Source organism: Rhamphochromis sp. 'chilingali', assembly GCF_963969265.1.
Source record: "Rhamphochromis sp. 'chilingali' genome assembly, chromosome: 17".
In the NCBI taxonomy this organism is placed as follows: domain Eukaryota; kingdom Metazoa; phylum Chordata; class Actinopteri; order Cichliformes; family Cichlidae; genus Rhamphochromis; species Rhamphochromis sp. 'chilingali'.
The window spans coordinates 10,283,669-10,355,403 of record NC_137944.1 but is presented as its reverse complement, the minus strand read 5'-3'; the positions used below and the strand labels follow the sequence as shown (position 1 = coordinate 10,355,403).

General features: G+C 41.2%; 3 protein-coding genes and 1 long non-coding RNA gene across 6 annotated transcripts; 3 read left to right on the top strand and 1 right to left on the bottom strand.

Annotated features, from left to right (window-relative positions):
* Window positions 1-33,132: 33,132 nt before the first annotated feature.
* On the top strand, window positions 33,133-42,727 carry ctps1a (CTP synthase 1a). 2 transcript variants are annotated; one of them, XM_080862221.1, is made up of 18 exons: window positions 33,133-33,316; window positions 35,894-36,076; window positions 36,155-36,325; window positions 36,417-36,517; window positions 37,801-37,917; window positions 38,200-38,283; window positions 39,199-39,279; window positions 39,363-39,514; window positions 39,614-39,746; window positions 40,078-40,166; window positions 40,270-40,364; window positions 40,477-40,539; window positions 41,415-41,458; window positions 41,548-41,644; window positions 41,724-41,779; window positions 41,967-42,063; window positions 42,162-42,306; window positions 42,385-42,727. In XM_080862221.1, exons 2-18 carry the CDS (start codon window positions 35,908-35,910, stop codon window positions 42,467-42,469), a joined length of 1,779 nt encoding a protein of 592 aa, XP_080718347.1. In that variant the 5' UTR covers window positions 33,133-33,316; window positions 35,894-35,907; the 3' UTR covers window positions 42,470-42,727. The 2 variants fall into 2 exon arrangements, with proteins under 2 accessions (XP_080718347.1, XP_080718348.1); XM_080862222.1 differs by lacking the exon at window positions 33,133-33,316 and adding an exon at window positions 33,652-35,809.
* Window positions 42,728-43,193: 466 nt separating this feature from the next.
* Window positions 43,194-45,332, bottom strand: LOC308383952. The gene is made up of 6 exons (XR_013969251.1): window positions 45,248-45,332; window positions 44,560-44,610; window positions 44,254-44,312; window positions 44,035-44,078; window positions 43,711-43,779; window positions 43,194-43,544 (listed from the first exon to the last, which is right to left on the bottom strand). It is a non-coding gene; the product is annotated as an uncharacterized lncRNA (long non-coding RNA).
* A 147-nt stretch (window positions 45,333-45,479) lies between these two features.
* Window positions 45,480-53,400, top strand: rab42a (RAB42, member RAS oncogene family a). Its single transcript, XM_080862224.1, has 2 exons — window positions 45,480-46,229; window positions 48,081-53,400. The coding sequence occupies exons 1-2, from the start codon at window positions 45,871-45,873 to the stop codon at window positions 48,517-48,519; spliced, it is 798 nt and encodes a 265-aa protein (XP_080718350.1). The 5' UTR covers window positions 45,480-45,870; the 3' UTR covers window positions 48,520-53,400.
* Window positions 53,401-54,675: 1,275 nt separating this feature from the next.
* Window positions 54,676-71,190, top strand: gmeb1 (glucocorticoid modulatory element binding protein 1). Of its 2 annotated transcripts, none has more exons than XM_080864056.1 (10): window positions 54,676-54,812; window positions 58,387-58,586; window positions 58,726-58,778; window positions 59,820-59,935; window positions 60,677-60,780; window positions 63,546-63,694; window positions 64,912-65,037; window positions 65,173-65,310; window positions 65,590-65,727; window positions 68,650-71,190. In XM_080864056.1, the coding sequence occupies exons 2-10, from the start codon at window positions 58,447-58,449 to the stop codon at window positions 69,504-69,506; spliced, it is 1,821 nt and encodes a 606-aa protein (XP_080720182.1). In that variant the 5' UTR covers window positions 54,676-54,812; window positions 58,387-58,446; the 3' UTR covers window positions 69,507-71,190. The 2 variants fall into 2 exon arrangements, with proteins under 2 accessions (XP_080720182.1, XP_080720181.1); XM_080864055.1 differs by having other exon boundaries at window positions 64,906-65,037.
* Window positions 71,191-71,735: the final 545 nt, after the last annotated feature.

The window sequence follows — 71,735 nt, the reverse complement described above, 5'->3', positions numbered from 1 at the left end:
ATTTTAACATTTATTTTAGTGTTACTGTTTTGTTAAGTGTTGAGTTTTCCCATGTACCGTAAATACACCATAGCACTGCTCAAGGTGTGCAAAGCTGTTGTGGAACTTTCAGTCCTGTAACATGCTGAGCCACGGAGTTAATATATTCTGTGAAGAATATCCTGGCTGTTGGGTTTTTTTATGCGGTAGAAATCTGCTGTTAAGGACCGAGTAGTGCCATCTAAGGACTGGATGCCATTGGAGATGCCTAGAAGGATGCTCTCAGTCTTAAGTCTCCAAGTATGCCGTAAGGTGGACAGCTACTGCCTTCTCAAGGAGTTTTGACATAAATGGGAGTTTGGAGATAGGTCTTAAATTTTGAAGTAGTGTTGGGTCCAGGTTGGGTTTTTTGAGCCTTGGTTCCACAATGGCATGTTTTTAAAAGCTGTTATTCGTCTCCTTTTTCTTATGTTGCGGCTTTTGAGCCGGGTCGTAACATAAGTGGGGGCTCGTCCGGGATCTTTGGACATTTTAGTGGAGACTGAATGTCAGTTTGTTTTGCTTTTAAGTGGGTGAGTGATGGTGGTCACTGTAATTGTGCAAACTCCCTTTAGTAAGTGTGTTTCAGCTGGGTGGCTGTGCTGCCCTTCCATCGAAGCACTTGTTTGTTGTTTTGCTTTATTGTTTTAGTTTATTGTGTTTGGTGGCTATCCTGGGTGGGGGGTACGCTTCAGAGTTTGGTAGGAGACTGTATCTCTGGTCTGCTGCCTGCTCTCGAGTTCGCGTTTAAAGTTGCCTCGAGCCTGGTACACCACTGAAGACTAGGGTAGGAAAAGTAAGGGTTTTGTTGTTTTTAGTGTTTTAGGCTGGGAGTTGCACATAGTAAATCAGTGGCACCAAACTTGGTAGGAGGTTTGAGACTATTCATGATTATGGTCTGTAGCTGAGGCAGGTAGGCTGTTTTTAAGTTGGCATTGTGTGCACACCCTGTGTGTGCATATGTCAGTGTGGATGGATGCTAATGAGATCCTTGTGAGGTGAGTGTTTTGTGCTGTGACCTTTAGTGTTGTGGGGAATATGGCTATTTTGTTGGATCACTTGTGAGTGTTGTTGGCCAGGTGATGGCAATAACACTGTGGGGTGCTGAGCCACCCTTGATGTGATCATTGTGTGGCCATAGCTCTCCATTTTGTGGTTGGTCACTAGTATGCTTGATTTACTGAACTTTTTGGATTAAAGTAACTTGTTGTGGTATAGGGCCACTTGTATGTGACTGTTTGTGTGGTGGAGACAACAGATCACTTGTGATTATTTGTTGCTACATTTGGTTTTGTGTTGTAGCAGATCAGGTAATCATTTTGGGTTTGTGACTGTTGTGCTCCTTTGTGTTGGTCACATGTTACTTTTTGTCTGTTCAGTGTGGCAACTTCAAATCCTCATGCCCATCCATGCTTAGAGATGCCAACTATAACGTGAATACTGTGCTTCTGTTAGCTTTAACTTTTATTCCAGGTTTGTGGGTCAAGGAACTGAAGGCTTCAGAGGGGCTTTTAATAAATTTAAGGGTCCTAGAGGAACCCTTTTAAGGGAGGAGGTGTTACGTCCCTCTGCAGCTTCTAATCGTCTCAGTGTTTTCAGCTGGTGCTAATTGGCCACACCTAGTCAGGTGTGGATAAAAGCATACCTGAGGCAAGCTTTCCGGAGTGCACTAGTCTTTGCCTTGGTGGCACCAGCCATTTTTAGCCAACCTGGTTTTCCATTTTAGGATGAAACCTCTTCTCACCCACACTCTGTTATTCGTCTCCTTTTTCTTATGTTGCGGCTTTTGAGCCGGGTCGTAACACACCCCAGTCTGAAGAGAAACATTAAAAAGGTTCACAACCCAAGGACCAATGGTGTCAAAGGCATTAATAAAAAGCTTAGTGGGGATAATGTCTGAGGGGCTTGAGGACGGCTTCATTTTGTCAACCAGGGCTGCTATTTCATCATATGTTACAGTTGCAAAAGTCGACCAGGAGTACAAAGGGAGTGCCTGACTCGGAGAACAAGAAAGCTTTGGGGAGATTTTAGCATTGATGTCATTAATCTTATCAACAAAAAATCGGAGGAGTTTATTACTATCTACTTTAGAGTGTACATCTAAAGGTACCACATCTGGGGAGACAATAGCACTAACTTTGTCAAAAAGAAACTTGGGATTTCTCTTGTTTTTTGTTATGAGTCTAGAAAAATTTTCAGATCTAACAGTTTTCACCGTGCCATTTAAGGAGAGCATGAGATCTCGAAGATGGAGCCTGTGTACTTCAAGTTTGGTTTTCTTCCATAGTCGTTCTATTTTGCAGCATATTCTCCTTAAGTTTAAGATAGACTCATTTATTCAAGGGCATGTCTTCTTTTGTAAAGCCGAGCTTGTTTTAATAGGTGCCACTTGATCCAAAATGGATGTGCATTCCCTATTAAAAGACTGAATAAGAACATTTACATCGTTTCCAGTAAAAAGTGGAGACCTGTCAAACATAATGGAGAACCTCTCAGCAGTAGTCTCAGTTATTATGCGTCTATGAGTTTTTAACTTCACAGGCATCTGTTTAGAGCTAAAATTAAGTTCAACAAAGATACAGTTATGATCACTCAAATGTACATCCTCAGCAAACACATTGCCAATGTTGAGGCCCAAGGAAAAAACAAGGTCCAAGGTATGGCCAAGAATTAAAACTTTCTCCAACTTGATAATAGAAGATAAGAAGTCCATAAAATCCTTTAAGAACTCAGTAGCAGGGCCGGGAGGGCGATAGACTAAAACATAATAAAAGATGTTCGTAGAACCCACCTTAATTGTTTGCAACTCAAAGGAAGAATAGTTTTCAGTTTGCATACCTCTGCAGGTGAAACTGTCCTTAAAGACAACAGCAAGACCTCCACCACGGCGACCTAAACGGGGGGCGCCCAAGTAAGAGCAGTCTGCAGGACGCAATTCGTTTAGGTGAATAAATTCGCCATCCCTCTGCCATGTTTCGGTGAGAAACAGAAAGTCCAGGCTTTTCCTTGCGAAGAGCTCATTCAGAGAGAAGGATTTGTTTGCGATGGAGCGGGCATTCAAGAGTGCAATCCAATTAAAAGCTGGCAGCGCAGGTTTCCCATCAGCTTGTCGGAGTGGAATTGACAGCAAACACCGTGTCCGCACGCGAGATCTCCAGCAGCGCCACGGAACCAGCGGGGCCAACCACCGGTTGTGCGATGCGGGCTGTGAGGGCGCAGCGGTGGGGAGATAATCTGCAAAATCCAGAGCATCAGATGGGCAGGATCCACGCTGTAGTGGCTGCAAGTAAATCTTTCCAATCAAATCCGGAAGGGTAACTGGCAACAGAAACCGGGAACACCTCCAGACGAGTCGGGAGATCTCCGATCTGTAGGCTCGTCTGATGTGTACCTGGATGTCGGCCCTACAGCCTCTTTTCCTCGATTTCTTCTTGGAATTGCTTAGGGCACGTTTCGCCGGTAGCAAGAAGTAATCCGGTGAGGTGGAAGAGTGCACAAATGGTGGGGGGAAAGTTTTTCTATAACTGTCCCAGTCATCATAAAGATGTTCCATAGACTCTTTGATGTGGAGCAAGGCAGAACGATCTAATCTGATCATCGAACCCCTATTTCAGTAGCGGCCAGGCCGGAGAGGAGGACAGAGTGGCTGCAGCAGAGAACGGGAGCAGTAAGCACTGCAAAGTGTCAATGAGAAAAGTGAAACGAAAAACTGACAACACAGTCATTGTGAATAAAATAAAGAGCCAAAAGTGAGCATTCTGGGCTGTGTCAGGTCCTTCGAGGTTACAAGCAGAAATTGTGTGTTTGAAGTGCAATCTTCCAGCAGCCTGAAAGAGTTCCTTTACTCATTAGATGTACTCCTCTATTAAGGTAAGTTGTATGACAAAACCCATGCTTAGTCCTGATTAGACCATGAAGAGCACTTACTGATCTTCCTCTAGTACTTTGCAATCAGTATACAATCAGGATGAAGCATCCCAACTCTTCACTGACAGGTCTCACATTAGTAAGTGGCAACTAAAATTCTCACATTACTTTACAACTTAATTTATGTATACTTTATTGATCCCCGTGGGGAAAATCCCTCTCTGCATTTAACCCATTCACTCAGTGAAGCAGTGGGCAGCCTTTGGGCGCCCGGGGAGCAGTGTGTAGGGACAGTACCTTGCTCAGGGTACCTCAGGGTAGCTGTTCAGGGGAATCGAACCCCCGACCTTCTGATCATGGGGGGCCATCACGCTACCTACTGAGCTATCCCTGCCCTTCTGTATCTTGGGGTCTTGTTCATGAGAGAAGAGAGAGCGGACCGGGAGATCGACAGATGGAGTGGTGCTTCAGCTGCGGTAATGCAGACACTGTACCGATATGGCGTTTTTGTGCCACTATTCTGAGCACACGTCAAAATATTTTGAGCGCACGTAAAAAAAAAAATTGCAGGTGCAAGTGCGCATTCAACTCTTTCTGTACACTGTTATATTTGTGCCACAAAACCAGCCAATCACAGACTTGGATGCAAAAAAATCTGATTGGCTGTTTTGGTCTCCAATTAGCACGAAATGACACATTGCGAGCGAGCGCAAATGCAAAAACTGAGCGAGAGGGGCTCCTATTGTGTGTGTGTATCGATAATAGCAAACACTGAAATATATTTTTTGCACGCAGCAATGAATTTTGTTCACTCAAATTTAGCTTTTCTTCGCTGAAAATAAATTTCTCCTCAAAATGCAACACTTGCACCTGCAAAATTTTTTTTTACGTGCGCTCAAAATTAGACCAAAAAGCAAAGCGTATAAGCAAAGCTCTTAATTTACTGGTCAATCTACATCCCTACCCTCAACTATAGTGACAGTCTTTGGTTTGTGACCGAAAGAACGAGATTGTGGATACAACTGTTGGAAGTGAGCTTTCTCCAAATGGTAGCTGCTGGTTGAGTAGTTGGGTCATCCGGGAGCGGCTCAGAGTAGAGTCGCTACTCCACATCAAAAGGAGCCAGCTGAGGTGGTTTGGGCATCTGACAAGGATACGTCTTGGCTGTGTTCCATGCATGTCCTACCAGGACAAGGCCCCGAGGCAGGACATGCTGGAGGAGGTGGCCAGGAAGAGAGAGGTCTGGGCTTCTCTGCTTAGGCTGCTTCTCCGACGACCTAGCCCCAGATAAGCGGAGGAAAATGGATGGATGTTAGAAAAACAGATTTAATTATATTTCCCTCTAACAGAAACTAGAAAAATGATGCACATGTAAGTATCCACATAACTGTTTAGGTTATTAAGTGAGTAAAATTTGCAAAAAAGAAATTCTGGGGGGGAGTTCACATGAATGAATTTCTGAATTTTGAGAGGCATATTGAAACTAAAGCAGCAATTATCTAAATATATTGGTTTATTTTTTTTAAATACAGACATATTCTTCAGTGAGAAGCACTACCAACCTTATACTGGTCGCTCTTTGAACTTTATTTAAATTATTGTAATGTTAAATTGTGCAATACTTTTCCTGCTTACTGTTAGAGATTACAGACTTTACAAATGGAAGATTTATGAGCCATATCATCCCACACTCCATATTATCCATTATTGATCTACACACGTCTGCTGCTGCCACAGACGTCACACCCTTGTATATCATTGTCATGAGACACTCTCACAAACAAAATAACGCAGCGTTCTTATGGGAAAGTAACAGTAATCTAATTACTTTTTTTGCAATAGTAATACCTTACTTTACTTGTTACTTGAAAAAAATAATCGGATTAAGAAGTTTGCTTAGCAAGCAGTTGAAGAGGTTTGATGATGATGATCAATCTCTGTCTCTCTTCCACAGCATGTCTTTTGTCCTGTCTTCCTTCTCTCACTCTAACCAGTCACAGCAGATGGCCGCCCCTCCCTGAGCCTGGTTCTGCTGGTTTCTTCCTGTTACTACGGAGTTTTTCCTTCCCACTGTTGCCAAAGGGCTTGCTCATATGGGGTTTGTAAGATTGTTGGGTTTTTCTCTGTATGTATTATTTTAGGCTCTGCCTTACAGTATAAAGCGCCTTGAGGTGACTGTTGTTCTGATTTGGCACTTTATAAATAAAATTGAATTGATTTGAACGAGGAATAGCAAATTTGAGGAACAGCACATTTAACATACAGTCTTTTTGAGCCCCTGTGCCTCATGAACATACACTAAATTACAGCATGAGTAATAAAAACTCCAGTATGCAGTACACAATCCTACAGCTACTTTGACTGACAAGTGATCTTTAAGGATTAAAAAAAATCTAGGATTACCACTTTAAACAGTTTAACAGTAAAAGGTTCAGATACGCAGTCGGTTTGAGGGAGAGGGGCCTCTTCAGATTCAGGCCACACGTCCATCAGCTAAGTTGTGATGACTCATGCTGTTACACCATGCCTACGCATCTATGCCTCTGCTGCACTCCGCTTTATCTGTTTCTGCCTTTCCCTCCCCATCCTTCTCTGCTATTGTCTCTCTCACACACACGCACATTGACAGTGTATGTGTGTATGTGTTCAAACACAAACACACACATTTATGGACTAACCTTCCACCCCCTTTATACTGTGAGGCAAAAAGCTAGAACACAGTATTCTTCACTGCCACCAATCCATGCCCTCATTTTAAACATATCTCCTGCCTAATTCACCCAGTTACATAACAGACAATTACACAACCAATTCAGCACTTCTCAAAGACTAGCCTCACAAGGGCACTCCAAGCATAGCAGTAAGCAAAGCGCTGGCGATATGGGGAAGAGGAGAAAATGTGTAAGTAATTTTAATAAAGAGACGGAATACAGTTAAGACCCATCAAGCACTAATGATAGTAAATGAAAAATGGGGGAGGGAATGAACCAGTGTGAAATTGTCAATTAGGATTTTCTTCCTGTTGTGACTAGAGGGAATTTGATAAGCCAGAGGCAATAGCAAACTTCTTGTATATATGACGATCACGGAGGGCCTTTTCTCATTCTGTATATGAGCTGAAACTCTACAAGCTGAAGATTAGACAATCTTTTTCAGTGAATACAAAGTTATCACTGTAGAGGAAATGTCAATGTATAGGTAATTATCGCCCAAGTGATATCATCCACCTGTGCAGATTAAATGATAATATACTTATTTTTTTTATTAACCCTTTAAGACCTACTATAGAACCAAGTCCGCCAGAGCTTATATTATATTTTTACATGTTGCGGTGCCATTTTTGGGAGCATTTCAAGTTGCTATACATCAATACAACCATTACAGCCTAAATTTCAATAATATATATGCATTAAGTGCATAGTAATTACATAAATTGCAAAAAAGTGCAATAAACTACAAAAAAATTGAAAATCGTTTTTGTTTTTTTAACATATATTTCTAGTTAGAGAAATTTAAGAGGCTTACCCTCAAAACTGTGAATACAAAAAAGTTGCACAAAATAGTTTCCCACCACAGGAAATTTATTTTAAGTGTCTTCATAGTTTTATTTTTGAAATACACCAATTTTTATCTATAGGCTCATGAGGCCCTGTTGGTAAAAAACTACATTTCCGCGAAAATGACGTCACTTACGGTTCCAGGCAGGTAATGGCGGACATGCGATAGTTCGCGCTGACTTCTATTCCAACGTAGGAAGTGTTATGAACAGCTGATTGGATTGGCAAAGCGTGTTTCTGGAATATTATGTTTTTGTTCCTGCAAGTGCTTTTTATGCAGTTTTTGCAAAGCTATATGTGGAAGGAAACCGTGACCTAGGACAAGCTGATGGCATAAGGTGTAAGTACAACTTCTCCGGTTTCATATGCAAAAAAAATTATTGCGCTAGCTTACGTGGTTGCAGCAGCGCTACCGGGATTTAAAAGTAGTTGCGCAAAACGGAGCGTGCCCACTCTGACCGGTTTTAAAGGGTTAACCTTTTGCGTCTTTATACATATAAATTGACTCTAAAAAGAGTTTACATGTGATTATATTTTATAAAATGTAGCAGTCTTAGGTTACTCCATGTACATAGGAACCTAACCCTGAGGGTGAAAAGCTCTTTTGTGCTTTTTGAAATAAAGTATAGGTCAAAACATAAAAGCTTATTGCAGGGGAATTTGCCTTGCCACCCTTGACCACTGTTTCTGCGCTTGTGTTTGCTGCTCTTTTGTGATGAAGAGAAAACCAACTGAAGGTGAAGCTGACTACTTTACATTCCTAGCCTTACATATGATCAAGAGATGTGGGTAGTGACCAGAATAATAAGATTACAAATTGCTTCTTGTATCTTGTAAAGGGGTCCTGGCTCACCTTAGTGATAGAGTGAGGAACTCAGTCATTCAGGAGGGACGATAACAGCTACAAAAAAAACCAGTTAAGGTGGTTCAGGCATCTGATCAAGATGCCTCTTGAATGCCTTGAATGTCTTAAGGTAAGGAGTTGGTACGGACCCTTGACAAAGGAGCGTTTATGTGTCTTAGCTGACTTGGGAATGCCTCAGTATTCCCCGAGAGGAGAGTTGGCTCTCAATGCTTAGAGGTGTAGGAAGCAGGCAATGATGAAGGAGGCTGGCCAGTAACAAAGGACATTGACCCCCTTCTGGGGGCCAGAAAGGTGGCAGTTAATAGAAGATTGGATCCTTCCAGAGGCTTACCTTAAAGCCAGTAGTGGATGCTTACAAGGTGAGCAGAGGCAAAGGAGGCAGAGTTTCTCCGAAGACTTGGTTGGCAGCCAGCATTGACAGAGGGGATGGGATCCCCTCAAGAGGCTTGGCTAGAGGCCAGCAACAACAAAACTTTTCAAAGGGGCAGAAGTGTGGCACTGGAGAGGAATCTTAGGATTAGCATCTTGCCCAAAGGATATTTTGGCATGCAGGCTGAAATAGCCAGGGATCGAACCACCAAACCTTCCAATTAGTGGATGACCCGCTCTACCCATGAGGTACAGCCGGAAATGGTCTCTGTGATGTTCAAGCAGGACAGACTAGCGAAGTTGGAAGTGGAGGCCATCTGACTCAGAAGACAAGGGACTGTCAGAGGGTCTGTATATATTTTTTAACCTGTGGAATGATCAATTTGCTTGATAAGAAAAGATTATTTCTCCCACTCGTTAGAACCTTCAAGTTCGTTCAACCGATTGCCCTTGACAGTGGTACAACTTACATTTTCAAATAATATTAAATCATAATTTTGATATTTTGATTTACCATTTAGGCAGTGGTTATCCAACTTGTTAATGTTTGCTGGAATTCTTCAGAGACATGCTCCACCCTGTGTGCTGCATATTTTGTACAGAATGATTCATACGGAGTAACAATAATAAGTCTATTAGACCTCAGAACCAAGCAAGAACTACTATTATTGTATCTTTATTTCAGACATATACAGATGTCATAGACTTTCTACCACAGTTGCCTGACCTTACTGATTAAAGACTGAGAAAGTCAAGTATAGTAGACATCAACCCATATTGTTTTAAGCAGTGTGTGGGATGCTGTCATTACTGCAAAAGATGGTTAAAAGAAATTCCATATTAGATATTGTGAATGCCAGCTCTCTCCATTGTTTAGAACATTTTTGTGAGTGTGGCAACACAAATGGGGGAAATGATGAGGAAAACAGAAAGGGGAACCAAGGATGATGTCACACATGCAAAGATTGTAGTGTGTTGATTGGGAGCTTTTCAATTACAAGGAAAACCCAACAATGTCACCCTGGGAATTTCACCCAGATAATATCTAGTTTAAAACTATGCTAATTACCAAGAAGGCACTCAAGTCTGGTATACTTGAGACAGAGACGTGATATATAAAACATACATCAAATAGAAGACTCTGTAATTTAATTGCACATATACTGTTAAAATATATGCCAAAAAGGAAGACAAGTCCAGAGAATCACCAATTCTCATCTGCAGCTCACCTTTAAATACACTCATATTAAGGTGCCGCTCAAACCGGGGGTGTAAACCATTGACACACGGAAGATCCCACCACCAAGGCACCCAGCCACCTCCACTTTTGGCATTTAGCTGCTGAATAAAGTAAACGTATGTAATTAATAGATCCAAACCATGTAAACAATCAAATGCAGCCTCTGTAGTTACACCATAAAAAACACACTGGTGATCTGAAGCTACTGCTGTAGCCTATCCAAGCTGCCATAAGTTGAAAGGTCACCAGTCTGGTCGGCAATCTGACACAGGATTAACAAGAGAAACACAGACAAGCATTCACACTTATGGTCCATTTAGAGTCACTAATTTACCTGACTCCACTAACTGCACTACTTTGGATTGTGGGAGGAAGCCGAAGTACCTGGAGAGAACACACTCAAACACAGGAAGAACATGTAAAACTGTTCCTTTTGAAAACTGTTCCTGTTCCTCCATCCCAGATGGTGGAGTTGCACTCAGGACCTTCTTGCTGTGATGTAACAGTGCTAACCACTATATCACTGTGCTGCCCTATATTGGACTTGTATGTCTAATCATGAAAAATCATGTTCAGAGTACCCAGCCTTCTTGAAGTCATTCAGTGTGGTGCTCAAGGGTGCTCCATTTAGTGACTTCTTCTGGAACACTTCAGTGCTCATGTGGGCAATAACAGGAATAGAATAGCCTTTTATTGTCATTGTACAGAGTACAACGAAATTGGAGTGCCACTCCCTTGGTGCAAGTTTCAATAATAAATATAAATGTAAAATATAAAAAGTACAAAAAAAACAATCGTAAGTACTCAAACAATAGTATGTACAATATATACAGGATAGCAGCATTAATATGATGACAGTATGAATAGCAGCATAATATAATGACAGTGACGGTATGGAATAGGTTCAGTTGTTTTTGTGCTTATTTACTACGGTGATAGCTCTGGGAAAGAAGCTATCCCTGAATCTGTTTGTCCTGGTTTTATGTGACCTGTACCGTCGGCCTGACGGTAATAGTTCAAACAGTTGGTTGCTGGGGTGAGAGTGGTCCTTGATGATATTGCCAGCTCTGCTGAGGTACCAAGAGTTTGCAGTGACCTCCAGGCTGGGCAGAGAGCAGCCAGTGATCTTCTGGGCTGTGTTGATGACCCTCTGAAGACCTGGAGAGACTGGATTGGGAATAACGGCCTGCCTGATCTGAAGTGGTGTTCTACTATTGGACTTCTGTGCAAAACAACTTATCAATAACAAATGCCATGTTCGAATATAAGGATATTCATAAGCAGAGATGGGCAGTAACGCGTTACTGTAATCTGATTACTTTTTTCGAGTAACGAGTAAAGTAAGGGATTACTATTGCAAAAACGGTAATTAGATTACCGTTACTTTCCCGTAGGAACGCTGCGTTACTGCGTTACTACGTTACTAAAACCGTGATTTTTTGCGAGAATGGCTCACGACAGTGACGTAAGCGAGTGCGCCGTTAGTGACAACAGCTGTGTGCAGATCAACAATGGATCACATATCGATTGTGGGAGAGAGTATGAGCGTGCAGCGTGGAAGTACTGACCTTACTTTGAGTTTGATTCCATAAAAAGTGACAAAAACATTAGCGTCCATCGTGCGTGGGAAGAAAACTTCTTTTTACAGCGAAAAAAACCCCTAAACTTCCAAGCAAGCACCGAGTGCGCAACGACGTAATGGGAAACTCACAGAGACACTGCCGTATCCTTCCACTGACCGCTGCACACCTGCACCAGGGTAAACCTCCGCCTACCGCAGTCCTGCTTTACAGGTGAAAATAGAGCAACAGGACCGCTGAGTCTTTGACTTTATTTATGTTCTGCTGTGTTTTACTTGCATCTATTTGAAAGAGTGAGTGTAAACAAAAAAATATTTTATTTTATGTGCTGGAATGTGCAGAAAATAGGTTTAAATGTTAAACTCATTTATTCAACTCAGAGAATGTTGCATATAATTAAATTTTTGCTTGATGCATAAAGTTAAAAGATTAAAACTGATAAAACAAGTTAAAAAAAAGAGACTTTTCCATTTGATTACATTTTGTATGATGGATTATGTAGAATTGGGCTGAAAGATCTATCGCTTTATCACCTCTTCAGGTTGTAAATCGTGTTTTTAAAAAGTAACTAAGTAACTAAGTAATTAATTACTTTTGAAAATAAGTAATCAGTAAACTAACGGGATTACTTTTTTGGGGAAGTAATCAGTAATTAGTTACTGATTACTTTTTTCAAGTAACTTGACCAAGTGCATGTTGCACCAGGAGACCCTATATCACAGGTCAGAGATCGATTTTGTAGTCATATCAGGTGATCTATGCAACCCATTTCTATTTTATTTATCCAGCGCCAAATCACAACAACAGTCGCCTCAAGGTGCTTTATATTGTAAGGTAGACCCTACAATAATAATAATGATCAATAAAAATGATCTGCAGCCATATGTTATGTTCTGGACCCTCAAGTGCATACAGGAGCTGAGCTATCAACTGATCACCGCCTGGTTAAGTGTTGAATCATTTGATAGGAGAAGATACTGGATAGACCTGGCACATCTAAATGTATTCTGACTATGCGCTGTGAATGCCTGGCAGAGGCCCTGGTCAGTTAGATCTTTATCTCCCACCATGACAGGGCTTCAACAGCATTCCAAGAGAGGCTTGGGACATTGAGTCCAAATGGACCATGTTTCACATCTCCATTGCTAAAGCTGCTGCAAGAAGCTGCAGCTGCAAGGTGGTTGGTGCCTGTTATAGTGTTAATCCCTGAACCAGGGAGTTGAAGGGAGATATCAAGCTGAAGAAGGTGTCCTTTCCAGCTTCTTTGGCCTGTTGTACTTTGAAAGCAGCTGATGTGTACCACGAGGCCAAGCACTATGCAGCCCTGGTGGTAGTTAAAGCAAAAACTGTGGTGTGGGAGCAGATAGGTGACATAGTTATTCAGTGTAAGGAATACTTCAAGGACCTCTGTTGGATGCCAGGGCGATCTGGGTACAACATCTGTCACTCAATTGATCACGAGGGCTGATTTGGCTAACTATGCGGATGTTCCCTTCTGAATCCCACTGACACATCTTCTGTAGAGGAAACAGGATCTAGGGACGAGGGGGGCAGCTTGCCCATCAGTGGGGTGAGGTCACCTGTTTGCTCTTTAAGAAGAGGTGCTGGAGGTTTATTCCAACTACCGAGCGATCGCACTTCACAGGCCAGGTAGCCAGGTGGAAGAAGGCTTCCACTTCAGGGAAAATGTGGAGGGCCTACTCCAGGTCAGGGGTCTGTACATGAGTGAGAAGAGAAAAATGGAGCTGCATCAGTCTGTTGTGGTAAAAGGAGAGCTGAGCATTAAAGCAAAGCTTTCAATTTACTGGTTGATGTATGTTCCTGCCCTGACCTATGGTCACAAGCTCTGGAATAACCTTGTGTTTTTAACTGATGTGTAGTTACAGCCTGTTGTTTTATGGTAAGATTTGATATGTTATAATCAGTATCATTATTCATCTTGCTGTGGATAAACAAGTACAATATTTCAATTAATATTAGCATTTTGCTATTTTTTATATCAGTAAAAACATTACTGTCCAGTTGATCTTTGCATGAATTTCCACATTGTATCGATATTAACCAAGGGTTAAAAAATAATCAAGGATCAATATCAAGAAATCAAGATACATAGCAGGATACATACAGGTCACCAATATCTTAAAGGCTAACACATGGAGTCGGATAATGTCTAATTCAGCTATCCATTCACATTGACAGCTACATTTTGTTTCAGTTTTGAGCATAAAAGCTGTTTATTTGTTTATCAAACAGCTAACTGATCATCTGCAGAGGAATGGTTTATTTGAAGAGTTTCAGTCAGGTTTCAGAGCTCATCACAGCACAGAAACAGCTTTAGTGAAGGTTACAAATGATCTTCTTATGGCCTCTGACAGTGGACTCATCTCTGTGCTTGTCCTGCTAGACCTCAGTGCAGCGTTCGATACTGTCGACCATAATATCCTATTAGAGCGATTAGAACATGCTGTAGGTATTACAGGTACTGTGCTGCAGTGGTTTGTATCATATCTATCTAATAGACTCCAATTTGTACATGTAAATGGAGATTCATCTTCACCCACTAAAGTTAATTATGGAGTTCCACAGGGTTCAGTGCTAGGGCCAATTCTGTTTACACTATACATGCTTCCCCTAGGCAGCATCATTAGAAGACATAGCATACATTTTCACTGCTATGCAGATGACACGCAGCTCTATCTGTCCATGAAGCCAGATAACACACACCAATTAGTTAAACTGCAGGAATGTCTTAAAGACATAAAGACCTGAATGGCCGCTAACTTACTGCTTCTTAATTCAGATAAAACTGAGGTTATTGTATTCGGCCCTGAAAATCTTAGAAATATGGTATCTAACCAGATTCTTACTCTGGATGGCATTACCTTGGCCTCCAGTAACGCTGTGAGGAACCTTGGAGTCATTTTTGACCAGGATATGTCCTTCAACGCACATATTAAACAAATTTGTAAGACTGCTTTCTTCCATTTGCGCAACATCTCTAAAATTAGAAATATTAGCAGTCTCAGAGTGATGCTGAAAAACTAGTTCATGCATTTATTACTTCCAGGCTGGACTACTGCAATTCATTATTATCAGGATGTCCAAAAAACTCACTGAAAAGCCTTCAGCTAATCCAAAATGCTGCAGCAAGAGTCCTGACAGGGACTAGAAAGAGAGAGCATATTTCTCCTGTTTTGGCTTCCCTTCATTGGCTTCCTGTTAAATTCAGAATTGAATTCAAAATCCTGCTCCTCACATACAAGGTCTTAAATAATCAGGCCCCATCTTATCTTAATGACCTTGTAGTACCATATCGCCCTATTAGAGCACTTCGCTCTCGCTCTGCAGAACTACTTATTGTTCCTAGAGTATTTAAAAATAGAATGGGAGGGAGCGCATTGAATCATATCTGTTATTAACCTCTGTCTCTCTTCCACAGCATGTCTTTTATCCTGTCTTCCTTCTATCACCCCAAGCGATCCTAGCAGATTGCCGCCCCTCCCTGAGCCTGGTTCTGCCGGAGGTTTCTTCCTGTTAAAAGGGAGTTTTTCCTTCCCACTGTCGCCAAAGTGCTTGCTTAAAAGGGGTCATATGATTGTTGGGTTTTCCTCTGTATCTATGAAGCGCCTTGAGGCGACTTTTGTTGTGATTTGACGCTATATAAATAAAATTGAATTGAATTGAATTATTTTGCAATATGTATGAATCTCACAAACAACAACACTAATAACATATGATTTTAGAGAATATAATTGTAGATTAAACATAATATATAGTTTTGGGGGGTTTTTTGTTTGGTTTTTTTGCCTGTCCCATTTGGTTCTTTAGCCGTCAGAATTGTTGTCTGAAGGCCAACAAGGATACCCAATGGATTAGTGATGGGATTTCCGGCTCTTTTTAGAAAACCGGCTCTTTCGGCTCGGCTCACTAAAAAGAGCCGGCTCTTCAGGTTGTTTTGTTGCTTTAATTAATTTATTATTAACAATAATATAAAATTATGCACAAAAGGAATCAGTAATGTAAAAAAAAGACGTGGTTTTATTTATATATGCTTATATATAAACATATGCGGTGGCCCCTAGAGACAAAGCACGTACAAACTCCAAAACACATTCCTAGAGTTAACTGAACTTCTAAAACAGAGCTACCTAGATCACTTAAATTACACAACTGAAAGCATATGTGTATTGTTTATGTATTTATACACAAGCACTCATATATATTCAAATAATTTAAAAAAAATGTTCATTTACCTGTTACTACCACACACCAAATCTGGTCGTTGGTACTTGCTGGCTTGTGTAGCCACTAGGTAACAAAAGCTCAACACTGCGCCCTAGCATCCTGGAGCACTTCTGTTGTGTTTTGGAGTTTGTACGTGCTTTGTCTCTAGGGGCCACCGTAAATATACTTTTATTTATTCACTCCACATAAAATGTAATAAATAAATCATATAATACAAAAACCAACTATTCACATTTCAACTTTTAACTATTTAAATTTTCAGCTTTTTCCTTTTAAACAAATTTAAAGTGAAACAACACAAAACACTGCAAACCACAACACAATTAAATATAAATTCCATCCATCCATCCATCTTCATCCGCTTTATCCGAGGCCGGGTCGCGGGGGCAGCAGCCTAAGCAAAGAGGCCCAGACCTCCCTCTCCCCAGCCACCTCCTCCAGCTTATCCGGGGGAACACCAAGGCGTTCCCAGGCCAGCCGAGAGATATAATCTCTCCAGCGTGTCCTGGGTCTGCCCCGGGGCCTCCTCCCGGTGGGACATGCCTGGAACACCTCACCCAGGAGGCGCCCAGGAGGCATCCTTGTCAGATGCCCGAACCACCTCAGCTGGCTCCTTTCGATGTGGAGCAGCAGCTGCTCTACTCTGAGCCCCTCCCGGATGGCCGATCTTCTCACCCTATCTCTAAGGGAGAGGCCAGCCACCCTTCGGAGGAAGCTCATTTCTGCCGCTTGTATCCGCAATCTCGTTCTTTCGGTCACTACCCACAGCTCGTGGCCATAGGTGAGGGTAGGGACGTAGATCGACCGGTAAATTGAGAGCTTCACTTTTACACTCAGCTCCCTCTTCACCACGACGGACCGGTGCAGCGTCCGCATTACTGCAGCTGCAGCCCCAATCCGTCTGTCGATCTCCGGCTCCCTTCTCCCATCACTCGCGAACAAGACCCCGAGATATTTGAACTCCTCCACTTGGGGCAGGAACTCATCCCCGACCCGGAGTGGGCACTCCACCCTTTTCCGACTGAGAACCATGGCCTCAGATTTGGAGGTGCTGATCCTCAGTCCCGCTGCTTCACACTCGGCTGCGAACCGTTCCAGTGCAAGCTGGAGGCCCTCACCCGATGAAGCCAACAGAACCACATCATCCGCAAAAATCAGAGATGAGATTCTGAGGCCACCAAAGCGAAAGCCCTCTGCCACTTGGCTGCACCTAGAAATCCTGTCCATAAAAATTATGAACAGAACCAGAGACAAAGGGCAGCCCTGGCGGAGCCCATCACCCACCGGGAACGAGTCCGACTTATTGCCGGCAATGCGAACCAAGCTCTTACAATGGTTGTATAGGGATCGAATGGCCCGTAGTAATGGGCCAGATACCCCATACTCCCGCAACACTTCCCACAGGACACCCCGAGGGACACGGTCGAATGCCTTCTCCAAGTCCACAAAACACATGTAGACTGGTTGGGCAAACTCCCATGCACCCTCAAGTATCCTGGAGAGGATAAAGAGCTGGTCCAGTGTTCCGCAACCAGGACGAAAACCGCATTGTTCCTCCTGTATCCGAGGTTCGACTAGCGGACGAACTCTCCTTTCCAGCACCCTGGCATAGACTTTCCCAGGGAGGCTGAGGAGTGTGATCCCCCTGTAGTTGGAACACACCCTCCGGTCCCCCTTCTTAAAGATGGGGACCACCACCCCGGTCTGCCAGTCCACAGGTACTGCCCCTGATCTCCACGCAACATTGCAGAGACGTGTCAACCAGGACAGCCCTACAACGTCCAGAGCCTTCAGGAACTCGGGGCGGACCTCATCAACACCAGGGGCTCTGCCACCAAGGAGTTGTTTAACTGCCTCAGTGACCTCGCCCCCGGAAATTGGCGGGTAATTCCCCTCATCCCCAGACTCTGCTTCCTCCTCGGAAGACGTGTCAGTGGGATTAAGGAGGTCCTCGAAGTATTCCTTCCACCACCTGACAATTTTCTCAGTCGACGTCAGCAGCGCTCCGCCAGCACTATACACAGTGCAGGTAGAGCACCGCTTTCCCCTCCTGAGACGCCTGACGGTTTGCCAGAATCTTTTCGAGGCAGTCCGAAAGTCTTTTTCCATGGCCTCTCCGAACTCCTCCCACACCCGAGTTTTTGCTTCAGCCACTGCCCGAGCCGCATTTCGCTTGGCCTGTCGATACCTGTCGGCTGCCTCCGGAGTCCCACAGGCTAACCAAGCCCGATAGGACTCCTTCTTCAGCTTGGTGGCTCCCTTCACCTCTGGTGTCCACCATTTGGTTCGGGGATTACCACCACGGCAGGCACCAACCACCTTGCGGCCGCATAAATATAAATATAAATTAAAATATGAAAACAAAAAGAAGATGCATATTCTCTGTCATATGGGCATAATGATTTCCCCGTCCCCCAGGGCATGAAGCAGGCATGGAGGAGATCCAGGCCCCAGACATCCAGAGGCCCCAGAGTGCGAGAGCCCAAGGAGGACCCCCGGAGGGGCATCCGTGCCACCCTCCTGGGAAGCCTGACTGAGCAACAGGCGCCAGGCCCTGCCAAGTAGCCACCGGGAGTGAGCTGGTACATACATGAGCGCCCAGCCCTGGACACCAAGAACCACAAACGCACCGACCCCTGAGGGCATCAGCCACCGGCAGGGAGTGTGGTGAGGGGAGATAGGCCTCCATACTTTGGAGGGCCTGGGAGTTCCCAGAGAGGTGGAGTCTAAGACCCGACCTGACATATAGACACATACAAACAGGCACACACAGACACAAACATGCATTCCCACCCTCATGCACACATATACAAATACTCAGCACTCACCCAACGTAAAGATAGACACAAATGGACATTGTACACACAATCACGCTCCCCAAACATACTCTATACCCCGGGTCCAGTTACCCTCTCCTCCAGAGGGGGAAACGGCACCTAGACCCAGGAGATGTTACCCTTTCCCCCGGGGTGGAGGCAAGCAGACCGCCCTGGCTCCACAGCAGAAGGGAGGCCCCGCATCCCAGATCCCAATCGGACGGCCAACACCTCCTCCCAGCCCCCCCGCCCTGATGGCCAGCAGAGAACGGGGGTGTGTGAAGACCCCATACCTCTTATTGGTATGGGAGCTTAGTTAAAATATATAGTATTTTAAATAAGCTCAACCTTAAACACCTACAGCAGTAATATTAATCGACTTAACACTGGCGGAGAACATTTTTTTCATAATAATTACTTTTTGTTTTATTGATTTATGTAAAATTAGTGGGGTCTTTTCAAAATGATTTACTGGCACTTTTGCTAAAGCATTATTTTATTATTCCTCTACTACTCGTCATAGTCAGGAAGGAGTTTAAAAAGGTGTAGAAGATAAAGGACTAACACACAAGCAGCACAAAATGGTACGTTTTAATCTGCTCCGATCTGTCTTGAACACATTTAAGATTATTTTTAGGATGGCTTCAGATCGGAACAGGCAGTTTTGCATTTGTCAGCCCTGATTCCTGTTATTACACTGGAACCACCACTTGTGTTTCCAGGTAATCATCACATTACTTGAAGTTTGCTGTAATAGGTTATTTGCATCGAGCATGACTTTGATGTAGTTTTCACTTAGCTAGCCCTTGTATATTTCAAAATAATATGGTCTCAAATTATATATATATTTAAATCAATTTCTTAAGAGTAATAGTATGAGTGTAAAATTTGCATGACTTCATTAACTATGCTAAAGTCTGTTCATTCTTACCAGACTGTAAACCTATCATCAGTGAGTCAAAGACAATACAGTATATTATCAAAACACAAATGTTGCTGCATTGGCGGCTTATTTTTAAGCATAGTGAAAAGTTCAGCAACATTATCCCTTTTTTTCAGCCTCAGCTTAACTGAGCTCCTCTCCTTTATTCTAATGGCTATGTGCTTCCTGCTGCTCATCCACAACAGAGCCGAACATTCCAGGGACCATGTGATTTTCCCCTCTGCTTCCCTCCCCCAATCTCTCAAAACCACCAAGCTATGTGACCACAGGGCTATGTCTCCCAGGGAAAATATAACAAACAGGCACTTAGGTGGTCTGCAGCAGCAGGAAGAACAACTCAGTGTGTTAAACAAGGGCCCGATTATACCTGCCGCATCACTTGTGATATCAGCAGGCACCTGCTGCACTTTTCTCCTGAATGATAGGTGTTGACACCCAGACAAAACCTCCACATCAGCAAGGGTACAGGAGGAAAAGAAGAAGTCCAGAAGCAAAGAATTCGTTTTTTCAACAAAGTCTCATCTTTACAAACTGTTTTTTTTTCTCCAAGTAGATGTGTTAGAAGCAGGAAAAATGGGTGCGTGTGACTCACTTACCTGGGGAACACCTGACACCTGGTCACTTTATACACTCTGGGCTTACTGATGTGCAAGTTTATGCTCTGAAGTGTAAATATTTTCTCAACATCCAGAGTCCTAACTGAAGTGTGAATTTGCCAAGAAGAAAGTATCTAATATCCTTTAAAACAATACAGTTTATTCTGAACCAGTAAAAATCTCTACACCTTTGCCAACTTGTCTTTTTATTACATGGAAGACCTGTGTGTGCTGCTACATACAAGAAAGTCCTGTTTTTCCGTAAATGACTTGGATTGAGCTAATAAACAGTGGTTTATGGAATATGGCTTGATGATTTCTGGCTTTTGCTTTTTAATGGTCAATAATGCTGGCACTGAACACTACACTGAGTATCTTCCCATTGCTTTCTCAGCACGCTATGATGCTAACAAGTGGGAACATAGCTCAACAGCTCAAATGGTACTGATCTTATTCTGATTGGCATACCATGGTCATCATCATTCCTGTCCTCACAACTATAATACTTGATGACAAAATTCTTGAATTTTACTTTTTTCGGTTATGCCTAAGCCAGGTGTACATATGTGTATGTGCTCAATTCATGCACTGGCTACTAAGAAAGTCATAAGGGCAGTTCATAGAATAAAGACTGCTGGTTTTCTGACCAAGCATTGTGTAAAAAGATATAAAAGGCACAATTTATGCCACAAGACTTTATTGTAATTGATGAACAAGACTGATCCAATTTTGTGAGACAAATTAAAAAGTTCGCATTCATAAGTAAATAACAGTTCTTGTCAGGTGTTGTCAGGGCTGGACTAGGACAAACAATCCACCAAACAGACAAGCAAACAGGTTTTAATCAGGTTGGTAGTCGCTGATGGGTTAATCTTTAGTGTAGCATTTGACGAATATTAAAAGCTAAACTTTTGCTATCATCACTGGATCATGGTCAAAGCAGCTATTCATTTTACCTGAATCCTTGAATTTGTGACTTCCTAATTACTTCTTGTACTTGTATTTTCTTACCAAGTGAATTTCCCCTTCTTAGTTTCTTCCTCTCTTCTCCGCAGCTGGTGCCAGCAGCAACAGCCTCCTGTGACTGGGAGGCCCGGTTACTAATTGCTGCTGGTACTACTGTTCACAGTGCAGGAGCACTGACAGCTAACCTGTCGGTTAATTTTGTACATTTTGCTACATCTATTATTAGTTTCTTTTTATTGCTTTCTCTCAGCTTTCCAGCTCCACCTTTTCACCACTTCTTCCACACTAAACTTTTTCCCCAATCTACATGACGCACAACAAAGATAGGGTAGGGGCCAATCTCATTAAGAGATCTGATTGGGAAATCCAGCATCAGTCATGAAAATGAATGAAGGGGCTGCTGTCAGTGCTTGCACACCCCGTTTGCAGTGGCCCGTCAGTCCAAAAGTGTGTCAACCCACCAGAAAATTGCCCGGTATGCCAGATTATCAGTCCAGCCCTGAGTGCTGTGCTGGATCTGGTACCTTTGTTGTCTAAACAATGATATGACCAAATGTAGTATAAAATGGTCACAGTCAGGAGAGTCAAAATGAGATGTGATTAATAGACATTAACCCTTCTCTAAGCCAAGTTAAAAAAAAAAAAAAAAAGTAATAAGACAATCAAGGACAGCATGTATGACTTGTTAACTATTCTCTCAATTTCTTTGAGGTCCTAAAATATAAGAAAAGATAACAAGAGGAGTGCTCACTTTTCCCTTCCCTGGGTCTTAGTTGATGGCAGCAGGAGAGGTTTTGATTTATGATTCCTAGGATTGGTGCTCTAGGAACAACCCCAGCTGTTTCATTGACACAGCTGAGGCCAGGAGAGAGATGAGTAATGTAATTAACAAGTGAATGAACGGAGGAAGATGGAGAAAGATCAGTCTGCATGAGAGGGGGGTATCGTTGCCCACTGATGTTCCCACACGACAGAGCTATATCTCAGTGTGTACTAATGTCCCACTCTGATGTCATCCTCTCAGCATAATTAAATGAGATAAATGTGAAAGAGAAGCAATAAGCCTTAAAGGGCAACAACCGCATCAGTGTGGTGCTGCTCTGTGGCTGGGCTTGTGTTTTCGTGGTACAAATATATTCTGTTACATCTCTGCTAGAGCAGCTCCACAGATTATGCGCATATTAAAGACAGGGATGGAGGAAGAAGAACATCTATATCTCCTTTTACCATGACTCTGGTCACCGTTTCATTTACAGTACTTAAATAAATTAAAGCTGACACAAACATGAAGGTGCAAGCTATGAGACGGACACTGCAAGCCCACGTGTAGCTACACCACAAAATAGCATAAATAAATCTAGTGGAATGACTGAATTTTATTCTCATAGACAGTATAGAATTATTGTGACTTTTAAGCTCAACGTTTCTAGGTTTAACTTTCACACTAGTTTAGATATAACAGTGGATTGTCTTCCAATTTGAAATAACCAGAATGACTAAACTCTGAGAACTTTAACAGCTGATAAATGTAATCACAACTGTTTCTTTACATAGCAATGAAACCGTGATTTTATATAGATAGATAGATAGTAGGGGTGCAACGATACACAAAATTCACGGTTCGGTTCGGTTCGATACTCTGGTGTCACGGTTCGATATTTTTTCGATACAAAAAAAATGTTCATGCCTTTTTAATTTGTCATTTATGAAATTTTCACGGCACATTCCGCACCACATCTCTGTGCGTTCATCATTTGTTTGAAGCCAGCTCACCTCCTGCAACTACTTTTCCGAGAATACGCGCTTCTTTTGTGGTTCGGACTCCTTCTAACATTTCTTTGGAGGTGGAGGAACACCAAAGTAATTGCTTAAAGGAGCTTCTTCGACATCTTTAAGAGTTCTAAACAAATGTCTGTCCTCCTCCTGAAAATCTTATGTACGCAAACACGCGTTGCAACTTCTTATCTTGTGCGCATTTTTTATTTTGACAGCGAATGCGCACCTGCGGACCACTTATGTGCAGCCCCGGTTATATAGCTCGTCATATTGCAGCCACAGAAATTCTTTTGTCCATGAAACCATAAAGATGCACTTTCTTTTTGCCTTATAGTCTGATTTGTCATAACTTTTCTGTTTTGTGGTAAGCTTTTCTTTGGCTGTCACTTCTTCACCCTGACCTGTCTTATTTGGCTCAGCAGAACTAAAATATATATCCTGCTGCTTTTACACACTCACTCACATAATGCTCAGCGATTCTCTGCGTGATCAACCTCTCACATGTTTAAGCTGCCGGAGATTTCACTTGTCATGTTTGCATAGTAAGCTAACGATTGATAAGACGATGTCAGAGGAATTGGTGCACAAATGATCGTCACTCACCAATCAGTGCTGTCGCTCTCTATACACAGTTCGCGCGATTGCAAAGTGAAAGCAAAAAAACAAGCGCAAATTCAAACGCGATTTCAATATGTCACATATTGACAGTGGCTCACCGATGCCAATGACATAATTACCCAGCTACATTTCTGAAAGAATGCAAAAGCATTGACATATATTTTTCCTTCCTACGATAGGCCGACGGGCAGGGAAGAGATAGATTTTGGTAGCCCGACTGGAAAAAATTTGCGAGCCCTGTATCTGATTGAGGAATCACTCATCTTTGGAAAAGAGAGTTTATTACAGAGAAATGTCCCTTTCCAAAATAAAAGCTATACTATACGCTTCTTCTGAGCTATATTCTCAGCAGCATATTAAACATATCAGGTCCCCATAAGGAGGATCATGTGCTAACGGCTGTCTAAATGACTCGGGTAAAGTTTGTAGCATGCGTGCTTGTTGTTTTTGTCGGCTTCCACTTGTCTTTGCACTAGGATGATGTCGGAGTAAATGTGCAGTCATATTCATTGTGTTCCCACTAGTGCTGTCAGCGTAAATCTCGTTGAAATGACGTTAACGCCAAGAAAACAGTCCATAGCCAAGAAAACAGTCCTCATGAACTGGAAAAATAAAAATAATCTTAATTCTAACCAATATAGAAATGATCTATTAGATTACATTAGTCTTGATACAGCCTCTGCCACCACATCAGATCAATTGCTCTGGGCTCCTTTGATCAGCTCCATCACCTAGTGGGGGTGGGGGGTCATAGTTTGGTCCCGCCTTCACTGTTGTGATTGGTGTGGGGGTAGGGACAGGCTTAGGGCGTCAGGGGGTTCCCCGGAGGCATCTTCCTTGGGGGGCTCAACCCGGGGTAGCGGTCATGTCCGGTTAGGGGCTCTGTTGGCTCTCCGGTGACTGTTTCCTCGCGGCTGCGTGCAGCGGGGCTAGGGGAGGGTCTGTGCTGACGGACGTGGGTTACTGACCTGGTAGCCTGGCTGCCCCTGGGTGGGTCCGGGATGGGCGTGAGGTTCTGGGGGCGCTCCGTCTCTGGGCTGGGACCCGGACCGGGCCTCGGGGGCTTGGGTCCTGGTTGGTGTGTTGCCGGGGTTGTGGGCGGGTGGGTGCATGGGGGCCCAGCCCTGGAGCAGGGTGCCGCCGATGCGTCGAGCCACCTGGGGGGCTCTTCAACTGGTGGGGGAGATTGTCACATCTTGCAGGAGCTTTCCTCTCCTCAGGAGCTGCCTCTGCAGGAGGGGGAGATACAGGAGAGGTGGAGGAAGATCTCAGCCTGGGTGTTTATTGTCTTATGTAGTCTGGAAGATGAGTGGATGGTGGGGTGGGTGCAGTTTTCTCTGTGGTGGGGTTGGGTGGACTGTCCCGGGCTCTGTGGGGCCGGGCGGCGCTGCTGCACTGGGCCCGGTCTGGATGGGCCTGGGCCCCCTTTCCCTGGCGGGTCGCGGAGTATGGGGGTGCCTACTGGGGTCAGCGGGGGAGCTGGCCCCAGGGAGGGGTCACTTGCCCCTCCCTTCCTTCCCTCCCCATCTCCAGCTGCCTCCCTCTTCCCGCTCCACCACAACCACCCACACATGCAGGGCCTTGGAGTAGGGGTATGTCACCAGGGTGCAGAGGAGGCTACCCCCCCCCCCCCCCCCCCCCCCCCCCTGTCCCCTTCTGGCTGCCTCTGCCTCAATTTTATCCCACAACTTAGACATTCACATTACTCACACTCTCATTACACATACATATAGGATCTTGGGGGTGGGCACGATACACGGAGTCCAAAGTACCATCAGGGTGTACACCCCACCCCTGGCATCGTTGCCCACCTCTCAATTTTAAATACACGTAGACATTGAGGGCTAGCAGGAGGGACCATGCGCTTACCTGCTGCTCTCTGGCAGGTAGCTCCAAGCCCTCCTGGGTTTTAAATGCACCTTAGAACACACATGCATCAACATTACAATGAGCGGGTGGAGGGAGGTTCGGAGTCTTCTCTCACCCCCGTTCTCTGCGACCTGCTGGAGCAGGGGGGCCAGGACTAGGAGGAGGAGTTGGCCGTCCGACTGCGGTCTGGAGTGTGGAGCCTTCCTGCTGCTGCGGAGTCGGGGCGGTCTGCCTCCCCCCACCGCAGGGAAAAGGGAAACACCACCTGGGTCTGGGTGCAGTTCCCCCCTCCAGGGGCGGGGGCACCTAGACCCGGTTTGTAGAGTACGCTTGGGGAGTGTGATCGTGTGTACAACGTCTCTTTATGTCTGTCTCCACTTTGGTTGAGTGTGGAGTAAGTGCATATGAGAGCATGAGGGTGGGAATGGATGTTTGTATCTGTGTGTGCCTGTATGTCTGTGTCTATATGTCAGGTTGGGTGTCAGGCGCCACCTCTCTGGGGACATCTCAGGCCCTCCAAGGTTTGGAGGCCTATCTCCCCCTACCACCACTTCCCCTGCCAGTGGCGGACCCCCTCAGACATCGGTGCGTTGGTGGTTCTTTGTGTCCGGGGATGGGCGTCCCAGGTACACACCGGCTCACTCCTTGGCGGCCGCTTATCGGGGCCTGGAGCCTGGGGCTCGCTCGGGCCACTTCGGAGGTGGGGTGCCCCCGGCCTCTCGGCCTGGGGCTCGGTCACTCAGGCGCAGCTGGCTGCCGGCGGAGCTCACGGGCGCGTCACTGCAACTCCCCCTGGCTTCTGCTCCGCGGCTGCTGAGTGAGCCCTCATCTGGGACTCTCCTCAGCTCTTTCTGGGACAGTGGCGCGGCTGCCCCTCTGTTGGTCTTCCTTGGTCTCTTGTGTTCTGGGGGCCTCTGGATGTCTGGAGTTTTGATCTCCTCCATACCTGCTTCACGCCCTGGAGGACGGGGCTGTGGCCCCCCCACACCCTCTAGCAGATTATTACATGAAGGAACCTTTTAAAAAAACAAAAAACAAGCGCGTCCATGCTCACAGGTGTACACATGGGTGATCACACCCACAAACTACACACTTTTTGGCTCCTACCTCAAAGCACACTGTGTTCTGTTGATCTTATGTGCTGCACAATAATGTTTAACATTTAGTATTTACTGTCATATTCCCATATATCATTGTGATGTTGTTTATTCTATTACTCTTGTTCTCTTCTGCTTGTTTTCTTTTTTCTTTCTCAGCAGGTGATCCAGGTGATTGATATATGCATTTTTTTTTCTCTGCCCGTTCTGTTGGTTTTTGTCTTTTGCCCTTCTCCCCCGTCCCTCTTCTCAGCTGTTTCTCTTTCCCTCTTTCTTTCTCCCCTTCTTTCCCCCAGTCAAGTCTGTCCCGTATTCAGTAAGTGAAAATAAAATAAACAATAAAAGGTGAATCAAATGGACCATTACGGCAAGGCTGGGATGGTCAGTTTGGTAAAGTAAATCCGTTGGGCATCTTTCTTTGCCTTTAGACAACAATTCTGATGGCAAAAGAGCCAAACGGGACAGGCCAAAAAAAAAAAAAAGAAAAAAGAAAAAAAAGAAATGACGTTAACGCCACAACACGGCAAATCTCCGTTAACGAGCTACCGCGGATCGCCCTGAGCGTGGGGCTGGACGGCCAACACGTTAACGAGCTAAATGCGCTAACACACTAGCTCCCACCCATGTAATTGAGCATTGCATGGCACATCCAACATACTGTTTTACTTTAGTCCATGCCGCGCTTACCTTCAGGGTCATACGTCACATGAAAACCAAAATAATTCCAAACGCCAGATCTGAATGAGGATGGGGGAGGTTCAATTTGCCATGTTGCAAGGAGAGCTTAACTTCTGTCTCGCTATATATATATATATATATATATATATATATATATATATATATATATATATATATATATCTTTGTTATCATCCGACTACATTTCTCCAGTCGGAATGACATCCCGACGTGCCTCAGGTATGGACAGCTTGCTGTATTTGTTATGCACCTTCTTTGTCGCACCTTTCTGCAACTCTGATAGATGGCTAACCTCCCTCCATGCTACTTTGATCTTGCCCTTATAACGAAATGTGCACAAAAATGTGAGGGCTGTACTAATTTTTGTGATATACTGTATCAGATTGATTGTACATATTTAAATTAGAAATCAGTTATGTGCAAACCCTAATAATAAGAGAGAAAAGTGTAGGGCCAACAAGGAAAGTATCGATAGTATGTTAAAATATACACAATAAGTATTAAAAAATTTGCAGACAAAATGTTTTACATTAAACTCTTTGTTAAATTGACTCAAAGTAACTGGGTAATTGCTAAATATCAATTAACTGGTATGAAATTATAAGCTGTAAATGCAACCAAGACAGAACAACCACAGAAAACTGCTTAACCACTGCAAATAGCAGAATAGAAAAGGTTGGTCTTCATAGATAATTCAGAGACACTCCACAATATAACACAGTACAACACACAAAACATGTGATCAGTATTTTAAATTGGCGGTAAATATCTGATTAAATGTTATTGATTTTGTTATGAAAAAATGTTATGTTCTTTGTGCCTCAGTGGACAATGCCTGGGAAACAAGTCAGCAATCAATATACAGTTTAAAATTCAGTGTATTCTAATTGGCAACATGTCTTTGCAAACAATTCAAAACAGTACAATGGAACACTGATCTCTGCAGTGTACACAAACTGGCTTGGAAACAGCCTCCACAGCAAGTCTCCACTGCACCTAAAGCAGTAAATTATTTTGATAATTAATGTTTACTCAATGTGATGGTGACAAATTGCATTAAATAAATAAATACTGCAAATTTACTATTAGTCTTGTTAACCTTAATAAATCACTTTTTAAGTATACACTCACTTCATGGGCATAAGTTGCTAGTGCTGTGTTGGCCCCTATTTTGCCTTGAGAACTCCCTTAATTCCTCATGGCATAGATTCGGCAAGGTGCTGGAAAGCTTCCTCAGAGACACAGGTCCATATTGATATCATAGCATCGCGCAGTTGCTGTAGTTATGTTGGCTGCATATGAGGTGACTCTACTGTTCCACCACAAACTCAAAGTTGTTCTGATGGATTGAGAACTGATGATTGCAGAGGCCATTTGAATGCAATGAAGTTACTTTTGTTATGTTCCAGAAGCCAGTTTAAGATGACTGGAACTTGTGACAAGATACATTATCACCCTGGAAGCACCCATCAGAAGATGTGTACACTGTAATAACAACGGGATGGACACGGTCAGCAACAATACTCAGGTAGGTTGTGGTATTTAAAAGATGCGCAAAGCCTCGATTATACTAAAGCCTTGATTATGCTCCACTGCAGACATAGAAAGCTGGACTTACCTGATGACCAAATAATCATTCCTGTTAGACTGCCATCTGGAGTGCATGCTCAGTTGGTACACTGCAATGTAAATTCTTGGTGGACAAGTCTGGTCTGTGCAGTCAAAAAAAAAAAAATGGCCAGATACATGGATGTCCGCACAGATCGTCACACTCACTGCCTGATGGCAAAATTTAAGCCACTCAGACATGGGCACATCCAAGCAGAGTTATCGATGCTGAAAGTATAGTTGAGGCTTAAACAGTTCAAAATGTCCCAAGAAAATATTTCCCACGCCATTACACCATCACTACCAGCTTGAACCATTGATACAAGGCAGGATCAGTCCATGTTTTCATGTTACCAAATTCTACCCCAACCATCCGAATGTTGCAGCAGAAATTTAAAGGACTGGCAACATTTTATAATTTTCTGTTATCTAATTTGATGAGGATGTGTGAATTATGGCCAATGTTTCCTGTTTTAGCTGACTGTTGTGTAGCCCATATGGTTTAATGTTCAATGTGTTTTGCATTATGAAATACATTTCTACATACTTTGTAACAAGTAGTTATTGGAGTTATTGTTGTCATTCTATCAGCTTGAAGTAGTTTGACCATACTCCTCTGACTCCTGACATCAACAATGCATTTTTTCCCCCAATTAACTGCTGTTTACTGAATATTTTCACTTTTTTGAACCACTCTCTGTAAGCCCTAAAGATGGTTGCGCAGGAAAAACCCAATACATCAGCAGTTTCTCAAATATTCAGTCCAGTCCAGCTGACATCAAAAAACAAGTCACTTAAATAAGAATTTTCCATTATTCTAAGGCTCGGATTGAATTTCAGCAGCTCATCTTGACCATGTCTATATTTCTAAAGGCTTGGAGTTGCTGCAATGTGACTGGCTGATCAGATATTTCCATTAACACGCAAATGATCTGGTGTACCCAATAAAGTGACCTGTAATTGGATATATTTGAGGTAATAATCTATTACACGCAAGTGTTTTTTATTTGTTACATCAGATTTTTTCCCCCCATTGTTGAACTAGTCATAGAATGGTTTTTAATTAGCATTTTAACTAATGATTCTTCTTTTCTGAAGTAAAACTGGTTGGAAGGCTCTTAAGATGCTCATGAGTTTCTTAAGCAAAGCAGGAAGCGGAGCAGCAGGAAGATATGAAGTAGGAGAAATATTCTTGTGTGCCGAAAAGCAGTAAGTTAATAAAACATGACAGATTTTGAAAGGATAATGATTACGGCTGACCTTATTTGAGATACCCGGTAATATTGCTATATGGAAGAAATGAAAGTGGACATGGAAAAATTCAGCAGTGGAGCAAAAATAAAGGTGTGTCAACCTTCTATGAAACAAAGTAGTATAGATTTTTATATTTTTTTTCACCACAGACCCTAGTTTTACAGCAGATTCAGTATGACTTAATACTTTTAGTGAAGAAATTTTGTCTAATATTCCCACACTCAAATTTGTCAGCAGAAGAAATATCCCTCTCAGGTATAAGTACACAGTTGTAGGAATCACAACTTTAAAATTAAAGGTCATACATAGCCACGTAGTTTTGACTAGACATCTGTTTAGGTCACACATGAAGGTTAAGCAAAGAAAACACACAGTAATTAGTGATCTTCAATGTGATATACATTTTCACTTTGCACAAAGCAAGGTTGCTTGCCCCTTCTTCTACTCTTTATGTTATGTAATTACTGCTTGTATAACATAAAAATATATATTTCCTTCTTGGTGCAAAATTGCTCCAAGAACAGATGGAAGTCACAAAAAATAGCAAGCTAAACCTTAATATCCACCATCATAGAATAAGTGTGACTATATACATGGAGCACTAAAGAGAGTACAGAGTTGGAGTTTGTGTTGAGGCTAGCCTAGAGAAATGTGAACAGCTAGTCTGACTATGTTGGACTACAAAATACAACTGAAAGCACATTTTAAATGCAATGCTTTGGGCTTTGGGCAAATCAGAGTAGCTGTTAGACATTAAGAATGTGAAACAAGAAGACACAGGTCAGCTCTCTTTCAGTAGAAACATGACCTCCTGGTCTTGGAGAAAAAAATCTAAATGGTTTTAAAATCTATGTATCTGTTCTGCCCTAATTATGTTACTGGTTGTATTTATTTAATTTCAACCACATTTAATTGTACCTGAGAGCAATAGCATGACGCTATTGAAGCTAATTCTGGTTAAGCTAACCTGGGCTAACCTGGGCAATATTTTGACAGAGGTTCAGTGATACATGTGGGGCGAACTAAATATTACAGCACTGTGCAAAAATCTTTAGCTATCTCTCATTTTGAGGTCTGGAGTCTCGAGGAGGCCAGTCCATGACTGATAGTCTCCCATTGTATGTTATGCTAGCTAGGTGTGGTTTTACTATATTTCCAGTGAGTTTTGGATCATTTTCATGCTGACAACTTAAGTTGTTGCCCATCACATTCTTTCCAGATGGTATTGCGTGGTGAATCAAACTCTGATGGTACTTCTCTATGCTCATAATTCCATCAGTTTTGGAAACATGTTTGGAAAGACAGAACTGACTGAAATACAACTCCAAACCATGCTAAGACATGCCAAGTTATAGGCTAACAGCTCTTTGACAGTAACTTTGTTGGTACAAAAATATTATTTTCTGCCTGTAAAAGAGTATAATCTTCAGTATTTTTGTGATTTGAAATGCAAATTATAAGGCATATTGAGAAAATATTAAAAGCTCAAAAAAGAGGGACAAAATTAAAATATTTAATCTTTTAAAAAATTACAAGATTAAAGATTAAAAGACCTTTAGAAAGCCCAGAGAACTATTGCTATTGTCAAACATGAAGATATGAGAGGTGGTTTTAGAATTTTGGACAGTATTGTATATTTAATATAATATTTGTGATGAAAACATTGGTCATTTCTTTTCCCGCATAATGAAAAGGTTCCTTAAAAATGTACAACAGAACACCATGCAGCTGCATCAACACATTAGCAGACCACAAGGTGAAGCTAGCAGCAGACACGTAAGCCCTGTTATATGTTTCCATAAAACACTACCCCCCAAAAAATACAGTCATATCAGACTGACCTGCCTCCCTGCCTGCTGCTTCTGTTACATCTCTAATAGGAGGAAATGGCTTGTGGTGAGGAGAGGATCCAGCCCTTCTGTGGGAGTTTAATTCAATCACAGCGCTGGTCAAAAATGAATTAAAACTCTCATTAAGCCCCCCTCCTGTGTTCCAGAGACTAAGCTGGCTGCTAAGGCTCACAAGTATGATTTGGGTGTTACACAGAAGCATCAGTCAGCTCTGGAGCTATCTGTCTGTGAGTCAGCCATCAGTCACTAAGTCCCTCATTTTTGTTATTTTAATTTGCAGCACTCACCCACACAGTGCACCCAATGAACCTAGTTGTGGATGATCCACGATTTACACCACAAGATCGTTGACCTTTCTGCAGCACACTGTAACTAACCACTTTGCACTCTGGCCATTTATTGTATAAAGTCTCATTCTGTGTCAGTGGGAGAAGGGGGAGCTGGTGTGCTGTAACCTCAACTCTGCCTCGAGCCATTTATGTGTTTCTGCTCCAGGACCAATTGAGCTTTGCTTTGTTGCTTCTGTGAAACATCCATTATCACTGGATTCACACTGATACACTGTTACGTCTATTGTCAGGACACCATAGCTTATTCTATTATTGAACAATGATTGTGCTGTACTTATTCTGGTGTAGTGTGCACTTAAAAGAATGAATGCGGTGTGAACAAATTTGTTTTCACATAAATTGTGCAAGACATTGAGATTCTCAGCTACTTAAAATATGCACAATGCAAGGGGACTCCAAGCAAGATGATATAAGGCAGATAGATGCCTGGTGTGTGTGAGGGGGGTGGGGGTGCCATCTTTTCCCTCTCCGCCCATTAACCATGAAACATGAGCTCCCCCTGCTGATCTAAAAATACAAACGGTGTTGCCTTCAAGGGCCAATGATATAAAACAACAACAAAGAACAAAAAGGTCATTGTAAATCTGAGGAATTGGACTTAATAAACATAAATACATTTTTTTAATCGCACAAAAAAAACGACAAAAAAGTGGTTCTATAGACAATGTGATTAACAATTATTCTGTCTGGCCTCTCAGAAATAAAGTCCCCATTTTATTAATTAATTTGCATCAGGTAGGTTTTCTGTTTATTTTTCTTTTTTATTTAAGTATCAGCATTTTTCTATGATAATAGGTGTTTGTCTTTTGTCAGCTAGTCAGATTCCTCTGTGCTGAACTGCATACAGGGATGCATACAGGCTTTTATTTGGTCAACCTCGTGGAAACCAAAAACTCCCCCGAAGGCCGCAGTAGTTTCCGAGGCGTACCTGAAGGTAACATATCGTTGTCGTAAGTGTGTTGAATGACGTAGAACAGCCCTCAGTCGTGCTTCATACACGTGTGGGGCTAGTTTGTGGATAGATAGGATTTTAGGGAATCACAGTACCAAAATTCGAAATTTCGAAAGGTCCTGCTAACTGTTTGCGTCGCTGACGATCCTTTTACAGAGGAGTCTTTGGTTGCGGAATATTTCGGTGAGTTGAAATCTGATAGAGATACAGAGGTTGTGGTTGGCTAGGTAGAAAATTATGTCAAGGTAAACGAATACGTCTCGCTTCCGGTAAGAATAAAACAAAATAAAATTCTACTCGGAATTTCTTCTTAATATTATTGTAGAAATGATTGGTTATATTACGACTCACATTCTCGTAACAAGAAACATAGGGCTTAGTTTAGACTTGGATGGCAACGTTTAGAAATTTGAGAATATAAATTGTTATGTGCGCGTTTTTAAATACCCAACTTCGCTTTTATTTTGAAAGCCTTGTTGGGTATCGTAACAATTTGGCAGGCTTGATAGAAATGGAACATTAGCCACCCTTTGTAGTTAAAGAAACTAACGAAATTGGTACCTTGTTTAGCAAATCTTAAGCATCTCCTTTGTCTATTTTAGATACTAACGACCGCCTTGGTCTGCTGTAGCTGAAAATAACTCCCGTAACGATGTTGACCATTAGCTAAAAGCTAGTTGTACCGGCTGGTTTTCTTCAATTTGCAACTGTGCCGCGCGGTCTGCTCGTGCTCCCTAAGAGCCATGCTTCATGTATAAAAAAAACCCAAGTTTTTCAGGGTTGTAATACGACACAGTATGTTTTTAGACATACTTTGAAACACATTTAGTTGTCGACCTTCGAGCCTATGTAACGTTACTTTTATTTTTACTTAAGTTCTATTTACCTGAAAACAACAAAAGTGTGTTAGTGTGGGGTCCATTTTTTTGTACAAGGAGGAGGACATACGTGGTCTGGTCTGTTAACTTTACTGAGTTTTTCTTTGCTGAATACTGATTTGTTCATATTTAGCTTTCCTGTTAAACATTTGCACATCATACGTATATTGCAATGTAACGCAGCTCAATAGGCAGTATGACAATGTATGATAATGGCCGCAAAACTTTCTAACTCGAGGTTCACCAAATTCCAAAGCTTTTAACTACTTCATTCTTTAGCAAGTTGGCCTTTCCTTCATTCCAGTATTATTTTAATACACAATCAAGTTGAGTTTGGTATGAAAATGAAGAAAATGTTTTAAAATAGTTCTTATTTTTAGCAATGTATCTTGTTTTGACCAGCCACATGTCCCACATGGTTAAAGTTTACCTAAAAAGACAAAACCTTTTTTTTCCACTAAATTATTAGAACACAGACACACAACTGGTCTTATATATCAAAAACATTAAAATGGTACCATTAGATTATTCACTGTCATATATCCCACTGTATTAAGACTCAAGTTGAGGAAGAAAACAAAAAGGATTTTGCCATTAACTTGCAATATGGAAGTGACATCAGTTATTTTCATCCATTTTGCTCTGCATGTGGTATGTAATGTAACAAGTGCTTCAGCGACTCCCAGTGGAGTCATTTGTTTACAATGGGGTTACAATTATAATACACCAGCTACTAGCATCCCAGACTTTGCTGCCTGGTTGCACTTTATGTGTGATTGATGATTTTGCTATACCAATAATTTTTCAATACAACATTGTTATATAGCATAAAAATTTGTACAATATGATACAACACAGCCCTAGGAGGAAGGTAGCAATTTGCTTCACTTTATTTGATATGCTAAAGTTATTCTACAAAGAAGCCACACAGACGCACGCACACAAGTGAAGACACTCAGTGATTTTTTTGTTTTTGGTCATAGACTGAACAAAGGAGAATTTGGCTTGGTCACATGATAACTGTTTAAGGGAAACAAGATTGTAGTCACTCATGCTCAAAAGTAATGGCTAACCGCAACTAGAGGTTGAAGCCAATATATGCTAATACGCTACATCAGAATCAGAATCAGAATACTTTATTGATCCCTGGGGGAAATTATTTTTTGTTACAGTGCTCCATTTTAAACCAACATTAAGACAAGACAGACAATACGCTAACTAAGAATAGTACAATATATACATATATATACATACATACATACATAAGTCACTTATAAATAAATAGTTGGAAAAGAAACATGTGTAGTTGTAGCAGCAAACAGTGTGTTAAGTGGATGCGTTGTACAGGGAGATGGCCACAGGCAGGAATGATTTCCTGTGTCGTTCAGTGGTGCTTTTCGGTAATCTCAGTCTCTCACTGAACGAGCTCCTGTGACTGACCAACATGTCATGGAGTGGGTGGGAGGTGTTATCCAACATTGTCTTTATCTTGGACAGCATCCGCCTCTCCGACACCACCTTGAGGGAGTCCAGCTCCATCCCATACATTGTTATAATCGTATCTTATCTTTGTTTTTGTCTGGCAATTCTGGTATTTCATCTTATCGCATGATATGATAATAGCCTATCTAGGAACCTTTACTTTGATAAGGTCTTAAGAGGAACAATGGTCAGTGAATGCATCAATAAGACCAAAGTGCCTGGAGAAAAGTGAACAGCAACTACAACTGAACAAATATGTTATCACAAACAAAGAATTATTAATTCACATTTAATGTGGGCCAATAAGTTACTGCAGGTAAGCTTCTGAAAATGACTATTTTAAATGTCTGACTAGTTATTAGTGGTTTCTGTTGCTTTCTAATCACTCATTTACCTCCAGGTATCAGAGCAACAATGATGAAGTACATCCTAGTAACTGGAGGAGTCATCTCAGGTATCGGCAAAGGCATCATTGCAAGCAGTGTGGGCACGATCCTCAAGTCATGTGGCCTGCATGTGACTGCAATTAAGATTGACCCTTACATCAACATAGATGCAGGCACTTTTTCGCCCTATGAGCACGGTATGTCAGCAGAGATATTCAGTATAAATGAACACGTGCAGGCTTGTCATCTAATTGTTTACCCCTCACTCTGTCCAGGTGAAGTATTTGTGCTGGATGATGGGGGCGAGGTTGATTTGGATCTGGGGAATTATGAACGCTTCCTCGACATCCGGCTGACAAGAGACAACAACCTAACCACGGGCAAGATCTACCAGTCAGTCATCAACAAGGAGAGGAGGGGAGACTACTTGGGCAAGACTGTGCAGGGTATGCAACGGTCAGGTCATTTAGAGAAGGATGGTAATGTCAAAGATGAGTCATTAACCGAACACGCATTTTATGCTTTGCTCTTTTCCAGTGGTGCCACACATCACAGATGCAATCCAGGAATGGGTTATGAAACAGGCACAAGTGCCAGTTGATGATGACGATATAGAACCTCAAGTGTGTGTAATTGAGGTAGGCTGGCTGCTCGAATGAAGTATGATTATATGAAAAAAGCATTTTTTTTCTATGCTGATTTGATTTCTTAATCCTAAAAACAGGTTTCTTTTCAATAACATGTATTATTACATTTGCATAATTACACGTTAGAATGGCGTGGTGGGTAATGCTAGCTAGCCAGGTAGGATAACCCGTGAAATACAGTGGCTTGCAAAAGTATTCGGCCCCCTTGAACTTTCCCACATTTTGTCACATTACAGCCATAAACATGAATCAATTTTATTGGAATTCCACGTGAAAGACCAACACAAAGTGGTGTTGGTCTTTCACGTTTGCACGTGAAAGCTAAACCAGTTCCACACCACTGAAGCTGCAGCATTTTTACAAACCAATTCTGGTTCATCCGTTTCATTCAACGATCCGCTTTCACTCTTCTCATTCTGCGTGCGTATGTAAACAAAGGCACTGCGCATGCGCATTTTACCCATATTCTATCGCGATATTTCATTTTCCTATCATTGCCCAAAATTACACCGGTATTACCGTGAACGGTATGATATAGCTCAGCCCTACTTCTGAGTATAAAACCACCACAACAACATCCAGTGTATTTTAGGGTTAACAGCTGGGAAGACCTCGTCTGCTACAGAACGTCCAAGAAGAGAAAATAGTAGCCGTGACGCATCAATCAGACTTTATGTTGCTTGGTGTTTGTTTACATAACTGTTTGGCTATACAGAGGGATGGATTGTGGGAATACAACTTGCTCAGGTGGTTGGGGGGGTTTCAAATAGTTACGCAATCTCCCTCTGTATATCTCTGAGCTTCTGTGCTGGAATGTAATTAAAATGGCAGTAAAAACTGGCATGATAATACATTCGTGTCTTCAGCCCAGCTACGACAGCTCCAGCCAAATGTGCCAGGTTTCAAAAATCGAGAGGTGCACGACATATGCGTCAGGGATCACACTGTGAGCATTAAAAAAACCACCCTTACTATTCAGTATTGAAAGCCAATTATAGTCCACACCATCGGTCTGCAGGAGGGAAAACTCATGAGTGTGGTAGGATAACCTGCTCTGTTATAGTGTCTCACTTGGTACATTTTCAGGAGTGTGGTATGCCATAAAGCGTAATATCAATAGGCTGTTAAGGGCTGAATAACTGTCATTGATCACCAGAGATTCCCTGTATTTTGATTAAATGTCATTAGGGTCTAGCTCTATTATTTTGTGTAACACCCCCCCCCCCCCCCCCCCCCCGCCTTGATGGTCACTGCCAGTGTTTGTGTGTTTGTAGCTGGGAGGGACTGTCGGAGACATAGAGAGCATGCCATTCATCGAGGCCTTCAGGCAGTTCCAGTTTAAAGTGAAGAGGGAGAATTTCTGTAACATTCATGTCAGTTTGATACCACAGGTAAGACAGCCATACTTTTATATCTCACCTTACATTTAACGAACATGTGAAACTGCTGCATACCTGAATGTGGCTTTAATGCAAATATGCACTCTTATTCAGCCCTGTTCAAAAAAGGTGAGTATTTAGTAAGAAAAATACTGAAAGTTGTGCCCAGATTTTTGTTCTGCTTTAATGAGGTGTTGCTTAGATACTTCTAAGAAATGAAACTAGCTTTTAGAGGGTGATTGTTGTAGACTGTCTCATTATGTACCGGTTTGTTGTTTGCATGGTTGTGTCCAGCCCAGCGCAACAGGAGAGCAAAAGACCAAACCGACACAGAACAGTGTGAGAGAGCTGAGAGGCCTAGGCTTGTCTCCTGATCTGGTGAGTGAGTTGCTATTACATAAACATGTTTGATGCCTCATTTGCATTTAAATTACATTTCTGAATTAAAATGGATTTTTGAGTGGCATATTTTACATGTTGAAACCCAAATGTTTTATGTGCAAAAGATTCTTTGACTCCTAATTCATAATTTCACTATAGGCAACCAGGGATTGGAGTGCCATGAAAGTATTTGCCCTCTTTCCTGATTATCTGGGGTTTTTTGTTTTGTTTTTTGCATATTTGACACACTTCAGGTGCCTGAACTTTAAATGCTGCTCCAATCTGCTTCTTCAAATGAAAAATGGATTAACCATTTATTACCGCTGTATGGAAAAATTGTGCAAACTCTTTGTACAGTCACCATCAACCAACCACGGACCCTTAACTGTGATTAGTAATTGGAGTGCTAGCATTCTGATAATATTGCAAGCAGTTTTGTGTTTGTACATGATGTATTTGCACTAAAACATGACCCCGTTAAAGGATAAAGCAAGACTATTAGATCACTGGTATAGTGGGGTGATGCGTTCATGCTGGTACTCTGCATTGATGATATGATGGTTTTAACTTCCTGGGAAGCTTTTCTGAAACAGAATGGACATGATCCTGCTGAAACATTAAATCAAGGAAAAATTAAAGCCTCTTTGCCTACAAGTCACAGTACAAAAAAGAGAAATTTAGTCAGAATGGAGATGGAGGCCATTGCCAGCTTGCACATAATCAGGACTGTAAGATTAAGAAAGGTGCTCACACAGATTTCTATAAATTTAAAAAGAGAAGTCATGCAAGAGGACACATATTTTCTTACTTGAACCCAGCCTCATGTGTGCTACATGTGGCGAAGTTCAAATTTGGACAAACTCGGAATTGGATCTTTAAAGGTTTTTCTGATTGTTTGTTTTTCACTGGCAGATCATGTGCCGCTGTACAACTGCGCTGGAGAACTCTGTCAAGGAAAAGATCTCAATGTTCTGCCACGTGGAGCCTCAGCAGGTAGGTGAAGCACCTGTCAGGCTCGATTAAGCCATAAAGCTCTCTCCATAAACATCTAAAATGGATTACCTGTCTTCTTCCAGGTCATCTGTGTGCACGATGTGTCATCTATCTACAGAGTGCCATTACTGCTGGAAGATCAGGGTGTGGTGAGCTACTTGAGCAGGAGACTGAATATGCCAATAGAGACCAGACCAAGGAAGATGCTGACTAAATGGAAGGAGATGTCTGACAGGTGAGTGAGCACCTTTGTGGGTTGAACCTTTCCCATGAGAAGTCATTGTCCTCCAGAGAAGACCGAGAAATAAATGGATGCCCATATTTTTCCTCACAGGTCAGACAGACTGCTAGAGCACTGCTCTATCGCACTGGTGGGGAAGTACACAAAGTTCTCAGACTCCTATGCTTCTGTTATAAAGGCTCTCGAACACTCTGCACTCGCCATCAGCCACAAGTTGGAGGTTAAGGTATGTACACAGAATCATAGTCTTTAGTCTCAAATGATCTAGACATGGTTCAAAGTGAAGCCAGCTCCTCCTAGATTTAGTCCTTCCTCATTGTATTCCATGGCTATGACAGTCTTTGCAGTACCCTGAAGTTTAAAGGTATTACGGCTCTAGAGTAGGGGAAAGTGTTGATAGTTATGATTAGTGATTAAATAGTTGATTTTAGTTTGGGGTTTTTGTTTGGTTGTTTGTTTGTTTTTGGGAGGGGGGGGGGGGGGGGGGGGTTGTTTTAAACAACTTGACTTGTGCCTTTAGACCAATCATGTAAGCTGTGAACATCTCTTCTTCTCAGTATATAGACTCTGCTAATTTGGAGCCAAGCACTCTGCAGGAGGACCCAGTGAAATACCACGAGGCGTGGCAAAAACTCTGCAGCTCTGAGTGAGTGCCCTGTAGGAGCACAATGTCCTGTCTCACTAGATAATCTAGCCTGAATATTAAAATGGAACTTTTATCAACATGACAATGTTTCCACTGTCCTCAGTGGCATCCTGGTTCCTGGAGGTTTTGGTGTGAGGGGAACTGAAGGAAAGATTCATGCCATCAACTGGGCCAGGAAACAGAAAAAACCCTTCCTCGGTACAAGAGTTTCTGTGGATCACATTACATGTTTTATTATCTTACTCCATATTTAATGTCAGTAAGTAGCAGCATCAGAAACACTACTTGACTGGTGTTCATATTTCTGCAGGTGTGTGTCTTGGAATGCAGCTGGCTGTATGCGAGTTTGCCAGGAACGTGCTCGGCTGGACAGGTAATGTTTTTGATATTATCTTCACAGTAAAGAAGAAGAAACAAAGCAGCATTACCTTTTAATGTGAATGCTGAGTGATGTAGGTAATTAATAAATGATTGAAATTTCATAGATGAAAAGTGTATATTGTTCCATGTATACAATAATTTTGGATGGATAGGTAATGAACATAGGATCTATATCTATGCTAAGTTTCATCATTGAGATTGTTTGTGGGTACGTATAGGTAGATCCAAAGAGGACCATTATAATCTGATTGTGTGTCCTTGTGTGTGGAGGAATAAAAAAGAACCACATTGCCTACTTCGTTTTTCAGTCAAAAGTCCCGATTTTCCTGCAATACCCTCGATCTCAATTGTTAAGGTTCGCCTGGAATTGGGCAAATTTTTTGTGCCAGTTGTGCCTGGAAATGTATTTGGGGGGGGGAAACAAGTACTTGTTTCTTTAGCAGCTTAACCAGCAAAGGTTCAGATGTCTGTTCCCGCTGTGCATCAGTCCAGTTCTTGTACATTTAGTTTTGTAAAGGCGGTTCCTATAATACTTAAACCTAGCCTTCTGATCTTCAAAAACGTTACTGCTAACTTCAATAAATTAATAAACTCACGCCATAAACACTGGTTCCAGCCAGTGTCCGCCTTCTTGTCAACTTTGCAGCAGCCGTAATGCTAACATTGAACCTTGAAAATACAGAAGATAGTCTGTCAAAACGTGTTTGTTACAGCATAGTTATTTGAGAGAGGTGTGGGAATGGGAGCTTTCTTCAAAGCATAGTCAGTTTTCAGCTTGAAATGCATCTCCTACTCATAAAAGGTGGGCACTGGTGGCTGACTGTTGATTAAAATAACTAATGGCATATTGTTCCGTTTCATACTTAGATGCCAACTCGACTGAATTTGACCCGGAAACAAAGCATCCTGTGGTAAGTTTTATGCATTGCACAAACAACCTGACTCCTGCATGCACTGTAACTGTATATTAAAATCCATCCTTTCATTTTAATCTTTGCAGGTGATTGATATGCCAGAACACAACCCCGGACAGATGGGTGGCACCATGAGGCTTGGGAAAAGACGGACCATTTTCCAAACCACCAACAGCACACTGCGTAAGAAAAGCTTTTAGTTCAACCTGGACCAGCCGGTGATGAACTGTTGCTCTGTGCTTACAGCTCTTCTGTATTCCAGGAAAGCTCTATGGAGATGCAGAGTATGTGGATGAAAGGCACAGACATCGATTTGAGGTAATGCTGAACTAATATTTCATCATCATTAAGTGTTCAGTGCAGAAACAGGAAATTGGATAGAGAGTTAGTGGGGGACAGACGTATAAGCAAAGGGCCAATCCGGGGTTGAACCCAAAGCGCCGCATTTAATCTTGGTCACCTGCTCAACCTGTGATCCAAATGTATACCTTGTTTTTGTGAACAGGTCAACCCTGAGCTTAAGAGCCACTTTGATGAGAAGGGCTTCCGGTTCGTAGGTCAGGATGTGGAAGGAGAGAGGATGGAGGTCATTGAGCTTGATGGTACAGAAAAGCAAACAGAATTATTTTCAGTTTTAATATATCAACCTTTTCTGTGAAACCTTCAACAGACTGTTTAAAATTGTTTTCTCCACTTCCAGATCACCCATATTTTATTGGTGTGCAGTACCATCCCGAGTTCACTTCACGTCCCATCAAGCCATCACCCCCCTACCTTGGTTTGTTGCTTGCTGCTGCGGGGAAGCTGCAGAGCTACTTACAGAAAGGCTGCCGTCTATCTCCACGGTAAATAGAGTGTATGTCTCAGTTTACTCATTTTCTAAAGGTATGCATACTAATTGAGACTGCTTCTGTGCCACACAGGGACACATACAGCGATCGGAGCGGCAGCAGCACACCAGACTCCGAGATATCAGAACTGAAACTTCCTTCACTCTCCAATGAATGACCCATCTGTGGAAGATATCTTAATTAAGTGTCCTACCATCAGTTGTCTCAAGTGTTGGAAAACTGTACTGTTCACAGATAGGGCTGGCATTTCCTAGAGTACAGAAGTGACTACAGGCAGCTGCAGATTAAGTTATGGGACTTTCAGCTCTAAACTATGCTCATGAAACAAACACCACTGAAAACCATAGTGTTTAAATAAAATTTAAACTGTTACTATTCATTTTTGCTCTTCCTATAAATGTTACAGAACTATGAATTGGAGTGGGTAACTTCAGTTGTCACTCATTTCTACAACAGCACTTTAGAAACTGGTTTAACATGGGAGTTATGGGTTTCCAGATTATCTTGTAAGTTTAATTTACTTTAATGGATCATAGCTGAAGTTTAGCTTAACGTCGTCACATTTATTGCAACAAGTAAGCAATAATTGTGACTTTAGTCTACCTATTTTGCTTTTTGTACAACTCAAAGTCGAGAGGTCTCCAATTAGGTCACCTACTGCAGGCATACAACATGGTGTGTGATTAGCTTTCTACTCCTGCTTCATTGACTTTCACAGGGTTTGTCACCTGTGGCATACTGTTGTAAAGAAACTGTTACTTTTGTTTCTGATGCCACTCTACCACCACAGTACTGTTGTGGCCTTAATGTAAATAAATGTGCTACAAACGGTTTGTAGCATAGTTCAATGTCTCCATTCTTTTGATCATGTTACAGACAAGTTTCCAGAGGTAGTCAAGTCAGTTTTATTACAATCTGCAATTGTCACACACACAGGGTTCATTTTCTTAGGTTCAGCCCTTAACCTCTTAGGACCTGGCGTCCACATATGTGGATTTCACATTTTTGGCTTATTTAGACCATTTAAAAAAAAAAAAAAAAAAAAAAAGCATGCCATGGAAGAGTTCAGGTCTTAGGAGGCTAAAGAGCCAGGTCAACTCATTCATGCATTTCACAGCTGCAAGAAAGCTCCGATCCAAGTTGGTTTTCTTCAGTAGTGTTTGTGCCTAGCCGGAAAGTTGGCAGCAATTCTCTCATGGAAATGTCACGTCACTCCCAACGTAGCACCATACCTGAAAAATAAACACCTCAGGTTAGCCAAATTCAGAAACTTTTTGTAAACATTCTCATTATGCACTGATCTCAGTCCCATATCCGCAAGCTTCATCCAGAAGTCAACAATGTATTAAGGTCATCATAGATCAAAATAACCACTGACCAATTTCAGCATCAACATACCTGTAAATTACAGATGTGAATGTACTTTGTTACAGCTCTGCAACACCAAGAGGTCAAGCGGATAGACGCCTAAAATTTAATAAAAAAAAAGTGAGATCACAAGTTGCATGTTAGCTTAGTCTATTTTTCTAGCAGATGTCTGTTGGACAGCTGAGTGGCTGCTGATGGCACAGAGTGGCCACAGCAGTCAAAGACCACCCTGTTTTCTTGCATGCACTTGGAGAGCATGGAGCTACAAACAAGCACCGACCCTTAGGATAGCATGCTGGAACAGGGACATAAGTGGCCTTTTAATATTTTTTTTAAAAAAAAGTGAACTCTTACCTGAATGAGCAGTTTTCATTTACAAATGACAGATCTCCATTCACCTAACAAGAAAATTTGGTTAGTCGTTTTGCCCCAACAAACATTGATTAAAGTCAGTCAATCCCATCAAGTTTTAATAAATGTGGCTCAGGAAGAATAAGTCTCAATCAAGACTAGATCAGTGAGGGCAAGTTTGTCATCACAGCCAGGATTGTCTGAATTATTTTGAAGAGTTACCTGCATGTTGTGTTCTCATTTGATGGTTTTGGTCTTGCACCTTTGGTGTCACCCAGTACCTATTGGAAGACAAGGCAAATCACTTACATTTCTTTGAAAGTTTGCATTTAATCCTGGGATAACTCACTGATCAATGTCCTTCCCCTAAATGTTGCTGTAGCAGTCATTTTCAAAACCGAACAGCGACCGTCGGTGAAAGTCTTCATGTCGGCTTCCTTTTGACCGTTCACTGCTACATGGGAGCATGAACGGCTTCGATAGGAGCCTTTTCACGATGGGACAGCTAGTTTTAATTTAAAGACTCACCTGCATTCTGCATATTGGGAAGCAAGGTTGAACTGCCATTTCAAATAGACCCTAGAGACAAAATAAAGAAGATTAAAGATTAGTTATGTTGAAAACAGTTGCCTGTGCCATCACCTTTTATAACAAACTGCATTTAGTCTAATTTTGATTCTAAAGGTAGTTTAAGTTTGTTACAATGACATCAATGCTATTAACGTCAGAGGCCTTAAAGGCTAATGTTTATTAAAATGAGCTAGCATAAATGGCTTTGATTTTACCACCTAGTCTGATTTCCATGCCACCCTAAGAAAATTTCTCAAGATCCACCCCTGGCCACGTGGTACAAACCCATTAGCGTCCAAGCTAAGCTATCAGCAAGCTAAGCTATAGCTAACCCTTAGCATGGTCACTAAAGCCTAGGTATATCTACTGTCGAGTTCCCAGTTATATGACAAGTCAGCAAGAAGTGTTGATTATAAAAACAAGACTATACTACATATCCCAAAGTATTAACTAGTCAAGCATTATGGCTGTAGATACAAGCTAACGTAAGGTCGTTCACTCACTTACGCTAAAAGCGCTATATTAATGTTATAACAAAAATAATGAGTTCTGTGTCAAGGTGGACTGGATTTAAAAGCTGCGCATAATTAATGTAAATACCTGGACACATGACCTTAGTAATCGACAACACCAGCATAAAGCTTACCATAGCTCTTTCTTGGGGACTTCAGCTCACATGGAAGACTGCAGGAAGAAGAGAGAAAGCGGCAAGGCCCGCTGTTCTTATATACTCACTCTGATGTCCGGCAGCGGTGCGCTGATTGGCTCGCGTTACTCACGCGGACCGGTTGAATAGTGGGATATGTAGTATCACACTCCTCCTCCTTCTTCTGTTTTTTTTAAGCAATGCCTGCTGTATTTATTGAAGTTTACTGAGACTCAGGCAATAGGGTTTTACACTTAACTAGCCACGCATTTTTCACAGAGTACAACGGCACAGAATAAACTGTGTGCAATTAGAGAAATATGCTGTAAATCCAGACCATCGTCGGAAGTGAATATAGGCTACTTCAGAACCACGGACAGCAACACACTGCGTGTTTTAGGTTTTGTGATATCAATAGCGGACGATATATTAAATAAATGGGGGTGGTTAAGGAAACTCTGTGCAAAACATGCCCAAGACGGACCTCATATAGATATATTGTTCTGTTTTTGCTGCTTTTAAACCCCCTATATGATTCTTTTACAACATACACAGGCCAGATGAGGTTGTAGCGGGTTTATTGGAGTGATATTCGACTAGTAGAGCATAGGTAAATCTATCACATGACTGCTGCGGCCGCTCTGTGCTCCGCGTCTCTTCCTGAACAGAAGGCAGTAGCAGCAGCTGGGGCTCCATGTAAACACGCCGCGCGCAGGGCTTTGTTTCACACACACTCACTCCGCAGGTATCTTCCCTCTAGTCATGCCATGGATATTTTGTGGCAATATCAGTTTCGAATCATTCTACTCGGGGATTCCACAGTGGGCAAGTCCTCGCTGTTGAAGCGTTTCACGGATGGAATTTACAGCGATGTGGCGGACCCGACGGTCGGGGTAGATTTTTATGCCCGCTCGCTTGACATCGAACCCGGGGTGAAAATAAAGCTCCAGCTCTGGGATACGGCTGGCCAGGAACGATTCAGGTATAGTGAGGTGAAATGTATCTTATATAGAATCTATCTGAGCTAAATATGTATACAACCATAGTCCTTCAAAGAGATTTTTAAATAAATAATTGCGAGCCCTCGGTTTAATGTCGTGTTTGGCTACTATTCTCAGTCCCTTTAAATTGAATATGGGCCATTTCCCCTTCTCGTTAGCATGTAATGAAATGAGTTTAGACAGCGGAGAAAGGAGGCCAATAGAAGATATTACGATGTCCTGACCTGTATAACAACAGGACACGGCGACTTACATCATGCTTTCATGGATGATGGGCAGCCTCCTCATATTTAGGCCCCAGTTTGATTCCCTCATATACAATTTCCAGGCCTTCGCGGGGATGACAAGTCCCGATCCAAATCTATTTGTTGTTGTTTTCATTCATCTATCCTGTTGCTTGCTCTGCTTTTCATGCCCACTGTCACGGATCATTTCCTTTAAAGAACTCCTGTGTCTGGAGAAGCTCTTAGATCTGCTTTCCCGTTTGAAGCCTCTGAGGGTGTTTTCCTCCAGGCTTCACTTCACTTGTCTTTCACTTCTGCCTATCTGCCTGTAGAATCTGTGGTTTTTAAAGCATCAAATGCAGAGATCAGAGTCTGTATGTGCATATATTTTTATAAATAGAATAGTATCATGCACCAGATGTTATGACCCAAAGGATCCTTTGTGTTTTTGTATTTTATTTCACTTGATGGCATTGTTTAGTTTCCATTTAATTAAGCACATTAATGTATGAAACGTTAAAAAAAAAAAGCATTCGCATTGCAAGTTTTGACTTCATAAAATTACAGAAATTGTTTTAAGAAGCCAAGAGAGACAGACCTTCCATAGCAATATGACTTGAATATATTTATTAGACCTGTACATTTCACAGACTTTGATCACAAAAAAGTCCCAAATGTTGGGTGAGGTCCAACTTTATTATCAAATTATGTATTATGCCATTCAGTGATATATTACCATCATAAATGAGGTCCTGACACAATTCACTTAAGTACACAATTTACACAATTTATTAAGTATGCTTCAGTTTTAACATATTTAACTCCCCTCATATTGAGCACACTGTCTCAATAAGTAGTTTCATCTGAATGGCAAGGCCAGCTAAAGCACAGATGTAACTCCATGAGTCTTACTAATGTAAAACACCAGTAACACAGCTTTGAAAGGAAATTCTTGTGTCATTTAAGTGGTTAGCTTGCAAATAGACAGTTGAAAGACTTAAAAGAGAGCATGCAACCACATTCCTTGACTGACTTGGAAAACAGTGTGAAAATTGATTTGGGATTGTGTCAAATGGGACTTGATCTTATCTTAGTTTCCGCTGTCTTGACATTTGAGCTTCACTTTGGCTATAATATTTAAGTTTGTTTTCTATAAACTGATTAATGGGAACTATGACTACTCTTCTATTGTAACTGAGCACTCAAAGCGCTTTTTTATACATGTCCCATTCACCTACACACACTCACACACCGAAAAACGCATCAGGCAAGTTGGGTACAGTATCTTGCTCAACAATACTTTGACATGGAGACTGGAAGACCTGCTCTACCTCCTGAGCTACAGCCACCCCTTTTCTTCAAAGACTTGATTTGACTCAGGGTTTGACTTGACTTGCTTTGGCAGAGAGGACTTGGACTTACCTCAAGTGATATGAATTTTCCACCACAAAAATTAAACTCATATTGTGATGTTACAAACAGCAGTATAAGGGTAGTGAACTGGTAGGAACCATCCAAGTTCATAGAGCTGTCCAAGACATTTAGAAGTTATAAGTCTAGAGATGTTTGTCTTTGGTTTCTAACACCAGTAATGTGTCTTTCCACCAGGTCTATCACAACATCATATTACCGCAACTCTGTAGGTGGCCTGCTTGTCTTTGATCTCACCAATCGTAAAACCTTCGACCATGTGAGGGAATGGCACAAGGAGGTGAGTGAGCACATCCTGCCTCACCACATGGTCTACATCCTCATCGGCCATAAAAGTGATCTCAACAAGGACCGGAAGGTGAGCAGGGATGAGGCAGAGCAGCTGGCCGCTGAGCTGGGCATTCGCTATGTGGAGACATCAGCCAAGTGCAACAGCAATGTGGACCGGGCCTTTGAGCTGCTGACCAGGGACATCTACGAGCTGATGAAGATGGGGGAGATCGTCACCCGTGATGGGTGGGATGGCGTGAAGAGCGGCCTGACTGCCAAGGTTCTCTACTCTGCAGAGGATGAAGAGTTGGCCCCTCCATCAGCTGAAAAAAGCTGCCACTGCTGACTGAGAAGTCTTTGTGTTCCAACACTATCCTATCACACCAAGAGCTCACTTTGTCTCACAGCCGATCATCAAAACCAAATCACTGAGGCTTAGCACCCTGTGATATCACCATCCATCACTTCCTCACCTTGTGTTTTGTGACCTTTCTGTGTTGATTTTTCAGACCACTGGGATTATTTTCAATCAGGATGCGAGAGTAAATACCAATGTGTACCTGTTGGGAAAGTATTGTATTGTTAATTTGATATGATGTAGCATGAGTCGAGCTGTTTTGAGCCTCATCTTGCTCAAGAAAAAAAAAAGAAAGCATGCCAATGTGATCAGGTGTTGTTGCTTAAAGTGTAGCCAGTACTCCTTTTCATAGCAATGGAGCTAAAGGACTACTGAGCATACGAAAGTACAAATGGACTATTATGGTCTGGCATCATCCACATTTCATATGGTACTATTATGGGTTTCTACTTGTCAAAAGTTTGTGCAATGCTTTGCCTGCAGTCTTAAGTGGCTGTAACATTGTAAATAATAGTTAAATCTATAAAGATGAGAGCTAAAGGTGACTGAAAGCTATTTAATTCATAGTGTGAACAGTGCACTCTGCAATAAGTGTCACCATATTAAATCAATGTGCTCCTCCTGCTACTGTAAGCTGTGTGTGCACTTATGCCAAATTGACCTTTGACCATTCTGTGAATAGATTAATAATGTGGGGTTTTTTTGTAAAAAAGTAGAGATTATTTGTAGTAAAAGTGTATACATAAACATAGATTATTGTAATTAGACTAAGTGTAACATACAACATTCACAATAGCAGTAAGTGGCAATGTGAGAAAAGGAAGTTTAAGGTCTAAATATGCCCCATTGATATAGACATAGATGATATGCACAGCAAAACCTAATGAGCTTTGATATGTTTATTGCAGGCCTCTAAACTGGCTTTAATTCAGCTTATCCGGGCCATCAGCCCAACAAATGTCATGTCATGAAACCATGACAAAGGATTTAGCTGCATTTTCTGCCTTTTTTGCTTTCATTTTCTTTTTGCTGTACAAATGAACCTGATAAAATTCTTTGTAGGGCCTTAAAAGTGCTTAGAGAATTAGAGAAAAGCTCCAGCTTAGCTTAGCATAAAGAATTGAGAGTAGTAACATGTTTAAGCAAATTAATTTTATGTTTACATTCATGGTTGCCAAAGTGCGGCCTGTGGGACAGTGGTGGCCCTTGGTAATGTTCTGTAGCTGGATCAAAACAGAATCAAACAAAGGGAGCATTTGTTGTCTGTTTTTGTTCTGGACAGCTTTATAAAACACAGTTACAGTTGTCAAAAAATGTAACAGACAAAATTGCAATTAACAACTTATAACCCCTCCCTCTGAACACCAACTAAAAGGGTTTGTGTGTATTTTTCCTGTACCTGTATCACTTGCCTACTGGTTCCCTAAACTGGCACTTTCTTGTTTAAACCATGTCTGAAAAGCCACTAAAACCTGTAGTTACCAAGTTTATCTATTACTCTTCAACAGCTGGAGGCACTCAACCAGTTAAGTTGTTAATACGCAACTGTTTTCCAAAGTCACTAATGTAAGTGTTCTGTTGTTATTGTGTTTTTTATGATGTTTTTAGACCTGTTATATAAATGTGACAAAGGAATTTCCCATTATTAATTTTCTCACGCTGATTTTACGCACATAAATATAATTCTAAAACAACAGTTTGGAGCTGCAATATACCTACACCCAAAGTCACTAAAATCCCTTGTTAGCTAACAAATGTGATAAAATCTTTGTTGTGACTTTAGTTTTTCTTTGCTGGCTGGAGACACTCAAAAACTCTCTCCAGAATCCCTGCTGAATTATTAATAAGAAAAATGATTTAGACTTTTTTAAACCACAGATTCAACAAGGAAGATAAGCTGTGCATTTTAGAGGCGCTAGTATCGCTAGCTATTGTGATAGCTGTCACTCCTGCTTCCAGTCTTCATGCTGAGTTAGCCTAGTTTGCCTCTTTGGCCCCCACATATCAGTATCTTTTCAGCAAAATCCTAAAGAATATTAAATGTTTTTTGTTTTTTTTAAGGGCTACAGTAGTAGGCTATTGTATTTTAGACCTGTTATATAAGTATAACAGAAGAAATCCCTTTTATCAGTGTTCAAAAGCAGAATTTTTACCAACCTATATATAGTTAAGAAGTGCAAGTTAATCTTGCTCACATTGTTTGTTAACTAACTAATGTACTGTAGATTTTATTCAGCTGTAATGGAGAATGATTGGGTGTCTGCACACATGACTTCCAAAACCTGCAGTGAATACCTTTAACAAAGAGGATCATGAATTCCTTTAAGGCTCTAGAGGCTAATAATTTGCTGCTTGCAAGCCTGGATCTTGTTGCGTACAGTTTGCTTTCCCTGGGGCTTCTACAACACACACTACACTGTAAACAGTAAGAAAATATGCATTCTAATGTTTTTACTTAGCATTCATGTGACCAGTCTGACACTTTTTTTTCATTTGTCTGAACCAGTTAATAAAATGTACATCATGTGGTTGCAGCTTAGTATTTGACAAGGAATGTATTCTAACTCATTTCTGCAATCCCTTTTCGTTTTTCATTTATTGTTTTGCACTAATTCAAACTGCATTTTTTCCCCTGGTGAAAGTCTGTGTTTGTTTGACAATCAAATGTTATCATTTTGAGTTCTTGGCATAGGTGAGGAATACAGTGTTGGGGTGGCAAGCCTTGAAAACGTGCTGAATGAAAACTAACAAGTCTGTACAACTACCTTTCTCACTTTTGCCTCTAAGGGTTACATTGTATTGTATGATACTGTGTGTTAGCACTGTGCTGTGAGCGTTACTGACGACTACAGACTCATGTAGTCGGGAGGAAAACACTGGAAAGACAGGAAGAAGTATTATTTTGAAAGATTGAATCTATGGGATAAAAAGACCAATTGAAAACTTATATATACATCAATCAACAACAGCACAAAAAATATGATTCATTTCCATCTTATTTGTAATCTTACAAGCTATACCAATACATCTGCAGTGACTGTAAGTAGTAATATTACTACAATGAAGGTGAATGACTAACTTTCAGTCCAACTCTAGCTTCTCTCTGTGTTCTTTGAAAACAATTTGTGGAAATATTCTTATTTGCTTTCTTTCCAATCTCTCTTTCCCAGTGAGATGACAAGACTGATGCGACATTATCTTCTAGTGTTCTGGAGTCAGGAGGCAGTTAGCATAGCTTAGGATAAGGACTGCCTCCATCTGACTTATTTCAACAAATGAACTGCAAAAACACCAAGCAGCGAACACTTCTGAGCAAACAGACTTCATAGTTTGAAGACATTAAGCTGAATCGTGTAGCAGACATGCACTTAGTTTACAAAATCTTAATTTTTGTCTTTGACTTTTTCCAAACCCCGAAAAATGATTTAAATATTGGACTTTTGGTGCCAACCTAACGTGTTCCAGGGGATACACATGTAGACAAATAATCTTTAATTATTCTATCTTCAAATAGATATATTTCATTCTGCCAGTTTTGTTGAACGTATGATTTAAATGTAGCTTTGCTGTAAAAAATATACTTCCTATCGTTCCTTAAGCATCACTAGTTTATTGGTTTAGTATCACTTTTTACTATATTACACTTGGATTCAGCTTCAGCATTATTTGTATGATATAATAAACCGAAATCCAAAGCTATTCTAGCATCTTTTTTAATGCAAAAAGGAAAACGGTAGCTCTATTCAGTTTATCAAAACCTGTGTTACTAGTTTGTCTTGCTTTACAAACTGTGCATACCCTTGGCTGTGCTGTTTAACTCCTGTTTACTTTCCACAAATTATTTTTATGTTTTAAACATATCACCAAAATTCTGTTTAATTTTTCTATATAGGAACATAAATAGTAAAAGATCATTATTCAATTCTGGCCCAATAATTTAGCTTCATAAAGTTCACCAATATGTAAATGTTTCAGTTTGTATATGTAAGTGGAGTTATCGTTCTGGAACTATTTTTTGGTCAATCAAGCCAAAACCTAACATTTTTATATTTTAGTTTGTGAGCAGCTTTTTGGAATACAATATAAAGAGTACCTTTTTGAGCTAACAGCATGGCAGTTCAATCTCTTTACTGACCACAGAGAATGTGTATATCTGTGCTTTAGATTTTAACACCTGTAGAAAGAAAAGGTAAAAAGAAAATAACCTTTTTTTCTCCAGTATACACTTTTTCTTCTAACTGACTTAACCACTGCTGCTTTCTCTCTCTCGTCCCTCAAACTGGGCTTTAGAATCTGTAACCAACTATTTCCGTGGAACATAATAAACAAACATCTATTGCCAAGAGGAGCCAGAGGTGATTAACAGCATGATATGCTCCAAATATTCTATTTAACCAATCAGAAATGTCCTGCTCTAAAAGCCCGACCCCCTTGTAGCCCACTGAAACTTTGAAAAGTACTACCAAAGCTTTTTACATGCCTCTGTGTATGGACTTTTTGGTCGGTCAAATAATTCTTCCCTTTTCCTTACTTTGACAGCATAGCGAGTCCATCCAAAGGTCATAGTCACTGTTGTTCCTGTTGTGGAAAAGCAGCTATTGATACCAATTATCTCTCATCAGTCTTAGAAAGAAAACAAATAAGAACATTTAAAAAAAGAAAGAAAAAAGAAACAAATCACCCATGTAATTAATAGTGTCATATCCAGTGAACTGATCAAAATAATCACAGGTAGGGTTTCTCTACCATGTAACATCAACAGTACAGCTTCTGATCCCCCGATGGTCATGTTCCACAGTATTACTGAATAAATGTTATTTATTTTTATGTTATGTATAAGGGATATTGGTTATTAAATGAATAAATAGATGTACGTTGAATATTGTTTGGACTGGATGGTCTTCTTAACAAAGATTTGGCGCCCTCTTCTGACAGATTTAAGAAACATAATCGTTGCCTGGATTTGATTGATTTATGGTAGTTAGGTAAAAATTTGGACAAATGTTGTTGGTGAGGCCGATCCAAACCAAGAATTAGGACCTGTATTACACTAGGTTAGCTTTAGAATATTACTGATTTTCTTCAGCTATGAGAACATCATAAAAGATCATTGCAATACTTAAATGTATATGATCGTATATGCTACTATTCAGATAACTTAGTAAATGTCCTCAAGTTGCGCCTGGGAATCTGAGCAACAGAGAACACGAACACCGCACACACACACCACAGTATTATGATCTTTCTATTGATGTGTAATTCACTTTTAATTCAGCGTAAACAGTATATAATAAAATTAAATATAACAAAGTTTTATTTTTCAATTAAATTCGGTAATCTATGTAAGGCTCAGGGAGAGGTCGAAAAACTATCAAGATTCTGTAATCGCTCTTAAAGAATCTCACAGAATCTCACGATTACGATTGTAACCATGTAATCGACTTTCCCACATTGCCTGAATGCAACATTAATTCGAGTGCATGTAGCATCCAATGGCAGCATTCAATGTCAATTGCCCCGCCCTCTTTACCCATCATGCTTTTCGGTGTCCAAAACTAAATAGCCAAATACGGTCAAGTTTTTATTCCCGTTGACTATATAAATATATAAATGAAAGATAAAGGGTTGACTTGCCGTATTTAGTTATACAAAATATTGTGAAACTTTTCTGTGCCGACTTGAGGTTTATACATCATGAACCCTGAGTGAAGAACAGGTTACCTCTGGTCAGGTTGCAGGATGTCCGGCGTACATGGTAAAAAGGGCTTCTGCCATGCTTGGCACAGGAGAGGTGGGGTCTCCACTTCTCTTGCGGAATCGCCATCAAGAGATTTCGGAAGCATAATTTTTACTTCTTGGGCTGCCGATGATCACATATCTTGGCGCCCTAATTTCTATTGTCAACAAAAAGACCAGCCATGTCGGAATACACATAACTCCTGCGTTGCAGAAATAAGCATTTGTCTTCTTAAGTTTAATGCAAGTATAATAGTACCAAAATGATCTATGTAGAGTACACACTGTCATAAATTAACATACAATTCTTTGAGATATGACCAGATAAAACATATATCAAGGTAATACCCACTTATTCTCGCCTGCATATATAGGTTCGCTAATAAGGAGTCACAGTGGTGGTTAAAAACCTGCGGTTTACACAGGGTTTACACGAGAGTGAAAACAGGGCGAGCGCTGTTCAGCAGGAAGTCGAACTATAGCTACTGAGTGCGCATGCTCCGCAGCTCTCCTCTATCTAGGGATGCGTTTGGCTTCTTAAAACGGTAAGAACGAGCTATTTTTTTACTGTGTGTTTTTAAATATACACAACTGTAAAATAGCGACCGCTCTCGCCACACAAGCTGTAGTTTTAGCGGGGTGGTTTGGGTACATTGCGGAGGGGGTTCAGTCAGTCAGGCTCGAACTGAATGGAGGGGCAACGCCGTCGCCGTGCCGTTGTTTGCTGTACGTGCCGCCGCACAGGGAGACGTCATTTTGAGGGGGAGCGGAGAGTTAAAATGCAGAGTTACGAAGGGACGTACGGTTCATAGACAAGCGGCACGTAGCCGTCACACTGTAAATGCAAAGCTTTACCCGTCTCGGGCAGTGGAGTTCACGCTATTGTTTGGATTCCCACACATCAAGTTACGCCCTTGTGTTAGCAGTAATGGCTACCGTCGAGCCTGGTCTGAGGAGCTCCGACAGCGAAAAGTAGTCAGCCGGCTACAGCGGTAGCGATAACCAAGCCAACTTAGTAAAAGTAATTTATCTGCAGCAAAACGTAAAGGTGTAGTTTTAATTGAGCTGCGAATGGTTTTGTAGCCACTTGTTGGTTAGTAGCCCCCAAAACACGTAAAACTGCGGTTTCTAATGCCTAATGCGCGTGGGAAAAACCCACTCTTGCTGTATTCTACTAAGAAAATGTATCCGTTTAAAAAAATAAAAGCTTGCTTTTCTGGCTATCGTGGTTTCACATTTCGGCAAAAAACAGCTTCTGAAAATTTACTAGCCTATATAATCTCGCGTGTAACCCTTACGTGCACACTAGCAAACCGTTACGTAAAAATGACTTATATTAATCCAGTTAATATTAGTCTCAAACAAGTGGACCAGTCAGGCCATTTACAAAACGCGGCATTCTTTGGTTTGAATTAGCTAAGCTCACCTTACTTGGAAACAGCACCTCAACATTGAAATAAGATTTATATTTTAATCTTGGCAGATATTTTTCCAATCCAATTTAAAGTAACATGAGTTCAACTAATGTCAAAGCAGAGTTTCGCAAAGAGTGGGCCATGAAGCCAGGAGCTCTCCTTCAAGAAGTGGTCTCTAAGAAGTCACTAACAATGAAGTAAAAGGAAACGAGTAGTTTTGTGTAATTTAGTTTTTAAATTGCATCAAATATTTACATTTAAACAAAGAGTTATTAATAATAATAATAACAGGATTTGAAAATTTCACATTACTCATCTTATGAGTATTCCTTGGGGCACAATTGTCAGATTTTGAAGCAGGCTACAATTGTCTGGATAATATATACAGGGTGAAACAAATAGTGTTAGGTTGTTTTTGTTGTTTATTTTTTAATCAGCTTGTATATAGCTGCAGAAATATTAGAGATGGCACGATACCACTTTTTTTTTATGTCCGATACTATACCCTAAATTTGGATATCTGCGATCCCGATATAAATCCGATATAGCATATTTTATAATCAATAAAATGTTTTTTTTAAATATCTTGTTGCATTTTGTATAAGTTCATACTCAAGTTTAAAAAAACAAAACAAAACTAAAGCTATTCTGTTATACCTGTATGCAAAAAATACACTGTACCCCAAATATGTCATAGATCAGCAATACTGATCAATCTAATAAACTTAAACCCACACCATCCTCCCTATTCTGGTATTTTAAAGAGTACTTAGTGGAAATATTAAGCAACCTAACTAATAAGGTTGCCAACTCCGAACAAAAAAGGAAAAAAAAAATAGGGAACCACCCCCCACCCTCTGCCCTATAATGCTTAATTGATATAATCAACTCTAATTTAATGCACATGTAAAAGAAAACGCACAGAAATCAATAATTTTTCTATAATAATTAAATAGATTCAACATCCTCCTTCAGCAGAATTGCAGACTGCACAGATGGTACCTTCCCAAAGGAAAAAGTACTATAGCTTAGTAGGTTATAAATTTGACTTTATAGTTAATAATGGATTTCTATACATTTTACATCAGATGAAAACTTTGGTTGTAAGATTCAGATAATTATTTATTAAAAGCTAGACATGACAATAAGAAAGAAAAGTATGTCTTTGTGCCCTCCTTTTCCCTGTTAATGCCCTATCGGCCCCCCTGGCAAAACTTTGCTAGACCCGCCCCTGCACAGTTACCAGCCGTCAGCTACGTAGAAAAGGATCCTGGTGTAGAAAGTAATATTAAATAAATTCTAACAACAGCTTGTCTTTGTGGCGCAAAGTGGGCGATACACTAACAAGAGAGACGGACTCGCGACAGAAAAGCCGATCAGCTGATCATTGATCAGTTTCATGATTGAAGTAGCAGCAGGAGAGGGAGAGAATGAGAGGCAGTCGCTCCCAGCATTCGCTGGGAATGCTTCACAAACATTCAGAGATGAACTTACACACATGCTTTACTCATCTGGGATAACTTTCTCGGAGATTAAATTCCGGTTTGGTAGCGAGGCTCCAAATCCTCAGCTAGACCACCGACAGGTCTCGCATGCCATAGCCGCTCTATCACAACGCATACTCCTCCGACGTGCTAAGGTTATGAGCTGGGTTACGCTATGTCGCAGGTTTTGTGAGGTGCTTTTGAGTGGATCGGATTACATTTTTTATTTCTCTCCGATATCCGATCCAGTAATTTAGGTCAGTATCGGACCGATACGTAATATCGGATCAGTCCATCTCTAATAAATATTTGAAACTTACCAGGATTTCTGTTATCTAAGCCACTACAATACAAAAACACAGCTGAAAGTGATGACTGACAAAAGCTTATTAGGATCTGGCCTTACACAGTAGTCAGCCACAGTAAAGAAGTCGATTGTAGTAACTAAGAAAATCTTTTTAGTTGGGTCAAACTTCATCAGGCGTTTCCTGTTCTCCAAGCACAGTGGTAAAGTTTTATGGAAAGAACAATGAAGGCCCCACAGTTCCTGTCAAAATAAATAAAGGTAGTCCAAATCTTCAGGTACAACTTCTGCTGTTTTAGCCAATACAGCTGACTAAATCTGAGTAAATCCAGCTGATGCCAATAAATGTCACATAACTAGTCTTTATTTGTAGGCACGTGTGCACTTACATTCTTATCTCAGCTGGAACGCCTCAATGAATTGAATGTAATCAGTGCAGAGGCTCACTAAATATTCAGGCTTTTTCTTTGTCCTTTGAGGACAAAGTTCGCTAACTCATCAGTCATCTTGGGATGCCTAGAGATACTTCAAGATGGGTTATCAAAGTTTTCTGACTTTAGCTCAAAAAAAGCTTTAAAATATTTTATCCCCTTGAGGTTATTTTGCTCCCACCCTCTTTGAGCTTTTTTTGGAATTCTGCTATTAATTGCATCTTAGTATTTTTGGAGTGTCATGTCTCTTTCTTATAATGTTATACAAGTCAGTTAGCTCACCCAATGTTAGCTAGCAGAAGTTAACTAATAATACCTATGGTGGGCTTTTAAAGATGAGTTAAGGGCTCAGATATTCAGCTATTTGTAGGTGAAGCATTTTTTTCTTAATTTCAGTTTGAACTGAAATGCAAACAATCAGAAAAATGTACAGCCTTTTATAACCATCATCTGCCTTTCTTTTTAATATATTTATGGCTTTTCAGATGAACAAACCCCTAGGTAGCTGTTGCACAGAAGTGGCCCCCTCCCTCTAGTCTACTTCAATGAGTGTGATGGCGACCACTGATGAGGTCACTGTACCTATGGGGGAAGTGGTGATGGTAAAGGACGACAGTGGTGAAGGTGACCCCGATGACCCTAATAAGACTCAGGTCATCCTCCAGCTCCAGCCAATCACCACTGGGTATGTACTGAGAAACTACAATTCACTTCAAAGTTGTATAACACCACAATCAGAGCTACAGAGATTCCAGATGGTCAGTCATTTCCCATGCTTACTCTGCTGTACCAGGAGAAAATGTCCCAACTATCTATCCTTTCAGAGACGAGTCTGCTGAAACAGATGCGGCTGTCATGGCTGTTGAATCTCATTCAGGTAAGTGGTTGTCACTAGAGCAGGGAGATGTGACCAAAAATATTTATCACAATATACATTTGAAAATTTGCGATAACGATATAACTGACGATATAATTGACACTAGACAAAATACTTTACAACTCCACAACTTTATTAGTGCAAAAAAAAACATCAATGTATTTTCACATAAACAAGCAGCTGTTTTTTATGTGCATTAAAGTTATATAAAGACGTAACAGTGCAAATTCCTTGCTGACAGTTTAACCAAAAGACATTTCCAGTGGAAATTGGCCGACATATCCTCAGCATAACCATGTATAATAATCACAACACTTAAAAAGAGGTTATACACACACAATACGGTAATATTATGTTGAAGCACAGTACGTATCACTCCGCGAGGCGCCTGCCTACAATAGCTGTAATGCTCCGACAATCCATCAAGCGGTGCGGGTTCGTAGCTTAGCAAAGTCGTACTAAAACATTTGACAGATTTTCGAGCGCCGTGTACGACATAAAATCGTTTCGAGGTCAGTAAACACAACCAGAATTCATACATAAGGCACACAGGATTATAAGGGGAACTGTCGATTTTCAGAAAAATCAAAGGATTGATTTCAAGTGTACCGTATTTTCCAACAAACACGGTAATAACGACGGCCCGCTAGCATGCTGTACCAAAAATAGTGCTTTGTTGTGTATCTGACGGACGAAAGCTAAACCTGTTCCACACCACTGAAGTTGCAGCATTTTTACAAACAAATTCTGGTTCATTTCCTTCAACGATCCGCTTTCGCCCTCCTCATTCTGCTTTTTCCTCCATGTGCGTATGAAAACAAAATCACTGCACATGCGCGTTTTACCCATATTCTATTGCGATATTTCATTTTCTTATCGTTGCCCAACATTATACCGGTGTTACCGTGAACGGTATGATATGTCCCAGCCCTAGTTGTCACAGTGATTCAGACAACTTGAGGGATGTAACGATCCATGAGTTTTGCAGATTGCATTACATAAAGCTTGTTGGTAAATGTTGCATACATTTATTCCCTGTAGAGCAAACTGAGGGAGACGACGTTGAAATTGGCTGCCCTATAACGTGTGGTGACTGTAAAGCTGTGTTGCTAGTGAAAAAGTTTGTGTGCCCAGGAATCAATGTGAAATGTGTGAAGGTTAGTATCCCTTTTTTTCTTTTGGCTCACATGGAGTAAAATGACAAGTCATTAAAACATTGCCAAATATAGCAACGTGACAACTAGGTCATTCAATAGACTCTGAGCAGGAAATAAACATGTAGCACTGACAAGTGTCCCACTATATCTACAGAGTCATCCAGTTCATTTCTTCTCACTGCAAGTAGCAGGTTTCAAATAACCATGCTCCAAGCAGACATGGATGAAACGACCGAGCAGTTATGAGATAAATGTTCTCGTTCATGCTTTCACAACAATGCTCATTTTTTGATCGCAGTGTTATGAGTTGAATTACATAGGTCAGACTGTATTTGTAATGAACTACTAAGTCCATTCAATCTTCTGATCCACATGAAATTCTTTGTTGTCTTGTGAGCATCGAGCATACACTTCCATTAAATAGGAAGTGTAGCACTGAAAAAACAGAATTCAGTACATCACATGAAAATTATTATTTAAAGTTGAGAAAACTTATGCATATTTTATATTTTTTTCTCCTGATATAACACAGTAAAAAAATATTTCGCTATTCTAGCTGCTACAATTGCTCATGGTTAGAAGTCTACCATGATTCTAGAACCACAGCATATCTATTACATTTTCATATTAAAGGCCAAAGACAAGACATATGATACTGTAATGTGTTGCTTTTAGTTATTTCTGTTGTTTCATCATTGCACTTATTGAACATATTTACTAAACTGGCAATCTCTCCACTAGTATGAAGACCAGTTGATCAGTCCCAAGCAGTTTGTGCACATTTCTGGAAAAGCTACTCTGAAAGACTGGAAGAGAGCCATCAGGATGGGGGGAGTCATGCTGAGGTGCGGGGATTTATTTTTGAGACAGAACACTGACATTCTATGGCCCTTAGATGAGCAAGTGCTGGTTGGTTGCGCTGCACCACATGGTAATGAGCTGAGATGTGACTCATCCATCTAGAATAAATATTCAAATGTTCTTCTGTGGCTCTGTGACAGGAAACTAACAAGCCACTGTTGCCTCACTTCTGAGTGTGAGTGAGATGATAACGATAAACCACGGGCCTTCCTGTCTCTTTGACTGGTCGAAATAGATTTTTCTATATCACGTTTAAGCTGCGCTAATCAGTATTACAATGAAATGTATGTTGCCTGTAGTGGAAAACCTGACTGTGATCATTGTGTCTTGCAGATAAATTCATGGATAATTATTTAGTTTCAGGGATACACTACCGTTTGGATGAGTAAAGTAGACTTATTTTATTAATGTAAAAAACCCTCTGTGTGTGCTGTGACTTAGCCGTATATTGCTTCAGTGATCACATGGCTTTTGGAAGACTGCACTGCAAATAATACAGTTTGCGTTATTATACACACTTTTCAGTTTCTTGGATTTATTTGACATCATTTGACAACAATATTTCATCTATGCTTTACATCTTGTGTAGTGATCAACTCAGTTTGACAGATATTGAATCATTTTCATGCCTTTGACATTTGTGTCTGGACTTGGATAAAATTAGTTGTTGGTTTCTAGCAGTGAAAGAATGAGCAAAGTGGGTTTTTTTCACATTGAGTTTTCTATTTCAAATTGATGAATTGTGTCACAGCTATTTTCAATCTCTCTTGCAGTCTAAAGGTTACTAGTCTGTCACCAACAATGTGCAGGGTTAAGATTCTCTTTACTGGGTAGAACATCTGTATATGCGCCTCTAATTAAAAGCACAGGAGAAGCAGAGGATTTTGACTATCCAAAAAAAAAAACTGCAGCTTTACATAGATGCAACAGTGTCTCCTTCTGACCAGTGACTCTTATATGGTTACTGGCAATGGCACAGCATCTCCTGTCATGTGGACGCACTGCAGGCAGTCAGAGCCAGAAGGTAGTAGCACTGGGTGATCCTAAGTCTCAAAAGCAAGAAAGCTGTGAGCCAACAGATTCTTTTTTTTTTCTAGGTTTGAAGTGTTTGAGAAGTAATATAGCTTCTATAATATAGTTAATAATAAATTGTTTACTAAAAATAATCCCAAAATAGACATCCATAAAGAAATTACCCTTACTTTAAGCCCTGTACACATTTCAGGGGACCTGTTGTTTTCTGATCCAAACGAACTATTTGTCTCAACCTTGGTTCCAGAAATGGCAGATGTCCAAAGCTAAAGCTGTACATTATTTGCTGCATGTGAGAAGGCTAACTCTGAAGAACGTCTTAAACATTTAGGAGTGAAGATATTTTTCCTCATGTACCGGAGGAGAGCAGAAACAATCCAGATAAATGTTTCTACCTTCATCACAACAACAGCTTAGGCTAAAGTAACACGTGCCAGACGCTGAAGTGTATATGACAGTAAATATGTCATTTATAAGGATTTAAAATATGATTTTACATTTGACCTTTCGCCTCTGGTTCAAGAGCAAAATGTTAATCTGAAGGTCAAAGTGATAGTTACACTACATAGAGCTATTTAAACTCATTCTTACTGCCACTGTGTGTACTGACAAGATGTATGTATATAGGAAATATAAATATATGATATAAAAACACATTATTTTATTATAACATTACAGTAACAGGTTAGATAACCACTGAAATATAAAAGATGTGTATAATATTCCTTGTTGAGTATTGTTTTGTTTTGTTTGTTTTTTTTTGGGGGGGGGATTGAACATTTAAATAAATTTACTAAACAATGAAATGAAAGCTACACATTCGAAATAATACCAAAATAAGATTTCATTATATTAAGTAAATACAGAGAGTGAGCTGCCTTGGTAGAGGGTTGTGCTCTCGCAGTGCTTGTTGTTTTACAACTGTTTTGGCTGTAGATCAGTGAAATAATGCAGTCCAGCAAAACTGGCAACAATCAGCACTAAAACACAGCATTAAATTAACATGTGGAATAGCCCTGCAGCAGTGTTAAAATAAGAAAGTGGAAATAAATGCAGGAATATGCACACACTTAAACCATGTTCTTGTCTCATGTTCTTGTCTCATGTTCTTGGCATGAGACAAAATAGTTGGGACACATTTTATGAAGTGTCTTAAAGCAGTGGGCATAAAACTCCCTTTTTTTTTCTTTTTTTTTTGAACTGTTGTCGTTCAACCAGGAAATACTTTTGAGAGATACACAAAGACAGAGAGACTGTCACACTAAAAAGCAGCAGCTTTAAAACATGCACCTTCTAAAGCTTCTATCAGCTGCACAGTAACTCTAGAATACAGGTTTGCACAGAACACCAACTGTGGATTTTGCCCTGCCAGTATGGAAAGGACTGCTGTAAGCAAAACTTGATTTAAATGCATACAGATATTGCATGTATTGCAGACGCACTGCTTAAGTCTGTTGCACATTTTATGTAAACCTCTTCTAATATTCTCTCCAGGATATCTGTGTGGGCAACTCTCAGACACGACTTAGTTGTTGCACTTTACACAGTTGCTCCTGTGGTTATTAGTTCCAAACAGAATAAGTGTACTGAAAGAAAGGCACTGCACTGGATCTTCACTTCTAAAAGATGCAAATGTTTTTGACAACGATGATAGCATCTCTGGTCAAACAAACATGTTTTCCCCTTTTTTATATATTTCCTCATTTCTGTTCTCCAGAAAAATGATGGATTCCGGTCAGCTGGACTTCTACCAGCACAGCACTCTGTGCACTAACACATGTCGCAGCACCAAGTTTGACCTTTTAATAAACAACACACGCTTCCCTCCTGATGGCACCGGACTTACCACACCTACATCCTCTCAAGGTAAAAATCTGAATATAGTGTATTATTGTGCCTTACAATATAAAGCGCCTTGAGGCAACTGTTGTTGTGATTTCATGCTGTATAAATACATTTGAATTGAACTGACTAGAAGGTGCAGTGAGTCCAGATTTGCTCATTTAAACAGCAGTGATGTTATAGTCCATAACTGAGTATTTTGTTATATTTGTTGTGTTTTTCAGTCAAAAGATAGGTTTAACATAAGGGCCACTGACTGTTTCTACTAGGCACAGTTACAAGTTTACTTCTAAACCCTTATTTAAAAGTCCTTTATGCGGTCTGCGTTTTTACAGAAAAGAAACATATGAGCTTGCTGAAAGAATGTGGAGGTTTTTTAGTGTCATGGAAAACAAAGCAGGAGGATGATGCTGGTGGTGGAGCTCTCCACAATACAAGCGTTTCTCTAGACTGAAAATAAATGTGTGCAAACTGCACAATGTGTTTAGGTGCACCTGTGCTCATGTAAACTATTATAAGAGTCAACAAAAGCTGCTTCTGCTTTTCTAAACAAAAATCTGATAACACAACAACAGTGAAGATGACATTGTCATTAGTGGTGTAATTTACAGCGCAGCCTCTCCTCTCTGTCTGACACAAACAGCACAAAATCGAGACATTGAACCCAGCTGGAGAAAACGATAGCGTCCTTCTAGAGTTGATAGCAACGGGGCTCATTGCTGTTACCTTCATGGCTACAGAGCCAACAGCAGTATTATCAAACCACCTGTTCAACAAGCTTAGTGGTGAAGAAAAGCAATATTTTCACCTGCTTTCATCCAACACTGACATGTTTTACAGTGACAGCGCAGCTGAATGAAAGAATAATTAAAAAAAGAAAATCTGTCTGTCTGCAGACAAATTGCTTATTTAGTTTGGCTTGATCTTCTAAGTTTTTATAATTTCCTGCAAACTACTGCTGGGTGTTTAATACACTGCATATCATTTAATGCTTTAGGTGATAATTATTCAGCCCACACAGAGAAATGATATGATACAGAAAACTGCTAATTTACTGTGAGACATGATGAAAGCTGCCCAGCAGGATATAAGGTAAAATTAACAACAACAAAAAAAAGATCACTAAAGATAAAGAAGTGTGGTGGGGGAATGTGACACTGAAGTTTGGCTCCCTCTTAAATCCAGAATTGCATTTAAAATTCTTCTCCTCAGTCATGTCTGTTGTCTTGTACAAGTTACAGGTCAGGTGATCCTGGGTAATGGTGGGGCAGCTGCAGAAGACCGAGCAAAGGTCCTGAGCGGGAAGTTGGACTGGAGCTCAAGTTCATCGGAGTCTGCAGACAAAAAGGGATCAGCTGAGATCTCTGGTAACACTGAGCACATATCCAAACACAGATTAAGAGTATAATAACAGCACGGAGATGGAAATCATCTCCAACAGCATGGATATATGTAACACTGTGTGTGAGTAAGATTGCTCTGTGTTGTCTGTTTGTCCGCAGAGGACACACTGAACTTTTGGAAGGGCATTGCAGATGTGGGTTTGTTGGGTGAAGTGGTGACCAACATCAACACGGAGCTTGTGGAGCTGTTAAACAGCGTGCAGCAGCGCATGGATCCGGCCAGCCTACAGGACACAGGTGCAGAACGACGCCAACATGCACTGGGAAACTGCATCGCCAAAACAGAGGCGTTGTGTGGGACACACTCTGACCTATGTGAATAAGAAATGCATGGAAAGAAAGAGCAAATTCAGCTGCTGTTGGAAACTGAAAATGACTGTCCAACAGCAGAAAGCTTTTTAGAAAAGCTTCTTTTAGAGTAATACCACACTGATTTACTGTGCAAACAGCTGAATCTGTTCCTCCTTTCTGACTGACCAAGTAATTTTTTTTGATTGCTTGCTGCACTGATCCCAGATTCCTGTCTGGTAGAGGTGGCCGTGCTCAGTAACCTCGCCCAGGTCTTCGATCTGCTCGATGTGGTCAAGAAGATTGTGGAGAGGAGAAAGCAGCAGACGGATCCCAGTCAGGAGCAGGTGCTCAGCATGCTCACCAGTGAGTACAGAACACAAACAAGGCTCTACTTCAGGAGCTGCCACATAGAGCCGCTAAATTCATACGAATTTTATTTAAATCATTTTTATAGAGCCAATTGTTAAAAACAATCATGGCTTTACATAATAAAGTAAAGGGAAATTGAATTAAACTGCAGTAATCATGTGAGTCTCAGTTAGCAAGCACTTTTGCAAGAGTGGGAAGGAAGATTTCTCTTTTAACAGGAAAGGAGGGGCAGCCTTCTGCTGATGGGGATTGAGGAGAGGAAGAAGGCAAAAAAAAAGAAAGAGCACAGAGAGTGACCCTGAATAGCTTATAGAAGACATGCTTAGCGGATCCTAGGAAATCCCCTAGCAGCCTGAGCCCAAAGTAGCATAACTAAGTGATGGTTAAGTGACAGTTGAGGTTTGAGGCTAAATTCAAAACCATCGAAAGATTGAATTTGTCTCCTGAATCCAAACTGGCAGCTGGTTCCACAGGGAGGGGCTTAACAGCTGAAGGCTCTGCCTTTCATTCTACTTTTGGAAATTAGGAAGTGTAAGTGTTGTACTGGGATAAATTGGTACTGTGAGGTCTTCGGGATATTTAAGGACAATCTTTTAGGACTTTGCACATGCCAATGAGAATGATCTTGAAGTAATTTCTGGTTGGAAGACATGTGGTCATATGGTACACTTGTGCTGGTGTCCTGGATGAATTGTAGCCTTTTCAGGGACCTTTTAGAGCACCCTGATAATCAGTAGTTACACTAGTCCAACCTCTATGTAACAAATGCATGAACTAGCATCCCTCTGAGTCAGGATGTTGTCATAGTGCAGAGATAAGTGAAGGTAATCCTAGATGTCTGTTTAATGTGTCAGTTAAAGAAAAACCCAATCAAAGATGACTCCAAGGCTCCTGACAGTGCTATTGAAGGTCAAGATAATGCCACTCATAGTAAATAGTTGTTTAGGCATGTTTCATGCATCAAATCTAGCAGCTTGGGTTTGAGTCCAACCTGCAGCCCCTTGCTGCATGTCTCCCCATGCGCACGCTCCCCATTTTTCCTGTCTACTCCTCAAAAAGGCAAAAAGCCAAAAGTCAATGGCTTTATTGTTACATATATGTGGGAAAACAAGTTACTTTTGTTTGTTATTGGTGAGAGACATGAGGTTTAAAAGAAAAAGACAAAAATAGAGAATCAAAATTTGGTTTCAGTCCATCTTGAGTTCCACTCTTTGATTAAGCAAAATTCTTCAGACAGTTGTTCTAATTTGCAATCTTTCAGTTCCTGATTGTGAGGCTTTTGCTCCCAAATGCACTACACCAGCGGTCCCCAACCCCCGGGCCTCGGACCGGTACCGGTCCGTGAGTCGTTTGGTACCGGGCCGCGAGAGTTGATGCTCAGGTGTGAAATGTATAGTTTTCAGGGTTTTTATCGGTTTTCAGCGTTATTTTGTTATCCTTTTTATCGTTAACTCGGTTTTCCTGGGTCTTTTCACGTGTGTTATGAACAACTCTTCTATTTTTCAGTACCAGTACTAGTTTTATTTTGTTGTATTTATCCGCGACACCTTAAAGGCCGGTCCGTGAAAATATTGTCGGGCATAAACCGGTCCGTGGCCCAAAAAAGGTTGGAGACCGCTGCACTACACCATTACCCAGCAATAATTAAAAGGTTGTGTGCTGCAGATCATCATTATTATCACTATATCATTTTAAAAAATAAAATGCAGCCACAGTCACACTATAACTGTTCTCTTTACACATTTTTCTGATAAAATGAGCAGTGACACAGGTCAGTGACAGCAGCTGTGCTTTGAGTCTGACTATGTTGATAATGAAAAAGAGTGATGACTCCCACTGCTCCCATCCGAGGTAATAACAGTCAAGATCATTTTCCCAGATGGTGTACAGTCTTGCTTCCTCCATGACTGGATATCATTTTTGGGTTCTTATTTTTTTATTTATTTACCTCTGTGTCCAACCTCCCTCCAAGTCATTTTTTATTTGTCAATTATGGACCAAGTTTACGGAGAATTTAGGGGTATTTGTTTTAGTATTTTTTATTATTTTTTTTTTTACAAACAAGGTAGGATCATCGCTGTATAGAAATTAAATTAGATTTATCATTTGCCTGAACCAAGACAGTGATGGTCTCGGTTGGCCCTCCTTGAACCCAGAGGGAAGCAAATGGAAGCTTTGCTTTTATGCTGAACACTGATGGAGAGTTAACTGGCTACATAGAAAATAAGGAAAAAAAATAATTACGTGAATGCAGAAAGACAGTTTGTATAAAGGATCCAGAGAACACATAAGAGGTTTGGATATCTGGTTAATATTAGTCACTTTAGAATCACCAGTTAACCCAACTCCATATGTTCTCTTTGGACTGTGTGAGGAAGCCAAAGTCCCAGCAGACATGGAGGGAACATCCACACAGAAAGTCCGCGACTAGCTGGTGGATTAGAACCCAGTACCTTCATGCTGTGAGGCAACAGTGTTAACCACTACACCACTGTGTCACCCAATGTGACAAAGTTTACACTAAATACTTTCTGTTGCCAGTCAAAGTTAACAAATAACAGCTCTGGTGCGTAACGTCGTAAATCAATTCAGAATCCTAACAGATAGTTCATGACTTTTGACTCATAACAGTCAAAATTTCCGTGTGAATATATTTTTATTTCACACATCTATCATGTTACTCAAAACTGTTTTTGAATACTTAAAATGAAGAATGACGTTTTTATTGAGTTAGGGTTTTTGTTGTGAAATTAGATTTGACATTTGCTGGATTATACATGCCTAGCCTGTCTGACGAATGTTGATATTAGAGATCAATATAAGAACGTGCACGTTGTAATCTTGTAAAAATCTGAAAATGAATGCATTCTTGTGGTTGACTCAGCCCTCACTGTCAGTCCTGTCATGTCTCTGCAGACCTGGAGGTGCAGCTGGAAGAACAGAAGAAGCAGCAGCAAGTACGAGCTCTTCTCACCTGCCCCCAGCCTGCCAAAAACAAAACTCCCACTAAACGCCCGACCAAGCGGCCTCGACTCCAGAGACCTGCCTCCACCACCACCCTCCTGACCACCCCTATAAACCAGCAAGCCACTCTGCAGCCTCAGCAGTTCACCGTTCTTTCACCCATCTCTCTGTCCTCAGTGGGGCAGCCATTCACCGTGGCAGGCCTACCTATTGCCTCGCTGTCCCAGTCCTCCAACACAGTCACATTACTCCCTGCCGGCTCGCAGGTCTTCACCCGCTACATGGTGGCTGGAGATGGTAAGACAGAAACCATCACCCTGCATCCGTCCTCAGGTTTGACACTGGTTGGCACCACCGCTTTGCAGGACTCCAGCCAACTGGGCACAGTAATGAGCCCCATGGAGCTGGTGCAGCTAAGCCAGCAGGCCAGCGGTGCAGAGGTGGTGCCCATAGAAGGCCAAGTGGTAGACGGCACCATGCTAGTGCAACAGGAGGTGATGCAGGGGGAAGTGGAGGGCAGCCAGGAACACACGGTCATTGAGATCAATCCAACTCCTGTGGAGCAGGCAGTGGGAGTGATGGAGCTCCAGCTGACCGGGGAGTCAGGCAGAGAAGGGGCCACCATGGTGGTCCAGAGTGGGGTGGAGATGACCATGTCGGCAGAGACGGAGGAGGAGACTCAGCACCAGCTGCAGGAGGCACACACTGAAAGGGTTCAGGAGGTGCAACTGGATGCTAGCGGACACCTGTCGCACGTACAGATAGTGGTGATAGGAGAAAACACTCAGGAAGAAAACAAGGTCAAATAAGACACAACCATCTTTATCCAGCACAGCAGGTATGAACTCATGGACTGAGCCATCACGGACTCGACAAACTGTAAATACACAGGATTTCCAAATCCACAAATTGCCTTGGACTAAAACCAAGCTTTAGGGTAGCCATTTTTCCTTTTTTGTGTCTTTGTACATGCTCCGCTAAGCTTGTTCATTTTTATTGAAGCAAAGAGGGATCTGCAATATATGAAATGCTTATGTTTGTTTTCCAGTTGAAGGTTCGAGCATATAATGACTTGGCTCTAAAATTTATAGTTTTGGCCATTATTTCTGTTCTTTTTTTTATTTTAACCCTGTACTCACCAAAGTAACTGCTACTGAAATCTGGGAACACTGGGACTGTGACTTCAAAGAAACTTGTACGCTTTAAAATCCACAAATTTTTGATGTGATAATTATGAAGTTAAAGATAAATGTATTTAGAAGCTTAACACACACAGCAAAACATGACGCCTGCATGTGTTAGATGATGTTGAAGTGAAGCAAATGCTGTGCGAAATCCCCGCTTTTACTTTGATTACAATGTCTACATAGAGTTTGGGACAGCACATACTTTGATCTTAAATCGGTGCACATGTTTTGTTTATGAGCTGTTCCACACCATCAGTCCAGTTCACATCAAACTGTTTCACACAATGTCTTCATGTCTCTTTTTTCCCGATTAACCAGACAGGCACAGTAAAATATCCATCAAACATTGTTTTTCCTCAGTAAAAAGAAAAGTTAAATATTTCAAATCCTGACAGATAAGATAAGAGAATACTTGGATGTTTTACTTGAAAATGACCTGAATTATAAATATATTTATTCAATTTTCTGCTGATGGACTGATGGTCCCTGGGGGTCTAATAATAAGGAAAATAATGGCCAAAAGTATACAAATGGGATCATGTCTTTATGAACTATAATTTTACTTCAAGCCTCTGCGAACAACCTGAGGTCAGGAGAAAGCACTGTAACAGTAAAGTCAACATGGACGGCTTTAGAAAAGGTGCTGATGATCAGTCAGATTGGGCAGCGGCAGTCTGCAAGTCCCTTCTGTTCATCAGACTCGTTACCAGTAACAGTGTTGGTGTTACCTGAGGCTAGGAGGAATTGCACTCTGTTTTGCGTGGTAGTTTTGCAAACTGTTTTTGTTTTTGCACTGTGTGACATCCTCATGGGACTATAGGAGGATGTTGGCAGTGATGCCTGCTCTCGCTCTCAACACTTCAGAGGAAACAGACTGAACTCCTTACTGGAGCGGTATCATTTATCCACATACTGTATTCTCATCAGTTTCATGCTGCCTGATAAATCTTCTCCACTCTTCATTTATTGTGAACACCTGTTGCTTTTTTTCCGTATCTTGGATAGTGTGAGCTACTGGACTGATTGTTCAACTGAGGATATAAAAGAACATAATATACTCAATGTCAGACTTGCCTGTATTTTACACTTGTCAAGTAGTATTTTATTTATTAGCTTTCAAAACTGAAGTTTAAGGAGCAGATATGGGTTCATTTGAGCTCTTGGTTAAAGCTCACATCAACAAAAACCTGTTCATGACTTGTGCTTTTTCCAATAATTTAATTTAAAAAGATAAGAGTATTTGCATACTGACTTTGTAATGTGTTTTAATATCAGATTAAAACAAACCAAAAAAAGATAAGTAGTATTTTTTTTTTTATTTCACCACCAGAGTGCGCTGTTTGATCACTCCACTACGGGCTTTAGACGATCTGCATTAGTAGATGGTGGAAATGGTCTGCTGCTATAATCTCCAACTCCATGTGTCAGACTTATTGTGGAGCATGACTTAATCTGGGCTGCTATGGACTGATGTGCAGGCCTTCTGGAGGATGAGTCGTGCTGACAGGGCACAGGGCTTCACTGGTTATTACGTTTCGCTGCTCTTGTAGCCCTTAACGCTCTCCGACAGGCTACATAAGGGGAAGGCGTGAGGATTTTGGTTGAGCGCAAAGACAGACAAATACACAACCACGAGGCTGAGAAAGACCTAGACGAACTTATTATATGTGGAGTACAAAAAGAGAAAAGGCATCAGTGGTTTGATTGTCGAGCAGCTGGGGGGCCCGGTTAATGCTAAAAGGCTGAGACACTGAAACAGTATAAACACTGTGTGGTGTGGAAAAGGAATAATCATGAAGTGTTCAACAGACTGCGTTGCATGTTTTGCACAAGACAAAGAAATCAGGCTGA

Excerpts from the sequence above, each read along its gene's own strand:
- ctps1a (XM_080862221.1), top strand. The coding sequence starts at position 35,908 with ATGATGAAGTACATCCTAGTAACTGGAGGAGTCATCTCAGGTATCGGC. Across the intron at positions 36,326-36,416 it reads CTTGGGCAAGACTGTGCAGG|TGGTGCCACACATCACAGAT; the intron begins GTATGCAACGGT and ends GCTCTTTTCCAG. Across the intron at positions 39,515-39,613 it reads TGGAAGGAGATGTCTGACAG|GTCAGACAGACTGCTAGAGC; the intron begins GTGAGTGAGCAC and ends TTTTCCTCACAG.
- rab42a (XM_080862224.1), top strand. The coding sequence starts at position 45,871 with ATGACTGCTGCGGCCGCTCTGTGCTCCGCGTCTCTTCCTGAACAGAAG. Across the intron at positions 46,230-48,080 it reads GCTGGCCAGGAACGATTCAG|GTCTATCACAACATCATATT; the intron begins GTATAGTGAGGT and ends TCTTTCCACCAG.
- gmeb1 (XM_080864055.1), top strand. The coding sequence starts at position 58,447 with ATGAGTGTGATGGCGACCACTGATGAGGTCACTGTACCTATGGGGGAA. Across the intron at positions 58,779-59,819 it reads GGCTGTTGAATCTCATTCAG|AGCAAACTGAGGGAGACGAC; the intron begins GTAAGTGGTTGT and ends TATTCCCTGTAG. Across the intron at positions 63,695-64,905 it reads CACACCTACATCCTCTCAAG|TTACAGGTCAGGTGATCCTG; the intron begins GTAAAAATCTGA and ends GTCTTGTACAAG.